General features: G+C 42.9%; 2 protein-coding genes, 1 long non-coding RNA gene and 1 pseudogene across 6 annotated transcripts; 1 reads left to right on the forward strand and 3 right to left on the reverse strand.

Moving 5' to 3' along the window:
- Positions 1 to 47660: 47660 nt before the first annotated feature.
- Positions 47661 to 49813, reverse strand: LOC143304599 (uncharacterized). 2 transcript variants are annotated; one of them, XR_013061278.1, is made up of 7 exons: positions 49667 to 49813; positions 49181 to 49276; positions 48826 to 49104; positions 48482 to 48750; positions 48302 to 48398; positions 48035 to 48139; positions 47661 to 47957 (listed from the first exon to the last, which is right to left on the reverse strand). It is a non-coding gene; the product is annotated as an uncharacterized LOC143304599 (long non-coding RNA). The 2 variants fall into 2 exon arrangements; XR_013061277.1 differs by having other exon boundaries at positions 47661 to 48139.
- Positions 49814 to 50112: 299 nt separating this feature from the next.
- Positions 50113 to 57641, forward strand: LOC143304597 (omega-amidase NIT2-A-like). Of its 2 annotated transcripts, XM_076627089.1 has the most exons (5): positions 50113 to 50235; positions 54919 to 55103; positions 55505 to 55673; positions 55948 to 56181; positions 57065 to 57623. In XM_076627089.1, the coding sequence occupies exons 2-4, from the start codon at positions 55020 to 55022 to the stop codon at positions 56079 to 56081; spliced, it is 387 nt and encodes a 128-aa protein (XP_076483204.1). In that variant the 5' UTR covers positions 50113 to 50235; positions 54919 to 55019; the 3' UTR covers positions 56082 to 56181; positions 57065 to 57623. The 2 variants fall into 2 exon arrangements, with proteins under 2 accessions (XP_076483204.1, XP_076483205.1); XM_076627090.1 differs by lacking the exon at positions 50113 to 50235 and having other exon boundaries at positions 54828 to 55103; positions 56333 to 57641.
- On the reverse strand, positions 50649 to 51651 carry LOC143304598 (venom serine protease Bi-VSP-like). The gene is made up of 2 exons (XM_076627091.1): positions 51314 to 51651; positions 50649 to 50985 (listed from the first exon to the last, which is right to left on the reverse strand). The coding sequence occupies exons 1-2, from the start codon at positions 51443 to 51445 to the stop codon at positions 50830 to 50832; spliced, it is 288 nt and encodes a 95-aa protein (XP_076483206.1). The 5' UTR covers positions 51446 to 51651; the 3' UTR covers positions 50649 to 50829.
- LOC143304593 (venom serine protease Bi-VSP pseudogene) lies at positions 51766 to 52109 on the reverse strand (annotated as a pseudogene). Its single transcript, XR_013061275.1, has 2 exons — positions 52091 to 52109; positions 51766 to 52019 (listed from the first exon to the last, which is right to left on the reverse strand). The product of XR_013061275.1 is annotated as a venom serine protease Bi-VSP pseudogene (transcript).
- Positions 57642 to 72089: the final 14448 nt, after the last annotated feature.

A 72089-nucleotide genomic window follows, 5' to 3' on the forward strand; every position in this document is an offset into this window, starting at 1 on the left:
AATATCGATATTTAGCGGGTGCTCACCTTCGATTGTTCGGAGTCGATTTGCAACCGTCTGCGTACACAATGAGCGGCATATCGCGAAGCTTTTGAGACGTGGCATTTCGTCGTGTCTCGTCGCGTCAATTTTATCTTTCCGGGAGATGGAACACGCGCTCGCGCAAAGCTCGATGCGTCGCGAATCGAATATTTACACGAGGTGCTCTGACCTGTGTCGCTGTCCCCGAATGCGATATCCAATTCGCGTTGAATCAAATTAAACGATAATTCGACTGATTAATTGTTCCAGTCGATCGAGATAATCCGCATTCGGAGCGAAATAAACGCGGAATCGTCTCGTTAGCTGGATCGACGGTTGAACAAAGTAACCGCGATTTAACGTGATTACGACAAATTTGCCAGATGCGACGTAATTTGGTTGCCAAGGAGAAGAGAATGCATAGAAAGGCGGAGGCATTTATTACCAGAGGGATGTCAAGTCGTTGGATAGCGGAACCGCGGACGGCCTTCCACGTGCTTCGCGTTCTAAACTACGCGTTCGTTCGATAAAGTCTGCTACGCTTGGTAAGAAACCAGCCAGAGCTCCACTTTCTTTCCTCCAAACGTAATTGTTTTGTACGTTTTAAGAGAAATTAGCTGGAAAATTTATACGCGTTCCGTAAATTTCCAGGGAAGCGAAACACCGACAAGAGCTCCTCCCGCGAGTTTCTTTGTCGGTTTCGAAAGCGTGGTAGCTCCGTATATTTCGATGGAACCGAAAAGAACTCGACGGTAAATTCTATCGTTGCGAAATTTACTGCTGTTTCAATGAGAAGCAGCGGAAACTGGCCTGGGATCGGGTAATAAATAAGCGAATCGTCGAACGGCGAGGAGGTCGGCAGGTCTGTCGACAGCGTGCTTAGAGCGCACGCAGAAAGATTACGCGGACTGTGGAGAGGATGGCGCGGCGTGACTGCAGCCAAGGGAAAACGGAGCGAAAACGTGGCCGCATCGACGCAACGAACAAAGACGAATTGCCGGCAGGTTCGTCGATAACGGCATTAACGGCTCGTCTAGGATTCGTCGGTCTCTTCGTTTCGTGCGGTATACGCGCGAGCCAGCGATCGAAAGGGAGAAACGAACGAACGAGCGAAGTAAACGAGGCTCGCCTTTTTTCTAACCGCGACAGCGTCTGTCCGTCGATCGAAGAAAAGAAACAACGGCCGCTAGACAGCGGTAACTCCGAGAGGTAAATCGATCGACCGCTCGCGATTTCTTCTCGGCTGTCCGCGTTCTTTATTTAACTGCTACGTTATTTCATTAATATGCAGCTGCATTAATATGCAGGAACATATTTTTTCCTCCGATATTCCGACAACCGGCGCACCATCTCCCCTAGTGGTACACTGTTACTTATTTTTCCAGTATTCGAATGAATTATTCATGCACTTTCGACGACGCTATTCGTCCCTGTATTGTTCAAACATTATACAGGAAGGATAGTTGCGAAACGAATGTTCCGGTTCGACGTTCTTCTCGAATTTTCCCAGGCAAATTCTTCCGGCAAACGCTTCTTAATCCTCGCGTACGTGACGGGCTTTGCAATATCCGCCAGTTTCCACGAGCACCGGCACCCTTCGATTATCGTATACGAAAGCCAACTCTGCCTCGCGTTAAACGAAGCGCGAAAACGCACAAATTGTTCGGCCTTTCACGGCCCATATTTTTCTTTCGAACGTTCGATTCCCCTATTGGTTAAAGTTAAACGTTAACGGATAATTCTACGAACTATACGCGACGCCAGTCTCGGAGGACCAGATCCGAAAAACTCCGTCGTAGGTCGAGACGGGACGTTCGCTTTCGTTCGTTGTTGATTTTAAAAATATTTTTTTATATCTATAAGAAGATTTCGTAGTTATCTATCGGACGAACGAAGACGGGAGTCCAACGGAAATCATAAAGGTGTCGGAGATTGAACGTTCGCGTCCCTACGTGTATTCGACCAGTCGGAGAAGTAAGCGTAGAAAATATCCGCCCCTCCCCCCTCACCCAATGCAAATGCACGACTTGTGCTCGATCTATATTTACGGGAGAAAAGTAGGCGTTTGTTGCAGGAGACATGTTTGCGTAGGATGGTGTTAAGGAAATTCGAGGATTTGGAAATACAAATAATTGACTATATTTCACACACAACAGCTATACATCTATATTACACTCTGAAGAACGTCTTGCGCGCACGCTTGTCGCCAACCGATTATCCAGAATCTTCTAACGGCAGTCTTTTGTCTCAACTAAGACCTGGACGCCCTCTGACCCTTACACACACACTCTCATGTACAGTGTAAATGTATCACTTCCCTATCACGCCTCCTTACATTTATACTGTACACTTAATTTTATTTACATACTTGTCGAATTAACAAAATATTTAACATTTATCGCTTTATTTACATTTCTCTTATTTTACATTCATCCATGACCTAAACCTTTCAAATTTCTCTCTACACAGTGCCTTCGTAAAAATATCCGCAGTGTTTTCTTCTGTACTTACTTTTATTATGTTTATCTTAGTTTCCTTTACGTACTCGTGAACGTAGTGGTAATGAACTTCAATGTGTTTAGAATTTTTTGTAAAAGTTCCGTATTTTGCTATACTCATAACGCCAGAGTTATCCTCATAGATTTTTACAGGGTTATCCTATCTATATGATTTCCTATCTATATGATCTCCTGCCCAATCAGCGTCCACATAACAATCTATCGTTTCGCACTTTTCATTCCTTTTATAATGTAGCCCTAAATCTCTAGTCCGGTACAAATATTTCAATATTCGCAAGGCATATTTAAAATGTGTCTCGTTACAACAATCTTGAAATCTACTCAGATAATTCACACTATAACTTATATCGGGTCTGGTATTTACACTAATATACAGCAATGCGCCAATTAAATTCTTGTATCCAATGTCCTCTCTATTTATCTCAGCTTTTTCAATTTTTAAGTTGGTCTCCATAGGTGTACAGTACAATTTGCTATTATGTAATTTATATTTGTTTGCTAATGATTCTATGTATTTCTTTTGGCTTAATCTCATTTCATTTTTTAAATAATCATACTCTATATTTATTCCAAGATATTCTTTTACTTCACCTAAATCTTTCATTTCAAATTTATCAGTTAATAATCTTTTTACACTTTGTATCTTCCCTTTGTTTTTACTACAAATCAACAAATCGTCTACGTATATTAACAAATGAACAACATTTTCTCCCTCTCCATAAGTATATAGGCACAGCTCTATATTGTTCTTCTTAAAACCTAATCTCGTCACATACTTACCAAAACACTCATACCAGTCCCTCGGACTTTCTTTTAACCCATAAAGCGCTTTCGATAATTTACAAACTCTATTCGTTCCATCCGCATATCCCTTTGGTTGATTTACATATACCTCCGAGGTTACTTCACCATTTAAAAAGGCAGTTTCTACATCCATTTGCTCAATTATTAATCCATTTTGACAACAATATGATAGCAATATCTTAAAGGTCTGATTACTCGCCACTGGAGAATATATATCATCGGTTACGTCTCTTTGTTGAAATCCCCTTACCACTAATCTAGCCTTATACCTGTCCTCTGATTTTTTCGTGTAAACCCATTTTACATCTAATACTTCTTTGCCTTTTACCCTTTCTACCAATTTCCAAGTTTTATTCTTATAGAGACATTCTATTTCCTTATCCATAGCCTGTTTCCAAACTTCATTATTTTCGCAACAAATCGCCTCCTCAAATGTACGAGGGATATCTACTTTACAATAATTTGCATGAATCTCGCAAATATTTTCCTTTTCTGGATACCTTACTGGAGTTTGAGCTTTCAGTACTACTATCATTTTCATCTTCCCTACCTTCTAACTCTTCCTTATCCATACCATCCAGTGAATAGTTTTCTTCGCTATCATTTCTATCTGCCTCTAATGAATTTTCCTCAAAACCGATACATTTAGTGTCTGTCTCCATGACCTCTACATGTCTAGCTATTGTTATTTTCCCACCTAATAAGACTCTGTATCCTACTTCACTATATCCTAATAGAATTCCCATATCTGCCTTCTTGTCCCATTTGGAAACTCTTTTTTGTTCTGGCCTTCTTACAAAAACTTTACTTCCATATAGATGTAGATTTTTAACACTTGGTTTACTCCCGAAGAATATTTCAAAAGGTGTCTTTCTCTCTATAGTATTCGCTAATATTCGATTTTTCAAGTACACCGCTGTACAAACTATTTCCGGTCAGTACCTTTTATGTACTTTCGCTTCCGCTAACAAGCAACGCGCCATGTCCATCACTGTTCTATTATACCTTTCCGCTGTCCCGTTTAATTCATGTACGTATGTTGGGCAATTATTTATTCTTATACCTTTATCCCTAGTAAATTTATAAATTCGATTATTTAAATATTCTTTACTATTATCGCATCTTAATATTTTTAACCTCTTGCCCGTTAAAGTTTCGGCTTCATTTACGAACTGTACGAAAGAATCAAAGACCTCATCTTTTGATTTTATACAATAGATACTAGCTATTTTATTATAATCATCGATAAATGAAATGAAATATTTTTCTCCATTGAATCCGGTAGCCTTAAAGGGACCACATACGTCCGTATGAATAATTTCCATTATTTCCCTAGCCTTAGTTCGATTATTTTTGAAAGGTAAGTTATGCATTTTGCTTTCTATACACACCCTACATTTCAAAAGTTCCTTTTCAAATTCATTCGGTATGCCAGTCACTAGCTGCTCTTTACCCAAAATCTCTAAATATTTAAAATTTACGTGTCCTAGCATCCTATGCCATCTTTCCTTTTTACTCATACCACTACGTTCGGCGCTGTTTACTAAGTGCTTCTTCCCTTTCAATATACTTTTTATTCTATATGTCCCATTCTCTTTGAACGCTACAGCTGTAAGTTTATTATCCTCATCTATTACTTTCGCAATATTTCCTTTGGAAATAACCGTATTCTTATTGTCTGTTAGTTTACCTAAACTAATCAAATTTGCGGACATTTCTTTCGCGTAAAATACTTTCCTCATATTTATTTTATTTTGTTTTCCGAATGCTTCAAAATAACTTATAACATTCCCAACTTTTGTCGCTTTTATCGGACTATTATCGCCTAAATATATATTTACCGGTTCTTTTAGGTCGATAGATTTATCAAAATAATTTATATCATTAATTATGTGATCGGTACAACCGCTATCTAATAGCCACACTATTTCGTTCTTACTTATTTCATTCGTCTCACTGCTGTTTGCTGCGTGCGCCGTTGCTATCCATATGCCTGCTCTTGAGTTTCCATGCTCGCCCGTGCCGGTTGTAGATTGACGATGAAAGTTTCCACGTCCTCTGCTCGTATTGCCTTTGTTTCCTCTTCTTCTGTTTCGACCACGTGTTGGCCCATGCCAATAGCCGTTACTGCTTCCCGCTTGGACGCCATTTTGACACTCTCTCGCAAAGTGTCCTAATCTTCCACATCTGAAGCATCCTTCCTTTTTTGCAGAAAAGGCGTTGGTTTGCCTTTCTCCTCGATTGGATTTATTTTTCTTCTCTGCTATCTCTATTTTATTTTTCACATACGCTACCGTTTGATTCTCTTCTTTCAATGCGTCTATTATGTCCGCTATGTAGCTGTATTCTTCGGGTAACGTATTCAGCATGTAATTCAGCTTTTCCCTCTCACTTACTTGTGCGCCCGCACTTTTTAATTCATTGATTAATTTTTCGAAATCGTTAAAGAATGATGCTGAATCACTGTAGTTCTCCAGTCTTATGTTTTCCAATCTCCTTCTGCATACGATCTGCAGTGCCGTCGACTCTTTCAAGTACATTTCATCGAACCTTTTTATTATATCATACGCCGTTTTTCCTTCCCTAACATACTCCAATTGTCTGTTCGATATTGCACTATAAATTATATTTATCGCCTTCAAATCCTTTTTGTCCCAGTCCAGCCGGACTAGCCAGCTTCGACAACAGACGGTGACACGGGGTGTGCGGGGCAAAAATCGGGACCATCGGTTTTTAAACGTGCCACCACAAAGTATCGAACGCCTCGCGCAAAACTCTCTCTGCCGCGTCTGTGCGACCCAGTAACGCTCGTTCAAAGACATTCCGGACTGACCGGCCGGTTTCGTCCAAACTTCCCTCCTATCGAATTAACATAAGCCGAAGTCTGCGACAAAGATCCGCAAACGCCTGCTTTAATCCAAAGTACACGCGCCTTTCGACCGGTTCTCGCGAACAAAGACTGTAATCGTCGATTAAGCTTCGTCTTGGATTTCAATGCGCCTCGTCCTAAAACGTTGGCGGATCGTTCGAGCTAAAGGAGAAAGTGAGAATTTTTAAACGGGGCGTTGCCCCGGTCTCCTCCGATTCCTCGTGTTCCTCCAGTTCCTCCGTTTCTCCCGACCGAGCAAACTTGCGCCAAGAGCAATGTTTGCCGAGATTTGTCCGAGTGATTTCGGTTGCTTTAAAGCCGCGGAGTGATCGCACCAAGGCGATCGGCTTCGTAAATCTATAGATTCACGGCGCTTGTTACGTCGATGAATTTGTTACGTCGATGAATTCGTTACGTCGATCCTTGGATCCTTCGACATCGATTCGTATACATAGAGCGCGAGCCACGTTCATTCACGGAAACTAGAGTCGCATTGGGATCTGTTACGAGACTTTTGGTAGGCAGGCAGGCAGCGACGGAATAGACCGAGCGTGTTCGTCTTGGCAAATATATTATGCACAAAACTAGCGGGAATCCCCGAGCGAGGCAAATGGGAATTCCCTTCTTTGTCATGGCCTTTCCCGTCGCCCGCTATCTATCTTTTCCGCTCGAACGCAAACACCTTCTTCCTCGAAAGTTCCGCCGTTATGAATAACGACACCTGTCCAACGGTGCGACACGTCGGCCGCGTATGAGCTATGTTTTCCGTGGAACAGACAAATCATAACTTTCCGGCTCCCCTTGGTTTCTTCCGCTCGTCCCGCCACGATTTACATCTACTTTTTCTACGACTATCTTTTTTCACGACGCGCGACTATCTTTGTCCGTTATTATATGTGGCGGCACTTGACAGTAAACTTCCCAACAGTTTACGTCGCGTGACGCACGACACAAAGACCCTATACCTGCGGACAAGATGATTGCCAGATGTCGATACATTCGTACCGAATATTTCCAGCTAGCCTACGGACCGCTATAAATCTTAGGATTTAAAAGAGACAAACAGTCTTTGTTTATCAGTCTCGAAGTCGACCACCTACCACGGGGATACACGAGAAATCTGCTATCTCTCACGTACGACGCTTCCCGCTAGCAACACCCTCTCAAGGGCAGCTAGCATCCTTTTCCAATGGCCAACACGAATTAGCCAATAAACATTAACGTACATTTCCCTCACTTTCCGAACCAAAGCTTTTCTCAACGAATCCGATGCCTTCGCATCCTTAGACACATCCCAACGCAGTCTTCCTCCGCAGCAGCATCGCGACAAAAAGCCAGTCTATTACAGCGAGTCAACACAGAACGATCGTTACACTTACGCGGTTCGAGCCGAATAATTACCTAAGCTCTCGACATCTCGCGCAATCATTGTCCGCACTCGTAGCGCATCTCGAATCATAGCTATCCGAGCTCTAACTTCGCACTCGCGAAACGAATATAATCGCGAGTCCCGCGTCAAGTGTACTCATTGACATTACAGTAAATAAACATTTATCGTTGAATAAATCTGAGTTTTCCTTCCGACCCTATCACGACATATCACCTCATATATATAAATAATATCAGGAATCCGTCTCGCTGTCGGCAAGTGGAGGTCGTTTAAGTCGCGGCGTGTGACGGCCATTTTGGCCCGAGGAAGATGGGGCGAAGAAGAATTCGGTCGACCTAAATAATTTAATTGCCGAAATAGTTGGTTGACCGTACGTACGTTTCAGCGCGCACGCGCGTTGGATCGCGCGAGAAACATTGATCGTGGATGGTTATATGGGAAACCTGCTCCGTTAGCTACATTTTTATAGAGCGTCGTGCGCCACCTAACTCTCTGGGGACACGGATCCCCACGTGCGAGACAAACGTTCGCGGTAACAATTGTTTCGTGCTCCGCGAATAATTCACGTCGCGTATGTAAGAAAAGCTGACTACTAAGTCGGGAGAAATTTTGGCCGCCACGTCGTACGGAGCGTAGTGGCCGTTATACACGCGGCGTATCGCGGTGTTCACGGTGCGAGGCTGGTTGCGGGCAAAATTTCCGCAGCAGAAGATTATATTCGCCGTATAAGATGCCGCGCGGTTGCATCGTTAGGTCGGCAGATTTTCTCCGCTCGTCGAATCCCAATATCCCTGTATCGTTAGGCTGATAGTAGTCCGACGGTTTCACAGAGGTGCTAATCCCGCGACCAACGATTCCTTGAATCGCGAACGATCGCGGTTGGTAAACGGTCTCGCGCAGCGACGAACGAAATCTGATATGAAGAACACGTAGTCGTAAGATTTGCTCCCCTGGGATCTCTGGCAAAGCTGTCCGACCAGAAACTTTGAATAACATCTCCGTTAAGACACTCGAGACTATCGAAATCCAACTGTGTTGACGGAAAACGGACGAGGAGCAGCCTTGTAAACTGCCACTGCTACGATGCTTCAGATTCCTGGAAACGAAGACGTCGCGTAGTAACGAGCACTGACTTTGATCGATCGACAGGATCTACATCGGCCGCGTAAGTACGAAATTTTCCCGTTACTCGATAGCAGAATCGAATCGTTGAAAACAGCGGCGAGATAATACGGGAGAAAAATACGAGACGAGAAAATCTGGCCGCGTTACTAGAATACGCAAAGGACTCGGATCTTTCCTACGTTCTTCCGCCGCGGCGTCCTCTTCTTTCTTAGACGTCGCGGCAGCTCGCACGAGTAATGACATCTGTCCAGGGCTGTAAAACACCCTGGCAAATAGACAGACGAGAGAAGGGTGGCTCGTCTCTTGGCGTGGCTCTTCAACCAGTTCTACGACATCGCATCCGCGCACTCGCTGTCTTTTAGCCAGATCGAATTACGCGCTTTATCGCCTGCACTCTCCTTTCACAGTTTACCCTATTTTCATAGCTCGTTTTTATCGATTTCCTTTCGCCTTTTTATCAATTTCCCGCTAATACTTTACGGGCACAAACGGAACGAGACTTTCGAAGCGTTCCTTCGTCGAAACCGCGAAGATTCTTGCAGCTCGCGCGCAAGAAACGGCAACGTCCGATGCGAATATTTCCAAGCTCCTTAACATAGGTAACGTAACGTAGTAGATAATAAGATAGTCGCGGTAGAGTACCGTTGTAGAACCATAGTTAAAATAACGGAGGAAAGATGGTATAGGAAAAATAGTTGGAATTTTTTTCACACCGATCGTCCCGCGTTACATTATCTGGCTCTATATCTCGTCCGAGACAAGAAGAAGCCGCTGTCGAGCCATTTACTGTCTTTCGGTCGACTCGATATCCACAAGAGCACGTGTCTCGGCCACGAATTCAGCGAAACGTTAGACGCCCCCCCACCCCTCGATCGTTATATCTTACTCGGTACTATTTGATTTTTATGTAACCGATTATTGCCGACCAGGACCGGTTCTAACATTTTATTTCGAGAGCAATTTCGTCCTTCCGCGCTCAACCTCTCACCGCGAGTTTCCGCGCCTCTGTCCGACGCTCGTACCTCTCTATTTTTCTCTGTATCGCGAATCGCCACCGTATATCGAGTTAGTTTTTCCATCGATCGTTTTCGTTTTAGTCGGACAACCCGGCAGACTATTCTTCCCCGTGCGGCTGCGGTCCTCAACTTTTATTTTCCGTGCCGTTTCATGCCTCCAATCGCACCACTCAGAAGCGTGTTTCTCCTCTTTTCGTCCCGTTTTGTTCTATTCTTTCGATTCGTCGAGTTCGATACGTTCCTGGTTGTTAACCAGGCTGATTTGGTTAACTTCTTTGTGCTACGGCGTGTCCTCTTTTTTCCGAGGATCGACGTTTCCCCGCGACGATCTACCGATTCGATCCCTACCGTCTAGATTCTCTCGTTCGCTCTTGCAGCATTTATTCCCACCGATGTCTGTGCTCGTAAAAGATTTCCGTTCGCGACAGGAGGCCGGCAGTCGTTTCGTTTTCGGTCTAGTAGATCGTACGGTTGTTCTAGAGACGACAGGAGGCTTTGTTACTCGGCTGCTATCGCATCTCCGAGTCGTAGGAATATTTTTATCGGGTTATCGATGTAGCCGAGTTATTAAAAACGGATCGGCCAGATGATATTCGTTTGCATATTCGAAACGTAATATCGAAACACATTTGGTCGTAAACAATAATACGCCTTCGTATAATATGTCCCATCTATTCACGTAATATGAGTACCATCGAGCTTTCTAATGGATTTGTGGTTCGATTACGATTCGATTCGGGATTTCGCGCGGTTAAAATGTGAAATTAGGGAACCACTGTCGCAACGAAAGGATCTCCACTGGACGATGTAGTAATTGATCGGTTACGCGACCTCTGCTTCGTTCCAACCATTGCTTAGAGGAGCAGGCACGATCGTTTACGTCTCCCGGTGACATCGAGCCGCGTCGTAAATACGTAGACGTAGCTCCTTTTTCGATTTCGACGATGAAACTAACCTGACAACTAGAATCCGTTTCGATCGTTGTTAATGCCGTTGCGATTTTAACCGCTGCGAGTGAAAGGCCGCGTTTTCTCGCGAATTCTCGCGTCATCGCGTCCGTATTCGAAGAAGGGGAAGAGCGGATATTCGAAATTCAAAACGTTGGAGCGAGTTTCCGGCATGGTACGGCGGTCGTTGCAAATTGTTTCAACGTCGTCCACGTTAGCGCGCGCCTATGATCGAGTCGTTGATATCGACGACGGTGTGCATCTTCTTGCAATTGTGAAACTTTCCCCCGGTTCCACAGTTGCTGGTGCACGTACTCGGCTTAGCGCGCGGTTGCACTTACGTGCTAGGTGCGTGCTAAAGTATTTTCGAGTCTGCCGTAAACACACACCCGTAGACGTAGGAAACGCCAAGTCGTCCGTAGACCGTGTAAGAAGACCGGTCCCAACGCGGTTCTAAATACGGCTCCTTGCATTATTAATCCCCCAGAGGTGGTACCGTATACCGCGCTGTTATCGCGGTTACATCGTAATTCGCGACAACGTTGCACTCGGATACGCGAGCCAAGGTGCAGTCTCGTCGTGCCATCTCTATCCCTGTCCGACGGGCGAAACTGTTCCGCACGCTTGTCACTTCCATGATCGCGCGCCTATTAATCTTTCAAGTGAAAACAGGGCGAAAGCTGCGAACAACTTGCTTCTTTTTTCTTCCTTTTCTTCTTAATTTTTGCGGATACCTGTTACGTTTTATATCCTTCGATTCTTCGACATCGAACGTCTCGATCGAATCGTGACGAAATATAGAAAATACCTAGAACTTGCAGCGATAGGTCGGACCTCGGAACCATTGCGCTGCTCCTTATCCTCGTAACTCTGTTCCATCGAACTCTAACGAGCTGTATATGTTGCTTACTTTCTCTTGCACGTTGAGTGCTTCCAGCGCTTCCATTGAAAGCGTATATAACGTTGGAGCGTTCGTTAGCAAGATGATAAATATTTAATAAATAAGTTGGAAATCGATATCGCACAGGCTTTCGAAACGGCTTTACGCTATGGTCGTTTACGTCTACGATCGTTTACACGATCGACGTTCGAACAACAAACACCGCAGCAACCCTGAAATCCGATTAATCTGCAGTAGGCAGGCACAGTTTCGTTTTTCACGCAGATTGCGAGCAATCGCGCTTTCGAACGAACGTGTGAATCTGGGTATACTACTGCGGTAGCTCTCGTTATTAATTCACTCGGTCGTGCACAATTAGTTGGGCATTGTAGCTAGATGTCTCTTCTTCGGCGACACGGCTCATTTTGCGTAGTATCGTCGATTTGTCTAACTCGCAGGCAACGTACAATCGCGAGTTTTTTCCTTCGTGCATGGAAAACTTGCCGCGCGAGAACTATCGTGTGGGGAATAAATTAAGCGAATTTCGGGTTGCAGCGGCGTTCGTGTAGTCGAGAATTATCTCGAGACGAAAACTTTCACGGATTAAAGCGTAATAATTTAGACTGTGAAAAAGCGACTTTTGTTCCGCTCGTCCCTTTTTCTTCTCCATCGGAAGCGGAGATAATTTGCGGAGTATCGAGATATTCTTATTCTTATAAAGAGCGAGGAATTCGCGAGCGCGGTTATTAATAACGCGATATCTATCAGCCGGCGTAAGTAAAGCTCGTAAATACAGACCGATAAGCCCTGGGGAAAGGAGCAGAAAGTTGTACGGTTGATCGACTTTTACGAGATTTCTTGGCGAAAGGAAATTGGGTCGGTCTTTAATTACACCTATTAGCGAGAAATAACATTACAAGAGGGTGGTCGTTAAGGGTGCCGCGAGCAAGTTTCTCAAGTTACGTATTCCTGGCGGCGAGTCTCGGTCTCTCGAAAGCGTAAAACTGTTAATTATTTATCTCTTGGGGGGAAAGGTGTCTGTTTTATGTAAACGGTACGTCTAAACCGGTAAATTATATCTCGCAGCGGAACCGAGTTATCACCGGAATTTTATTAGCGCGATACGTACTTTAATTTTTGCCGTCTGCCTTTGCCTGTGTCTTTCATCTCGGAGACGACACGCGACAACACGACGCGTTATGCCGCGTCAAAGGATTTCGGCTTTAAAGCTTATCGGGGAGGACAGCGCTGCTCCAACTTTTCCTAGCTTCGGTTTACAGGAAGCTGTAACGGAGTATCGAGAGACCAGCAACGTTTTCTAAACTAGAAGACGCGACGCTCTGCCATCGGTGAGAAAAATGATCGCGAAGAACCGGTACATATTCTCCTAACCCCGAGTCTCCAGCGAATCTCTCCATCGGTATCGTGTGCGTTCACCGAGAAACTCGACAGCTTTTCCACTAGCTTTGCTGTCGCGAGAGAACGACCAGAAGAGAGGGATAGAGCGGTTTGGCGCGACTTTGTGGCTCGAATAACGATCTCGATGCTGAACGCTGCTTATTAATTTGGTCGAAACGCCGAGAGGATGGCTCACGAATTCGCAACGATATTGCCGCGGTGCGGCGCGGCGCTGCGGAAACGCGGACCAGACCGTTTTATCGCTTCAATTTCCATGGTGTAGGGGGATCAGGCCGTATAACGATACGGGCAGGCAAGAAAGAGTCGGCGGAAATTAGAAGCGCGTTCCTCTCTACGCGCTCTCTCCGTCAGTCAGTCGGCCGGCAGAAGGGGGCGGCGGACGGAAAGTTACGCAGGTTCTCGGCAATTCGCATTCAGCTTTTTCAAGCATCATCGTGTGCCGGGCTTCGTACGTTGCCCCTTTTACCGGTGCACCGTGCGTCCGTATATTTTATTAAGCGGCAAACAAACGAAAAGAAAAAACAAAAAAAAAAGAAAAAGAGTTCTTTCTAGGCTGAAAGTTCGTTGGGCGGTACATCTCCGTGTTCGCCGTACCACCGGTCTTGCGCGCGCGAGAAATCGTCGAAACGTTCGGGACACTGCTGAATGTTCTCGAAGCCAAGATAAATATACCACGGGCGTTATTGTCGGGAAAGTTGCGAAACGCGAGGAGCGCGTAAATCGGACTAGATTAAAGTCGAAAGATCGTTGTTTCGAGCTGAAAGTAAGAGGGCAAGAAGTAAAACGAGATACCGAAGAGGAAAATGCATTAGAATCATTCGAGATTCTTGCAAACTAGTTGGCCGACTTGCGCGGCCTTCATGAATGCGTAATTCGTCAAAGATTCCGTGCTTTGTCGTGCACTCTTCGCGCTACCGTCTCCACTTTCCAAGTGAAAACGGATCTTCCGTTCGACGGATACAATAGCGATATTAGCGCCGGCAACAAATATTTATTTATTTATTTACTTCTACGGGATAAATCCTTGGATCGAAAGAAAGATTAGCTTGGAAGACAGAAAATAGGACGGTAAGTACGTACGAGTTGTGGTTAGGTCGTACCTTTAAGAAAAATTAACATTTAATTATCCAATGTGCTTGCGTAGAGAACAGCATTATCCGCCACATATTGCGGTGCAGTATCGTTTACGCGTAGTTCGCGTCAAACCCTGCCCTACGAAGGAACATCCCCGCACAAAATTCAATCGTACCTAAGACGTTAAACCGATCCTTTGCAAGTTTTCTTCAAAGAGATACGCTATACGAGTAGTTTGATTGATATCCGAAAAGTTTCTTTCCGTTTATGAGGAAATAATAGACGCACAATGTAATTTGCTTTATATCGTTTTGTCGCATTACGTACGATCCATTTTGTTCTATTGAGATAAACACCGAGACATTTCACAGACTTGGTTTCACGTTTGTACGGAGGTGCATTATTGTAAAAATCACGTTTGCGAAAAAAGACATTTTTCGGACAACCTAATATATTTCATACGATGCTGTTGCCAAGAAATATTTATTAACGAAATGCTCAAAATTGTTAGTTGCAAACAAGTACTAGGGGAAATTGTTTTATCCGCGTTTACACGCAGAAGAATTTTACTGCTCAATAATATTGCTATTGGAACGAACGAGCCGTTTCGCTAACATCGGAACAAAGTAGAAACGAATCGGTACTTATCAAGGAGAAAACTTTGTCCAGCGTGGGGAAAAGTTTAAGGACCGATGTCCCTCGATCCACGCTACAGACGGCCGATGAAACAAGGCGAATTAGCGGGAGATCGGGAGTAGAAGGCAGAACAAGCGGAATAGAAAAGGAATGGATACGTCAAGCTTCGGCCGTGCGATTTCGTATCACGTAGCGTTATCCCCTCGTAAAGTTGGCCACTCGTGCCACTAGCAGAAACTGTATGGCAGGCTCCGAGAGGATTTTAATCGCGCGACGGACGAACATATCGGTGAAATTACTGGAGAGCCCCGTCGACGTGCCTTTCGTTCCTGTCTGTCCCACGGCTCGGCTGCCACGGATCTAACAGATTTACCGGATCCAACGTGCCGGGTTACGAAACTTCGAAACTGGCTAGAATCGACTGCTAAGTTAATTGCCGGTCGCTCCCTCCCACCTACTCGTCTATCAGACGACTCCAACTAGTAACCGACGAGGAAACCGCTGATTTCAGGCGTAAATTCAGCTGAAAATCCGTAGCGTGGAACGATGAAAGAGGCCGCACGGAAGAAAACAGCCTGGCGATCAAAAGGCTGGAACGTGCTTTCAAACCCGAACGCTTAGCTGCGCCGCCCCGCACCGAGATCCACTCTGACTTTCGCCCTTTGTTGCGAATATGACAGCCCGTTCGCGCTTTACCCTCGACGATCGACGCCGACCACGCCTCTGCCGCCTGTTATTTCCCAACCGTCCACCGTTTTGCTCCCCTTCTTTTTCATTTTCTTCTTTCCCCTCTTCTCCTTTTATCCTCTTTTCCCTTCTTCTCTCGCCGAAGCGCCGCGTTTGCTGTCGAGTTCGGCTACGATTGGCAAACGCAAATCTTACGTGGACGCGCGTTACGCGCGTTCCACGCATTTCAAATTTCACGACGTAACGTACTCGACGACTCAACGTAACGTGGAAAACGGGACAAGATGTTCGAATTTGGAATTATGCGAGCGCGCTGGGTCGATCGGCATGCCATCCGTCACACGCGCGGCAAATAAATCTGTCGATGTAATTTTAAAGAGCAGCGATACCGCTCGAGGATTATACGGGTAATTTAAATTCCGCTCGCTCGATCGACGCGACTGATGGAACGGCGATGAGCCGGCTGAGCCGAGATGAAATGATAAATTAGCGAATGAAACAGCCAAGTATAATAGAATGCCCGGTTAAATATAGAGCGTTTTGAACCGATTAACAGATAACTGCAAATTAGATCGTCCATTAACGCGGTTCGTCCACGTTCGAGCGGCATCGTTCGAGAATCAGTCAGAGAATTAGTCCGAGAATTAGTCCGAATACCCTCCGGTCGATCGTTTTCCCCCCGAAATCTCGCATTCGATCTGTTTCGATTCGCCATTCGCGCGATCCGAATTTAAGTTTCACGAATGTGAATACGAGCGAGCCGTACGTACCACTGACTATCGCACGATCGCTGTGGCAAAACGCTGGCGTACAATTACCGCTATTTGCCGTTAGTTGAAGGATATTGTAAACGTTATTGCTCGTGCGTGGAAACTCGCTACTTCGCGCAGCCAGTCGAACTGTTCGATATTTATAGTTAGTCGACAAATACCGCGTACCTATCGTCGAGATTCTACACAAGCATTGCGCGCGTTACAAACCCCTTCTATATCGTGCAATTGTCTTATCGAATAGCCGCTGCTCGAAACTCGCGCTGCGAATCGCATTCGAAAAATATTATATATCTGGAAATCGAACGTGCAGATTTTTTTTTTAAATTCAGACGACCTAACCCCAGCAGTTAGATTGGTCGAATTTCGTTCTCTTTGGAAACGTTGAGACCTCCGAACATCCCGTCTCTAGATGTCTACGATAACTTTGAAATTCCTAAATTCCAATTAATAAGTAAACACCGGAACGACCAAAATTCCCTGGACCGCGTAATCCGCACGAAAATACAAATTCAGCGTCGAGTTCGAAGAGATAGATGAAAGAGGAATTCGATGGTACAGCAAATCGGACGAACGGTTTGTAACACACGACATTAATAAAGTTGGTGGAGCCGCGGAAAGCGGGTGGAAATGGAAATTTTCCGATTTTAATATCGGTGTATGCATCGGGACGCGAGAAGAAAGATCAAAAGGTTGACTGTTGATTAATTTGAGCGGCACGCGAGCCACGAGCCCCGAGCCCCGAGCCCCGAGCCTCGAGCGTCGCGATGCTCGCGTGCGCCGAAGCTACTGCGATCGTGCGAGCGTCGTAACCTCGGTAAATAACCCGTCGTATAATATTACGTACACTGATCAACGATTCGGAAAGGGAGTTTCGCTAACCAGGGCATCGCCCCAGCATCGTGCGAAAATAAACTAATTAGCCTTTGGGGACGTCGAGGCATGCCCCTCGACGCCCCAGCGGATTTCAAATCGTCGATTTTACCCTCTCGATTTTCCCTCTCGAGAATCCTACGGAAAGAGAATTTCTTTCGCAGTGGTTGGTCTGGCCGATCCGAGTTTCGGCGCGCGTTGTCGCGATGCCTAATCGCTGCGTTGCCGATCGTCTTTGTCATTGGAACGCGCGGCGAGCGAACAGCCGTGAGTTTGCTCTGTACACTCGAGGCCTGAACTTAAAGGCTTAACGACCTGTTTGCCGTTGCAGCTCTCCTGAAACGAATCTTCGGCGTTCGCCCGAGCTAAACCAGCGAATATTCGAGCGGCCTGCCTCGGAACGGTCGCTGAATTTCTGCTGAAAAATTAATCAACGCGGAACATAAATCGCCAGTGATAAACACGTGAAAAACCATGCGCTGATGATGGGGGGGGGGATGAACGGCAACGGCAACGTTGTTGCAAAACGAATGTAATGAACGGGCAAATACGCGTTTGTTTGCAAGTTCCCTACGGCGAGCAAATAACGTTACGCGAAATACGCGGCCCCGTTTCATCCTGTGTCGTCCTTTTATACACACGCGTGAAAAATTTCGCGGAAATTCGCACTGGCGAGGCAGAATCGGTGCGCGGAATAAATCTGGCCGACTCCTGTTAATAAATTTCTTTCTTACAAAATTTTCCCCGTGGACCACGCTATCCAGCCGCCCGTGTTACCATCTCTTCGCCAGGAATTTGGCAACAGAGTTTGCGAAAAGTTACGGGCGCCGATTGGAGAGAACGGCGAGACCGGTTTTTCTAAAATAAAACGAACCTGCGAAATAGACGCGACGAGTGCCCCGGTCAGTCGTGGAAACTCGAGTCTCCGCGAAAACTCCTTCCCCTTCTGGCTATACGTACAAGTATATCAACGCGCGCCTTGCAACGCGTCTCGTGCCGTTTTTCTCCTATTCTGCTTGCACGTTTCTCAAAGAGAATACCTAATACCAAGGTGGCCTTCGCTTTACGCATCTGTGCGATTCCCGCGATGGAAAAAACGTTGCGCTATTCAGCAAACCAACGTCCAAGCAACGACAATACGTATACGACGTTGCATAAATCAACGAATGTTCGCATATAGAAACTTGTAAAAAAAATCCACTGTCGAAAAATAGAAAAATGCCTACTCCTGCAAAGATCAGCGGGAAACGAAACGATTTTCGACTCGTAACCAAGCGTTATAGTCACAGAAATGTAACGAAACGGCGCGCAAACAACCGACGCGAAACCATCGTGACGCAAAAGCATTTCGCGACAGGGAGCGCGGGTCCGACCGTAGCGAAAAAACAGCAGCCAGCCCGCTGTCGTTTCACCCAATGGGGGGTTGTATCGATATATCGAGGCAGCGTCGCTGAAACCTGCTGGTGGCAGAGAGCCAACTATAAGGGCCGCCATCTATCGACCGTAAGAGCCTCCTTTTGTATTAACGACGCTGTTCCGACTGTAATAGAGAGCCTCTGTACTCCGGCCCAACGTAGCCCGGTTATTAAATCCCGGGATATAAATTAGTTAATATTTCCCACGCGCCGCTAGCTCGCACTCTTTTCTTCGCCAGAGAAATGGATTTTCCGCTAAACTTAAATTGCTTAGCGATCGCCGGATGTGAAAGCTTTTTCGAGTCCGTCGATAAAGAGCTTTCGCGTACAACCGACCCGATCAACGTACCATCGACACGCGACAACTGCCGGTTTTTACGGTTACGGTTTACGACGGTTACGATGGTGTTACCTTTTCTCCACGATACTTTTCTTTTTCTTTCTCTTCTTCCGCCGTATTTGAGTTAATCACGATGGTTGGTCGCTTTACGTCATCGTGTACGAGGGAAACGCCGAATGAAGTTTGTGGAAAATCATTACTCCACGGATCCTTTTCATCGAGTGTTCCAAGATAGCCGTTAGTGGAATTTTCGACCTCGTTTAAGACCCTTCAACGAGCTGAAATCTGCTCGCCAACTTTACTCGGAATTCAATGCTGTTCAATTACAAAGATTTTCCGGTTAACCGTTCCTTAATTAAACATCTAACTATACCGAAACGTTTAAATTACCTTTTGAACCTGGTATACAAGTCAAAGCTACTCCAGTTTACTCTGCTTTTTTCAGATCGTCCCTTTCAATTTCGCTTCGCGGAACGTCGGGAAAGGAACTCGAATACGGACGACACGAATAATTTGACAGAAAATCTTCGTCGAAGCGAATTGGAAGCAAATTCGAAGCAAATTAAAAGCAAATTCGGGCCGAACGAATTCTCGCCTCGATTCGGAGCCAATATGCTTGTCCTTAAATTGGCTGTCCTCCTCGGCAGGATACCTACGAAATCGCAAATACGAGACCGACGATTCGTAGGAAAATCTGTGTGACCGCCGGTAATACCATCTCCTATAATCGACGTTGGCCTGGTTACGTCAATCTGCTCGTGGCAGGTGTCCGACGATACAGGCTCTACGCGACATCAACCTCGTCGTTATAATCCGTACAAGCTTGGTCTCGTGTAACGGTAACGTTAGTCGTGTAATAGATACTTTCGATGTCGGCGTCGAAATCATTTCCCAATATATTTCCTGCGAAATTGCTTCGTAATTTCGTAGTAACACACCGACTGGCTATGAGCCACGTCACCGACTCGCCTACACCTCGCTATCTCTCCCTTAACGACAATTTTATTGAACCGAGCGATCGACCCGGCTCGCCCGGTAAATACCTTCGCTCCTCTGGACACACAGACGATAATTGACCCAGTTCGATATCCTTGTAAACCGACGCCAGGCGTTTCTTGCCTCGTAAAGACGAATCTTTCGAACGGTGTCATTCGCGTTCAATTCGTTTTTCAAGCGAGGGGCCTCGAATCTTTAAACGACGAGAAACCTAATCACTTTCAGAGAAGTTTCGTTTAAAGACGAAAGAAAGTAAAGAACTGGGTTCGGCCTTCTCCCATCTGCGTATCTTTCGGGGAGTCGATTGCGATGGTCATCTCCTTTGTCGGATACGATTCGAATTGGTCGAATAAGCTGGCAAGCGCTAGATCCGTCTCATCTCCTTCTTCCGTCGAATATTAGCGCCTCTACGAACGCATAAACCGAAAAATCTTGCCACCGTAATACGCCGAAATATTCGACGATGTTCATTCGCAAGCGATAAAGCTTCGCTACTGTTCGCGATCGGCGCTGCTCTACTACGAAATATCAAATTTATCGCGTAGCCGTGTACACGGGAGAAGGAAAGAGATCGCAAGGGCGGTATTTACCCAACGCGAGAGGCAGGCTACGAAAGACGAGTACGAGCGACTACAAAGTTCAATCGGGCTCGATAAAGCTTAACTTTCTCCGCGGAGAGCGGCCATTTGGAATTCGAGTGGCGTGTACGGTGTGCTCGGAGCGTTAACGAGTTCGATCGTCATCGTAAATAAGCAACCAGCGGTCCGAAAAATCTCGCCACGGTCAAGAAGACTTAAGAAGCCGTTCGCGGAAGATGGACGGCGCAGCCCGCTACTTCTCGGCCGGAAATTACAGGTGACTCAGCGCGGTCTCTCTGCCCTCGCTTCTCTCGACAGACAGAGAGAAGAGGGCGCGGGCGCATCGTAGAATCCAAGCGAAGAGAAAGAAGGAGAGACAGAGAGAGAGGCGTCGCTCGTTGAAAAAATCAGACGCGATCTTTCGCGCGTTCTTCGACAGTTTCTGCCTCGCCGTTACGTTTCTACCGCCCCCGCTGTATTTCGAAACGGAAGGGGGGCGCGATTCCGTCTGTCGGCTCTCTTCCTGCACGCTTCGTTGTGCACGTTCGAGCACGCGGCTCGCTATAGGGCGAGTATACGGAAACCACGGGCTGCGATAATGTAACCCGCGGGATAACGGCTTCCGCGTACGACTCGACGTACAATTGCCCTTTACAGTGTTCGCAGTGGAACACGATATGCGCACAGATCGGGGTGCGGCTTAATGCCAATTCACGGACAAAGGGTCACCGCGGACGAAAAAGAGAGCCACGGGATTCTTGGAGCGAGGGAGTTTCGGCCGGCTGCGCCGTTTCTTTCGACGTTGCTCTCTCGGTCCGGAGATAACAACGCTGTGTGCCGCCGGACGATTAATAACCGACTCGAGATCTAGATACGAATAAGTATAAAAAGGTTGGATCTTGGTTTCGTCGTTCTTACGACCATATAACGCATCGTAGGACGTTACGATGTGAAACGAAGAATCCCTTTAAAATGGAAAATGCAGCGACACGGAACGACGCGATAGCCGACGTTGATGCAAAGCCGAAGGTACTTGACTCGATCGACGTCGTGTATCGCTCAAGGGAGATCGGTCATGAAGTAAGGGAAAGAGGAGCACTCGTACGATCCTCGTCCCCCGTGCGATTAAATATCGCAGGTGTGCGGTCGATGGAGATCGTAAGAAGAGTCGCGATAAAGCGAACGAAGCAGGCTTGCGCCTGTAATCTTCGGAGGTACGTTAATATCGCGACTAAACGTCGTAACCCACGAACTCCGGAGAAGAGGGTCGCAGTTATTAATCGGGCAGCGATAATCGCCGGCTCCACGATATCCAACGAATTCATCCGCCTCCTCGTCCGTCGATTCTCCGTCGTTCTTCGATCGTCGTTCTTAATTACGCGTCTCAGGGGGACGAGAGCAACGCGTATCGCCGCCACGCGTCGATCGACGAGGTATCGATTCGCTTCCGCGACCAGCGTCAAAGGCCGGGCCGACGAAACAACGTTATGCCACGCGTCGAGATTCGCGTTGCTCTGCGTCTTTCTCCGTGGGTCACGAAACCGAAAGGGAGGAAAAAGACGAGGGATCCGTGAAAAGGCGTCGTTGTTCGATCAGGGTGTGTCCAACGATAAGCGAAGCGACGAGGACGCGACCTAACGCCAACACGGGCAATTCCTTTTCCTCGGGTTTCTCGTTTTCTGGATGGACGATCCGGTCCGCAGTTTTTGATTCTCTACAGAGGAGTATACAAGTACTTGATTTGCAAAATGATTAGTTTAAAAGATATCTTAAATTTAACTTTTTTTATTTTATTTTATTTTATTTCTTTTATTCCTTTTTTTATTTTATTTTACTTTTTTATTCTTGTGGCGGCACGGGCCACGGAACTTTTCAACGGCTCCGGATACAAAGCGCGACGCCGCCAAAGCGCAACACCGACGTGCCCAATGTATCATCGATATCTTCACACTCTTTCCGCCGAATTCTCGGAAAAGCATACACGTGCCAGCACAGGCGGCACATCTAATGAATGCACGCTAGTGGGGATATCGATGGGCTACGAAGGGAAGGATCTGCGCGATCCAAAACAAAAGCAGAGTCAGTCTGTCTTGCGCCATTAAAAGTGTAACTCCTCGGTCCTATTTGATAGCAACGCGTCGAACGACATCTCGGTGTCTATCGTTATTTGTTAGTTGTTACCTGTTGTCTGTTAAGTGTTATTGTTGATTATTAATTGTTAACTCTGATTGTTGGTTAGTTCCAATAAACTGTTGTTCGTAAAAACACCAAGAGTAGTTCCTTACGCACCTATCACTATACCACCTCAAATTGGTGACTACCGACGTGATTTGACGTAATATTTAGTGAAAGAGGTGACAGTGATAGTGCTATCGTTTTAACCACCGATTTTGAGTGCACCGCGACGATGGAAAGTAATACACAGGGAACCATAGCCAGCCAGGTGATCAGCATGTCTCCACTGCTGCCCACGAACACGGCGGCATGGTTTGCCCTTCTAGAGAGACAATTCGAGGCAGCGCGAATTACGGAAGACACCATTAAGTACGTGACGCTGGCAAAATGCCTCAACGATCAACAACTCCAGGACGTCGAAGACCTAATGACGAACCCTCCAAACATCGGACGCTACGAAAAATTAAAACATGCGCTCATTCGCAAATTATCCGATACGGACGCGACCCGGATAAAGAAGTTGGTGGAAAGCGAGGAGATGGGAGATAGAAAACCGTCCCAGTTTTATCAACACCTAAAAAAACTCTCCAGCCCCTCCACGCCCGATGATTTTACCCTCACGCTGTGGAGGAACCGATTACCCGCCCGCATCAGGCGTATCCTCGCGGCAGTCGACGATTCGGACCCAGAAAGGTTATTGCGGCAGGCGGACCTGATCGCTGAAGAATTCAGGGAGGATTTTCAGCGCACCGCCCGGGTAACGGCAGTAATGGTCCCACCAGCGCAAAACGTGGGAGCATACGAACCAATGGCCGCCGCAATCAACGTGTTGAGCGAGCAAATATCACAGTTGCGGACACAGATGAACGCGTTAAGCATGATTAATCACCGTCGACCACGATCACGATCACGCTCGTGTTCGCGATACCACCGACGTTCGCGCTCGCGAGATCGGCCACGGCAAGACGGTCTGTGCTTCTATCATGCAAAGTTCGGAGAACGCGCGAGGAGCTGTCGTTTCCCATGCACGTGGAAGTCGGGAAACGAGACCAGCCGTCCGTAGACGCGGCAGACGACGACGGCCTGAGATCCCGCCGCATCTTCGTTACGGACAAGGGAACGAAGATCTCTTTCCTTGTAGACACCGGCGCCGACATCAGCGTATACCCCCGCAGTAAAATCCATAGGCACGTCAAGAAAAACGCGTACGAACTATTGGCGGCCAACGGGACGCGCATCGCAACGTATGGTACCACTGCGATTGGCCTTAACCTGTCCCTTAGACGAGCCTTCAAGTGGAACTTCGTAATTGCTGACGTTCAAACGCCTATCATAGGCGTAGATCTTTTAAGCCATTATGGGTTGCTCGTGGACCCGCGAAACAAACGACTCCTCGACACGACAACCCAATTATCAACAAGGGGATATGCTGCCACGACGGAAGAAATATCCATCAAAACCGTAATCGGCGAATCGGTCTACCATCGACTTTTGGCGGAGCTTCCGGATCTAACTCGTCCACCGGCCTTCGGACGAGAGAAAGTCCGACACAGTGTGGTACACCATATTGAAACCACACCCGGGCCACCCGTCTACAGTAAACCTCGACGTCTCGCACCGGATCGCCTCAAGCAAGTCAAGGCGGATTTCGCAACAATGATCGAGCAAGGAGTGATGCGGCCATCGAAGAGTCCATGGGCATCACCCCTGCATGTCGTCCCAAAGAAGGACGGAAGTTTACGACCATGCGGCGACTATCGTGCGTTGAACGCTCGCACCATACCCGACAGGTACTCCCCACCACATATCGAAGATTTCGCGCAACATCTGTACGGTAAGCGTGTCTACTCAAAAATCGACCTTGTCCGCGCTTACCACCAAATCCCGATCGCGCCAGAAGACGTTAAGAAAACCGCGATCACGACACCTTTCGGACTTTTCGAAGCAACCAACATGATGTTTGGGCTTCGAAACGCCGCGCAAACGTGTCAAAGATTCGTTGACGAAATTACCCGTGGTTTAGACTTCGTGTTCGCTTACATAGACGATTTCTTAATCGCATCCGAAACCGAAGAACAACATCGCGAACACCTTCGGATTTTGTTTGAACGCTTAAACGAGTATGGCGTAGTCATCAACCCAGTAAAGTGCGAATTCGGTGTGAACGAAATCACATTCTTGGGACACACCGTAAACGCCGACGGGATAAAGCCGCTAGCCGAACGCGTTGACGCTATTGTAGAAGTACCGCTCCCCGGGACCGTTAAAGCACTACGCAGGTACCTCGGTATGATTAATTTCTATCGACGTTTCATACCGGGGGCCGCAAAAATTTTTCAACCCCTAAACGACCTATTAAAAGGAGGAAAAAAGGGCAACGCGCCCATCAAATGGACAGAGCAATCCGAAGCCAGCTTCCGCGAGTCGAAACGCGCCCTCGCTAACGCCACGATGTTAGCGCATCCGATACCTGGCGCACCTGTTAGCCTCACGGTAGACGCATCCGACTATGCAATAGGAGCGGTCCTCCAGCAACGCGTCAACGACTCTTGGCAGCCGCTAGGTTTCCTTACCAAACCATTGAACTCCGCGCAGCGAAAGTACAGCGCGTACGACCGCGAATTACTCGCTATGTACACTGCGGTAAAGCGATTTCGACACGCCATTGAAGGGAGAAATTTTACAATTTACACCGATCACAAACCCCTTACATATGCGTTCAACCAAGATCCTGATAAGTGTTCGCCGCGACAATTCCGGCAACTAGATTACATCGGACAATTCACTACCGACATAAGATATATCAAGGGGTTAGACAATAATGTTGCCGACGCTCTGTCACGCATCGAAGCGATAGGAAAGTCTGTGGACCATCGAGCTCTCGCCGCCGCGCAAGAAGCCGACAAAGAACTAAGCAACATCGTCAACTCCGGTACATCCACGCTACGGTTAAAGAAAATACGTTTCCCCGATCACGACGTAGAAATATATTGCGACGTATCGGGTGACTTTGTACGACCGTACGTACCGAAATCCTTGCGGCGCGACGTATTTAATTCGCTCCATGGACTTTCCCATCCAGGGATACGTGCCACTCAAAACCTGGTGACGACGCGTTTCGTCTGGCCGTCCATAAACAAGGACGCCCGAAATTGGACACGACAATGTATCCCGTGTCAACAATGTAAAGTCACCAGGCACGTATCCTCACCCGTCGGAACATTCGGAGAATTAGCGGGCCGTTTCGAACACTTACACATAGACATTATCGTGATGCCATATTCAAAAGGCTACCGATATTGTCTAACGTGCATCGACCGTTTTTCGCGTTGGCCCGAAGCCATTCCCATCGCCGACATGGAGGCTGCAACCGTCTCTTCGGCTCTCCTTTCCACGTGGATATCTCGTTTCGGCGTGCCTTTAAGAATAACGACTGATCAAGGACGCCAGTTCGAGTCGAACCTATTTAACGAACTATGCCGGTTGCTCGGCATCAGACATTTGCGCACGACAGCCTATCACCCCGCGTCCAACGGGATGGTAGACAACTAAAAGCAGCAATCAAATGCCACGATACGAGCAACTGGGTGGATATCTTGCCGATAGTTCTATTAGGCATACGAACAGCTATTAAAGATGACCTAAACGCGACGGCAGCCGAAATGGTTTATGGCACCGGCATACGATTGCCGGCAGAATTTTCTGTACCGACGAAACAACAGGCCAATTCGGAATTCGCAAGTCGCCTAAAAGACCGAATAGAAAAAATCAGGCCTCATCCAATTACGCGACACGGCGAAAAGAGAACCTTCGTGTTCCGCGACCTCGAAACATCGCCTTACGTATTTCTGCGTCGCGACGCCATCGGAGACCCCTTACAATCACCCTACGACGGGCCGTATCGGGTTATAGAGCGAGGAAAAAAGACCTTCACCATTAAAATAAATAATAAAAACGTAATAGTGTCCATAGACCGATTGAAACCCGCATTTCTATTTAACGACAATATTGAACACCATAGCACGGAAAAGCGCAATGTAACAATACCGCCCGGTGCCCGAAACGAACAAAGCGAAGGGGACTCAAGAGTTCATCACACCACACGCGCGGGCAGGAGAGTTCGATTTCATGATCGGTTTCAGGCGGGTCTCGGATAGGCGTTAGGAGCCGGCGAACGTGCACCCTTGCCTGTAACATTTATATATTTTTCATTTATATAGCGTTATCACTGGTAAGGGGGTACTGTGGCGGCACGGGCCACGGAACTTTTCAACGGCTCCGGATACAAAGCGCGACGCCGCCAAAGCGCAACACCGACGTGCCCAATGTATCATCGATATCTTCACACTCTTTCCGCCGAATTCTCGGTAGAGCATACACGTGCCAGCACAGGCGGCACATCTAATGAATGCACGCTAGTGGGGATATCGATGGGCTACGAAGGGAAGGATCTGCGCGATCCAAAACAAAAGCAGAGTCAGTCTGTCTTGCGCCATTAAAAGTATAACTCCTCGGTCCTATTTGATAGCAACGCGTCGAACGACATCTCGGTGTCTATCGTCATTTGTTAGTTGTTACCTGTTGTCTGTTAAGTGTAATTGTTGATTATTAATCGTTAACTCTGATTGTTGATTAGTTCTAATAAACTGTTGTTCGTAAAAACACCAAGAGTAGTTCCTTACGCACATATCACTATACCACCTCATTCTTTTTTTTTTATTATGTACCTTGCAATTCGTACAGCTGAACATTAAATTTAGTATTGTAGGACTTGTGTGAATGGGGAGAAAGGATAAGAGAGAGTTAACAAGTTTTTAAGCTTTCATTAGTTTTTATTCACCTACAGTCTTGACTAAGAATATACAATTCAGTACTAATATATATAGAAAAATACAAATATCCACATAAAACTGTACATACAATCATACATACGAAACCATACATACAAAACCAGACATACAAAACCATACTTGACTAAGAATATACAATTCAGTAGTAATATATATAAAAAAAATACAAATATCCACATAAAGCTGTACATACAACCATACATACAAAACCATACATACAAGAATTATTATACTTAGAAAAAAAGAGTCTGGCAATAGTAGCGATTATTCGGGATCGAGGTATCCCAACTCCAGCCAGTATGCTGCCATATCTCTTGCGGATTCTCCCGGCTCTCGGTCCAGCAGCAACCTTGCAGTTATTGCTTCTCCTGGAGAAGGATCGATGTTGACTAGGCTCCCTGTCCGTCTCAACATGGTGAATTGGGCCACTCGATGTCTCTTCCCTTGGATCGGTTGTTCTCGTACACCTGGCAGAACGATTTTTCTAGCCCACGGTGCCATTTTTGCCAAATTACGGGGCAGCAGCCGTATTGAATCGAGACATTGCTCGCTCTCTAACCCCCAATCGATTAGAAAGACGATGTAGCCAGTCATGGTCCTTTGTAAAAGGATGGCTCTTTCCCAAGCGCTAGATTCCTTAAAATCTACTAGCACGGCGACTAGCATGCCTGTTCTTAAACTTTTCGCCTTCGGCAAGTACTCCACGGGATGTTCCATCATCTTCAAATTGAGTGTTTGGGTTATCTTCGGCCATCCAGCCAAACGAACCCACATGGTGGTAAGTGATTCGACTCGAACCACCCGGACGGGAACTCCTTCTCGGAACCGATCGTTTGTCTTTTGTAGAATCTCCATGGTTTACAAGATTTCGGAAAAATTTCGAATGTTAATGTTCGACTATACTGATCTGCCTAGTTTACGTGTCTAGGTCGGATGGTGCTGGCTCCGCCGGGAATCGGACCCCCTTTATATACCAGCAGCACCGACCTTGGAGAGGACCCCCTTTATATATCAGCTGCACCGACCTTAGAGAGGACCCCTTTAAATATCAGCAGCACCGACCTTGGAGAGGACCCCCTTTATATATCAGCTGCACCGACCTTAGAGAGGACCCCTTTAAATATCAGCAGCACCGACCTTGGAGAGGTACTCGGTCACCGTTTAAGCTAAACGCACGTTTTCGTTTGTCTTGTTTCACACTTTTCTTGTCCTCGCAATATTCAATAACAGTGTTAACAATATATACAGGCAAAATATATAGTCTATTTTTGATACACAAGTGTCAGATATCAATTATTGCTTTCCGTTAAAATAAATATATCATTATTAGATGCTCTTTTTAACATTCCGATCCGCATCCTTACAATATTTTACAATTTTTAACCTAAAAATGTCGCTAGAAAATAGAAAACGAAGAACAATTTGAAAAGCACTAGCTCGCTTGAATGTGAAAATTGTGACGTGGGTGTATGTGCTTTTCCCTGCTTTAAAATATATCACACTCAATTGTATTATTAATTATTAAAGTAAATTATTAAAGTTCACGTGTATGTATCGTACCTTTAAGAAACATTAACATTTAATTATCCAATGTGCTTGCGTAGAGAACAGCATTATCCGCCACATATTGCGGTGCAGTATCGTTTATGCGTAGTTCGCGTCAAACCCTGCCCTACGAAGGAACATCCCCGCACAAAATACAATCGTACCTAAGACGTTAAACCGATCCTTTGCAAGTTTTCTTCAAAGAGATACGCTATACGAGTTGTTTGATTGATATCCGAAAAGTTTCTTTCTGTTTATGAGGAAATAATAGACGCACAATGTCATTTGCTTTATATCGTTTTGTCGCATTACGTACGATCCATTTTGTTCTATTGAGATAAACACCGAGACATTTCACAGACTTGGTTCACGTTTGTACGGAGGTGCATTATTGTAAAAACCACGTTTGCGAAAAAAGACATTTTTCGGACAACCTAATATATTTCATACGATGCTGTTGCCAAGAAATATTTATTAACGAAATGCTAAAAATTGTTAGTTGCAAACAAATACTAGGGGAAATTGTTTTATCCGCGTTTACACGCAGAAGAATTTTACTGCTCAATAATATTGCTATTGGAACGAACGAGCCGTTTCGCTAACATCGGAACAAAGTAGAAACGAATCGGTACTTATCAAGGAGAAAACTTTGTCCAGCGTGGGGAAAAGTTTAAGGACCGATGTCCCTCGATCCACGCTACAGACGGCCGATGAAACAAGGCGAATTAGCGGGAGATCGGGAGTAGAAGGCAGAACAAGCGGAATAGAAAAGGAATGGATACGTCAAGCTTCGGCCGTGCGATTTCGTATCACGTAGCGTTATCCCCTCGTAAAGTTGGCCACTCGTGCCACTAGCAGAAACTGTATGGCGGGCTCCGAGAGGATTTTAATCGCGCGACGGACGAACATATCGGTGAAATTACTGGAGAGCCCCGTCGACGTGCCTTTCGTTCCTGTCTGCCCCACGGCTCGGCTGCCACGGATCTAACAGATTTACCGGATCCAACGTGCCGGGTTACGAAACTTCGAAACTGGCTAGAATCGACTGCTAAGTTAATTGCCGGTCGCTCCCTCCCACCTACTCGTCTATCAGACGACTCCAACTAGTAACCGACGAGGAAACCGCTGATTTCAGGCGTAAATTCAGCTGAAAATCCGTAGCGTGGAACGATGAAAGAGGCCGCACGGAAGAAAACAGCCTGGCGATCAAAAGGCTGGAACGTGCTTTCAAACCCGAACGCTTAGCTGCGCCGCCCCGCACCGAGATCCACTCTGACTTTCGCCCTTTGTTGCGAATATGACAGCCCGTTCGCGCTTTACCCTCGACGATCGACGCCGACCACGCCTCTGCCGCCTGTTATTTCCCAACCGTCCACCGTTTTGCTCCCCTTCTTTTTCATTTTCTTCTTTCCCCTCTTCTCCTTTTATCCTCTTTTCCCTTCTTCTCTCGCCGAAGCGCCGCGTTTGCTGTCGAGTTCGGCTACGATTGGCAAACGCAAATCTTACGTGGACGCGCGTTACGCGCCACGATCGATTATATTTACAACAACGCCGGCCCGCGCGAGCGCTCGCTAACGGCGTCCAGAGCACGTAGGCAGCGCGGCGAATCGGTTCCTTCGTTCTGCCGCTGGTCGCGATAAAACTCGGTGTCTTTTTGCAACGAGGTAATTTTTGCGACAGCACGGGACGTTTGGAACGTTGCGAAAAGAAGGGGCGCGCACGCGGACGTTCGCGAGAAGCGAACAGCGTTGGCGAGGGTGTTTCGCGGATGTGGTCGACGGACCGTGAACGATTGCGAGCGCGGAATACGAGCGGAAGACGGAGGAAGCCCGCCTCGAACACCGACACCGTGATCGCTTCGCTAGGCAACGCCGCGCATCAAAATTGTAAATTTCCGAAGAAAGTCGCCGTGCTCGTTCCCGGGAGAGCAGATCCTTTCGTTTACGTTCTCGCGTACATCCGACTCTTTCGTATGGAGCGTGCCGCGTTTTCGTTTCTCGGCGCGAAGCTCGAACCTGGTGGACCCGGCGGAAATTTCCATCCAAAGTAGAAAGCGGCGGCGAGCTCCGTCGAAACCTGGTTTCGCTCGGCGTTTCGAGCACGGCGTACGATTCGCGCCACGTCTGTGCTTGATACCCGGCTTTCGCACGAGTTGGCAGACACGCGTGCTACAGCGGTACGACGCGGTGTCAGCGTTCGCAGAGAGAAGAGAGTAACGCTGTGCGTCGTACCGTGCCTGTGCGCGACAGCAGCCCGCTCTCTCGGTGATCCGACGTCGACGAGGATACGTTCGTATCGTATGCGGTACATGGTGGCCTAGGATTCGGCCGAGGCTTGGCCACCATGTAGACCGAAACGCAGACAGGAGCGTAGAGCGGAACGTAGAGTGGCGTAGGAGAGGACGGAGGAGAGAAGGACGAGAAGGTCGGTAGATCGGAGTGGATGAGAGTGGATGAGAAGCGGTCGTTGGAGCGGCGCTGGATGGGGAGAGGTAGGCCCGAGTCGCGCAAGTGTGCGCCTTTATACGTACACGCGTACATCTGCGAGAAGTAGTTAGCCGACGCTTGGTGGTTGCGGCGTCGGGGTGGTGGCGGGCCGGGATCGACCCTGGGACCACACGGCATCATCCTCCAACCGTCAACGACCTGCTCGACCTAACCCTTCCTTCTCGTTCCTTCTCGATCGTCCACGTTCGCAAAACCTAGCTTCTCCCTCTAGCACCGCTTCATCGCTCCCACCAGTCGTCCGTGCACTCGCCTTCTCCTTATGCAACTCCTCTATCACGGGCAAATAAAGCCTGCATACCCGGCCTGAGAGTACTCCGATACCGATCCGGCGCGGTTCCACTCTCCCGCTTCGAGTTCTCGCGTGTGTCGAGTCGTTAAGGATCGCAGAGGGATTCGACGTTCCAGACGTCGTCGTCGCCGCGTCGTCTCGATCAGAGACGCACTCGTCGAGGATTTTTCCGTCGAGAGTTCGATCGGATTGCGGCTCGCAGAACGAGGCCGGGTTAACAGCGATCGAAATACGCCCGAAGAATGGCGACGCGTTATCATCAGGCTGTCGACCCTCGTAATTTCGGTCCTCGAGGTTCGGTCGTCGATAAAATCCTTTAAATCGGCTGTACGAATTCGAATCGTTCGAACCACGGAAAGCAACTCGATGTAAATGCGACTAGATCGGTCGTAGGTAAACGGTGTCTCGTTAACGGCCGTTTTAAATAATAAATCGTCGATAATAAACTTGTCGTTGGCGATTCTAGAAACTAAATGCGCGCACAGACGTTACATCCCCTCGATTCGATCGACGCATCGATGTCTTCCTATCGCTACGCAATTTATAACGGCAACGATTTCGAGCGGGTTGCAAGCTCGTTGCCGGGGATCGCGACTGTCGACAAAAGAGGACGGATAATTCGCTAGACCCACGCAGGCTAAACTAGGGAATTCGCCAGGGCATAGGATTTATCGTCGTTGCCGCGGAACGATCTCCGCGTAAGGTCCAGCGACGCCGAAGGCAAACCCGGAACACAGTTTGTCCGTATTCTTAACGAATCGATTCGTCTTTTCGAGAGATTCTCCTCGTTGGCGTAAGCGGAAACGCGCTCGATCGGTTACCTCTATTTTCGTTTTTTTCTCTGGGTAGCGCATCGAGCGAAAAGCGGGCGTGAGTGGCTTGACGGCTCGAGAGTCTGCGATCGAGGATTCCCGATGTTCTTCTCTGACGGATCGTCGATATACGTAGAACGCGACGAGGTCCAACTCGATGCCGCGTCGCGCGTTTCAGAGGATATCAGCCCTTTTCTCTCGCGATCCAGCAAGAAACGACGAGCCGAGCGAAGGAGGAGGTGTCAACCTCGACTGCGGTACCTGCGCCGACGACGCGATCCGAACGTAGCGATTGGAAGGTCGCGTTAAGCGTTAATTAGGCGATCTCGCGGTTGATCGAGATCGGTGTCGGGATCGGCGTAACACGCGCGTACGAGCGCATATTACGAGCGAAAGACGATTAAAAGGCTTCGCGCTCGTAACCGTGATACTGTCCGGGCATGGTTGTCCTTGGGTTTACGACGCCTGTCGCTCGAGATCCTATTGTGTCGAATCGATTATCCAACACTTTGCATCTGCTCCGATTAGTGCATCGACGAGGAACAAAACAATGCAAGAACGATAAAGCATAGGATATATATTAAATGCTAAAGGATCGGGGCTTTGGCGCTACTTTGGCGGGGCTACTTTGGCGGCTTAAAAGAGACGAATACGTGGAATACGTCGATCGATCTCTCGTATCGAGGATACGGACTCTCGAACGTAAGACGGATCAAGTTTCTAGCCACGTTTCGAAAGGGCGAATAAATTGGAATTAACGCGGCTCGCTATAGGGCGAGTATACGGAAACCACGGGCTGCGATAATGTAACCCGCGGGATAACGGCTTCCGCGTACGACTCGACGTACAATTGCCCTTTACAGTGTTCGCAGTGGAACACGATATGCGCACAGATCGGGGTGCGGCTTAATGCCAATTCACGGACAAAGGGTGACCGCGGACGAAAAAGAGAGCCACGGGATTCTTGGAGCGAGCGAGTTTCGGCCGGCTGCGCCGTTTCTTTCGACGTTGCTCTCTCGGTTCGGAGATAACAGCGCTGTGTGCCGCCGGACGATTAATAACCGACTCGAGATCTAGATACGAATAAGTATGAAAAGGTTGGATCTTGGTTTCGTCGTTCGAACGACCATATAACGCGACGTAGGACGTTACGATGTGAAACGAAGAATCCCTTTAAAATGGAAAATGCCGCGACACGGAACGACGCGATAGCCGACGTTGATGCAAAGCCGAAGGTACTTGACTCGATCGACGTCGAGTATCGCTCAAGGGAGATCGGTCATGAAGTAAGGGAAAGAGGAGCATTCGTACGATCCTCGTCCCCCGTGCGATTAAATATCGCAGGGGTGCGGCCGATGGATATCGTAAGAAGAGTCGCGATAAAGCGAACGAAGCAGGCTTACGTCTGTAATCTTCGGAGGTACGTTAATATCGCGACTAAACGTCGTAACCCACGAACTCCGGAGAAGAGGGTCGCAGTTATTAATCGGGCAGCGATAATCGCCGGCTCCACGATATCCAACGAATTCATCCGCCTCCTCGTCCGTCGATTCTCCGTCGTTCTTCGATCGTCGTTCTTAATTACGCGTCTCAGGGGGACGAGAGCAACGCGTATCGCCGCCACGCGTCGATCGACGAGGTATCGATTCGCTTCCGCGACCAGCGTCAAAGGCCGGGCCGACGAAACAACGTTATGCCACGCGTCGAGATTCGCGTTGCTCGGCGTCTTTCTCCGTGGGTCACGAAGCCGAAAGGGAGGAAAAACACGAGGGATCCGTGAAAAGGCGTCGTTGTTCGATCAGCGTGTGTCCAACGATAAGCGAAGCGACGATGTCGCGACCTAACGCCAACACGGGCAATTCCTTTTCCTCGGGTTTCTTGTTTTCTGGATGGACGATCCGGTCCGCAGTTTTTGATTCTCTACAGAGGAGTATACAAGTACTTGATTTTCAAAATGATTAGTTTAAAACATATCTTAAATTTAACTTTTTTTATTTTATTTTATTTTTTTATTCCTTTTTTTATTTTATTTTACTTTTTTATTCTTTTTTTTTTTGTTATGTATTTTGCAATTCGTACAGCTGAACATTAAATTTAGTATTGTAGGACTTGTGTGAATGGGGAGGAAGGATAAGAGAGAGTTAACAAGTTTTTAAACTTTCATTAGTTTTTATTCACCTACAGTCTTGACTAAGAATATACAATTCAGTACTAATTCATATAGAAAAATACAAATATCCACATAAAACTGTACATACAATCATACATACGAAATCATACATACAAAACCAGACATACAAAACCATGCTTGACTAAGAATATACAATTCAGTAGTAATATATGTCGGAGATGAAAGGAAAGCCGAAGCCTTTCCTTGGAAATTTTGGGAACATCCTCTAGTACCTTAGCCTAGATTTTATTATAGTTGTAATTGCTTAAGATTTGTAATAAGCGAGATTGGGTTCGAGGTGACAATCGGTCGCTGAACGTAGCCACGGTCACGGGATGGATGTTTTATCTAACGGAGGTCTGGAGTGGTTGTATGTGTTTTCCGAGAAATGTGGTTGCGGCGGCATGCGGCCTCGAGAGCGGGCCTAGCCACGTGTGATGTTGCCTCGGAGGTGCCGATGCAATGGGACATACATTGTATTAGTAATCAAAACTCCAGGCAGAAACTGCCTAGCAACGGCGTTTGGAACTTTCTCGATGCTTCCAACGAGTGTGCCTAGCAACGGCGTTTGGAACCTTCTCGATGCTTCCAAACGGGTATAGAAAACAAAATGCAATCGTACAGGGAGAAAAATCTCCACGAGGCTGGCATTCTTGCGATTGCCTTGGAGAGTGATATATCGAGCATTTTCGACGATCGCATTTGCGTGTAAGTTAGTTTCGCTTAGTAAGGAGTTATCCCGGTGACCGTGGATTCGTTTGAACTCAAACATTGCTAATAGTATTATTTAATTTAATTATTCGTAGATCGTATTATTCATTAGGCTTAGTGTTTGTTAGACTTATTATTGGTTGTACTTATTATTTGTTAAGCTTAGTGATAGACCTGTATATACGTGTAAATAAAATCTCGGCTTTGTGAAACGATGGCTAGTCCACATGAAGAGTCGTCGCGCGCCCAAAATTCGAATCGTGATCCGACATCAGAAGTGGGATCAGAACCGTTTAAAGTGCTACAAGAGCAAATGGTCCTTATGCGCGAGTTAATTCAGACGCTAGCGCACAAACCGGGGGAGCAAAGACCGAGTGCGGAATCCAAGGATGCAACGTTACCACGTTTTGACCCCGAAGGCGCGGGCGCCGATCCATCCGCGTGGTGCTCTCATGCTGATCTGATTTTGAAAGACCACCCGATGCAAGATAGTGCGTTACTTTCCGCTCTAAATCGCGCCCTAAGGGGTTCTGCTGCGCATTGGCTTTCGCAAATGGTGCGCGGTGGAAAGCTTACCCGGCCAACGTTTAAAGAACAATTTCTTTCGCGTTTTGGTGGCAGTGAGACAGCCGCTTCGGCGTTAATAAGGATATCCAGAGAACGACCGTCGGAGACTGAATCCCCGGGAGCGTACGGTAGTCGCCTCCGCTCCATGCTGCAGATGAAGTTGCAAGATCTAACGATGCCCGAAGTGATCAATGCCCTCGCCCTGAGTTCACAAGATCGACGCTTTCGGCGACTAACGCTCGCGAATAATATCAGGACGGAGGACCAATTTCATGATGAAATGAGGATTCTCCCTTACAACGATCAGCCGACATTTTCGCCAAGAAATTCACTAACGGAACCTGAAGCTAAACGAAGCAGGCTATCAGTTCCTCGGATTAAATGCTACCGCTGTGGTGCTCACGGACATAGGAGAACGGAGTGTCGCCTGCAAACACAAACGGGGAAGGAGCAGGATATACGAAACCCGAAGGAAAAACGACCAGCCGCATCGTCGAAGGTGACCTGCTTCAAATGCCACGAGGAGGGACATATCGCGCCTAATTGCCCATCATCGCGGAAAAGAAACTACGATTCCATTGACGAACGCCGGATCGACTCCTGTGTAGTGGAAGCTCCGGCTGGTAGATTAAGCCATCTGGGTGAGTCGTATCCATTTTACTTTGATTCTGGGGCCGAGTGTTCGTTAATCAAAGAGTCCCTAGCCTCGAAATTTTCGGGTAAAAGAATAACCGATGTGGTAGTGATGCGGGGGATCGGGAATACTTGTATTAAGAGTACACTTCAGATTTTGTCCACTGTTTGTATTAACGGTCTTACATTGGAGATAGTTCTTCATGTCCTTGCTGACGATTACCTAAAATACGACATCATGATTGGTCGCGAGATTTTGAGCCAGGGATTCGACGTAAATATCGCGCAAGATAGCCTCGTTATTTGTAAAACAAAGGTCGTTAACGCTTGTGGTAAAGTCGCGGAAGATGCGGTCAACATTAACGAGGTTGACACTGATGTGATCGGTAACGATAAAGATCGATTAATCTCTGTTCTCGAAAAATTCAAAGAATCATTCATTACGGGTTTCCCGCGTACTCGCGTCAGTACGGGTCAGTTGGAAATACGGCTAATTGATCCCAACGTCACCGTGCAGAGAAGCCCTTACAGGCTTAGCGAGGAAGAGCGAAGAATAGTACGCGAGAGAATAGACGAATTAATTAAAGCACAAATTGTAAAACCTAGTAATTCGCCGTTCGCGAGCCCTATGATACTCGTGAAGAAGAAGGACGGCTCAGACAGATTGTGTGTAGACTTTCGAGCGCTGAATAAAAATACGGTCGCGGATCGGTATCCCTTACCCCTTATTGCTGACCAAATCGCGAGATTGCAGAGTGCGAGATACTTCATTAGCCTGGACATGGCTAGCGGATTTCACCAGATTCCCATTCACCCTAACTCGACGGAATATACTGCGTTCGTTACCCCCGACAGTCAATACGAATACGTGACGATGCCGTTTGGGTTGAAAAATGCACCAGCCGTTTTCCAGAGAGCCATTTTCAAGGCCTTAGGCGACCTCCCTTATTCGTATGTCGTTGTTTATTTGGACGACGTTCTAATAATCGCCGACTCAATAGATCAAGCTCTAGAAAGGTTGCACACTGTACTAAACACTCTCGTAAACGCCGGATTTTCTTTCAATTTCGCTAAATGTTCTTTTCTGAAGACGTCGGTACTTTATTTGGGATATGCAATTCGTAACGGAGAAGTTCGTCCAAACCCGGGAAAAATACAAGCTTTGAATTCTTTACCTGCACCGTCGACCGTCACACAGCTTAGGCAGTTTATAGGTTTGGCCTCTTACTTCCGAAAATTTATTCCTAAATTTTCGCAAGTGATGAAACCCTTGTACGCACTCACTTCTAGTAACAAGCACATAACTTGGACGGACAGGCACGAAAAGATAAGACAACAGATAATTTCCGTTCTGACCGACGCGCCGGTGTTAATGATATTTGATCCCAATCGTCCCATAGAGCTACATACCGACGCTAGTTCGGAGGGGTATGGAGCTATTTTAATGCATAGAGTCGAAAAGGAAAACAGAGTCATCGAATATTATAGTAAAAGGACCAGTCCCGCGGAATCTAGGTATCATTCGTACGAATTGGAGACACTAGCAGTAGTAAGCGCCGTCAAGCATTTCCGACACTACTTACATGGACGGAAATTCTTAGTAGTTACCGACTGTAATTCTTTGAAAGCCTCCAGCAACAAAGTAAACTTAAACGACCGGGTTTATAGGTGGTGGGCTTATTTGCAAACATTCGATTTTGACATCATGTATCGAGAGGGTAAACGAATGGCCCACGTAGATTTCTTTTCGCGAAACCCCGTAGACTCGAATCGCCGTATGATAGACAAGGTCGCAGAGAAAGAGATTAATCTGGCCGAGATCTCCGAAGATTGGCTATTAGCGGAACAACGTCGCGATCCGCAAATCTCCGAAATCGTTAATAAATTACAGAACGAAGAGCTCGCGGAAGATATCGCGAATACCTACGAACTGCGATCCGGTACACTTTACCGTAAAATACAACGAAAGGGCAGAACCCTTTGCTTACCCATTGTTCCGAGAGGTTTTAGATGGTCCGTCATCAACCATGTGCATCAGTCAATTATGCACTTAGGATGGGATAAAACGCTCGAGAGGCTCTATGAGTATTATTGGTTCGAGGGAATGGCGAAGTATGTTCGCAAATTTGTCGAGAACTGCCATGCTTGTAGAGTTTCGAAGGCTAGTTCAGGTAAAATACAGGCTGAACTGCATCCTATACCTAAGACCGGCATACCGTGGCATACGGTGCATATGGACATAACGGGCAAGCTGAGTGGCAAGAATGACTCGAAAGAGTATGTCGTCGTCTTGATCGATGCCTTTACGAAATTCGTGCACTTACATCACACACGCAAATTGGATTCGCTTAGCGTTATCAAGGCACTTAAGTCCGCCGTGTTTTTGTTCGGTAGTCCCTGTCGGATAATAGCAGATCAGGGCAGATGTTTCACGGGCCGGGAATTTCAAGAATTCTGTGCAAGCAAACAAATCAAAGTTCATTTGATCGCGGCCGGTGCAAGTAGGGCCAATGGGCAAGTAGAACGTGTTATGAGCACGTTAAAAAATATGTTCACAACGGTAGAAACGACCGGGCGTTCATGGCAAGACGCGATCGGGGAGATGCAATTGGCTTTGAATTGCACCATCAACCGCGTAACCAAATCGAGTCCTTTAGAGTTATTGATTGGTAGAGCAGCAAGACCGTATGACTTATTACTACCTGATAACATCGAGGAAAAAGAAATAGATATCTCCAGTGTAAGACAACAGGCAATAAAAGAGATGGAAACTAGTGCTAGGTATGACAAAGAGAGATTCGATAAAACCAAAGCTAAAGTAGTTAGGTTTAATCCCGGTGATTTGGTACTACGCCAAAATGAAGAAAGGAACCAGACAAAATTGGATCCAAAATCCGTTTGTGATATCGGAGGTCCTGGAAGGAGACCGATATACCTTGAAAACACTGGATGGGAAAAGGTCATACAAGTACAGTCATGACAGGTTAAGGAAAATGCCGGATAGTTGCATTCCTGCGGAGTTGGATGTCTGTTGTGATGACGAGAACAGTGACCATGGCGATGTGAGTACCCCGATCCCAGAGGATCGTAGAATTATATGAGCCCAGGTGCGGCCATGGGACGGAGTTCAGTGCGGTCAGGCACTGGAAGTGACGATGTCACGAAGCTGGGAGCCGGTTTAGTACCGACAGCGACAATGTCACGAGGTTGGAGCTGGTCTAGTACCGACAGCGACAATGTCACGGATTTGGAGCTGATCTAGTACCGACATCGACGATGTCACGAAGCTGGAGCTGGTCTAGTACCGACAGTGACAATGTCACGAGGCTGGAGGCGGTCTAGTGTTGACAGCGATCGTGTTACGAAGCTGGTTATGTAACGAACTTTGAGAGTATGTGCGATTCGAAGGATGAGACCCATTTGGGTGTGAAATCGAGAATGGTCCGTCATGTCATTACGACCCGACTGAAAGCACGCAGAATGCAACTGGCACTTTGAATGCTAATCACAATGATACTGATCTTGTTTCCTTTTGTTTTGTTGACGAAGGTACACCCGAGGACGTGTGATAGTCAGGATGGCCGTGTCGGAGATGAAAGGAAAGCCGAAGCCTTTCCTTGGAAATTTTGGGAACATCCTCTAGTACCTTAGCCTAGATTTTATTATAGTTGTAATTGCTTAAGATTTGTAATAAGCGAGATTGGGTTCGAGGTGACAATCGGTCGCTGAACGTAGCCACGGTCACGGGATGGATGTTTTATCTAACGGAGGTCTGGAGTGGTTGTATGTGTTTTCCGAGAAATGTGGTTGTGGCGGCATGCGGCCTCGAGAGCGGGCCTAGCCACGTGTGATGTTGCCTCGGAGGTGCCGATGCAATGGGACATACATTGTATTAGTAATCAAAACTCCAGGCAGAAACTGCCTAGCAACGGCGTTTGGAACTTTCTCGATGCTTCCAACGAGTGTGCCTAGCAACGGCGTTTGGAACCTTCTCGATGCTTCCAAACGGGTATAGAAAACAAAATGCAATCGTACAGGGAGAAAAATCTCCACGAGGCTGGCATTCTTGCGATTGCCTTGGAGAGTGATACATCGAGCATTTTCGACGATCGCATTTGCGTCTAAGTTAGTTTCGCTTAGTAAGGAGTTTTCCCGGTGACCGTGGATTCGTTTGAACTCAAACATTGCTAATAGTATTATTTAATTTAATTATTCGTAGATCGTATTATTCATTAGGCTTAGTGTTTGTTAGACTTATTATTAGTTGTACTTATTATTTGTTAAGCTTAGTGATAGACCTGTATATACGTGTAAATAAAATCTCGGCTTTGTGAAACGATGGCTAGTCCACATGAAGAGTCGTCGCGCGCTCAAAATTCGAATCGTGATCCGACAAACATAAGTCACAAATATGAAGTTGACTTGCTGGAACAAAAAAAAAGGCCAAACTTAATTCATGTGTTAGTAATTCAATGGAGGAACGTGAAGCTGGAGCTAAAGATGCAAAAGAGATAAAATGTAGTTCTTGAACCACAAGGACAAATAATCTGCCCTTCAATGTGAACTAGACGACCTAAAGGGTGAATATAAAAAAGTAGGTGATTTTGGATATAAATATGAAGAAGAAACTAATAAATTGAAACTGGATTTTGAAAAATAAGAAAAATGATCCTTGTCAATGAAAATAAATTTGAAATATTGCGTAGGGTAGAAATTGAAGGTAAAGTAAAAGATATGAACGAACAAAATAATTTTCTTAGAAAAGAACTGGAAAACGTCCAAAAACTTTCCAAAGATGTTAATAATCGCTTACTCGAGGCGAACCAAGAATTAAAAGATTCACATAGAAAACACACTCTTATTTGAAAATTGAAAAAAAAGAAAAAAAAACATCAGGAAGAATTAGGTGATATAATAAAACTTCATGATGAAGAAAAATATAAACTGATACAGCATTGGTGTTCTGTAGAATGTCAAACTGCCATAAAGGGTTACATTGATGGAAAAGTGCAGTAAATATTTAAATAACAATCCATGACTTCTTAAGTAATTGTAACAATCTTGATGTTTTACTATGGAACAACTAGATAAAGTGCACAGTGACATTAATAAAGTAGAATCATCGATAAAAGTAGATGTATCTTCTTCATTAATATCAGAATCAACGACTGATATTATAAAGAATGTGCATGATATTCCAGGAAATCAAAAAAAAAAAAAAAAAGAAATAAGTCACAGGAATGTACAGATAATACAATTCAAGATGGTTTAGTAGTAAATAAATGTGATGTAACAAATTTAAATAAAAACAAAAAAAATTTCTAAAGTAAGGAAAGTAGTGAGACAGAGAGCATAAAGAACGCTGCGATTAATGAAGTAGAACAAGAAATAATAAATAAGGACCCACAAATTGATGATCAATGTAAAAAAAAAAAAAAAAAAAAGATGAGAAATTTCAAGAAGAGCAAGCAGAGAATACAACTGAGATTGGAGATCATTCAAGATATGCAGGTGACACATCTTTAGATAAAGAATCTTTTATAAAGGAAAATAAGTAGTTGGGTTACGACTCAGCCTTCTTACTACCACCCAAGTACTAACTTTACGTGACACTCTCGACCCTTCCATCCCGATAATCCCAATCAAAATTCGAATGAACCACCCAACGGAACGAGCATCGATCCCTATAGAATCTCTTTGAGCATTCTTCACTAAGGAATTGTCGTCTTTTACCCCATTACGTTCTTCCATCACAATCTTCGTAATGGTAAATGAAAAAGTTTTTAAAACGCGATGGCGCTATCATTTTCTAAAAGCGTCGTCTTTACATTTCCGATGGCCACGGGCACATCCGACTGCCAGATATACAATATATTATAAGAGTATCATTACCATACTTTTCATGAAAAGAGCAGTTTTTCTTGATAACTATACTCTGTAACATAGATTGAAGTCGCTGATTTGATCCCTCTGATATCGTTGTCTTATGAGAGTCTCGCCTGGTCTTGATTGGTTCTGTTGACTCTTATCGTTGTGAAAAATCGATTCGTTGTGTACCTTTTTTGTATAGAGAATTATTTTGTGGTAGAATATAATGTTGTAATATTTGTGGTCTTTACTTTACTAATTTTGTCACTGAGCCGCTCTTTGGTTCGTTGAGCGATTCATATTCCGCATATATGCCGTACTTGCTTCGCTTGGTACTTTTATAATTTTCGCAGTTACGATACGTGGAAGAAAAATCGGACTTTGGAAAAGTACGAGGCGCCGGGATTTGAACCCGGGATCCGAACGTTTGTACTCTATGGCGCTAACCACTGCGTTGCCGTCGTCCGACACTAGTTGGTTTCGAGTGGTGAGATTTGCGTTCTCGTGTGCCGCCACGAGAGGAAATCTCAGTGTGGGTGTGCTTTCTGAACGAAGAACGCGGATTCGTTGTTCACACTTTTCGTTAGGAAAGTGAGGGTGCCCATTGATTATAGCCAACGTTAATGAATGAAGATAGGAGGAGGAAGCCTCCTACCAACGTGGCTCGTGGGTGACATTGTTTATTGGAAAAATAACTACCCGCTTTTTCCGTTATTTGTAAGAGTGCGCAATAAACCTAAGCATTGTTCTAAGGACCATCCATAAACCGAAAACACTTACAGGGTTAGAGATTCCTTCAAGCTATTAAGATTACGTCAAAGGATTCAGTTTATAATATATAGTATGTAGTAGATCAGTATATAGTATAAAGTTTCAGACGGCGCACGGACCATCGTACGCGCCGTAACATAGAGAGTTATAAGAATATACATAAAATATAATTAAACATCGCAAAAGTAACTTAATTAGAAATGACTAGAATGTATGATGTATAATATAATGAATTCAAATTGTCTAAAAAATATTACAAATTTATAGAGATTTTACTATAAAATGTTTTTAACAGAAGCTGATACAGTTATATAGCATTTTCAAGCATTTACGAACATTAATGTACGAATTTGAAATTAGCAATATTGAAGCGCGGTACTCGGAAAGACGAATGTACATGGATAATTGTATGCACTAATCAACGATACGGTTATAATTGCATGCTTGATAGAAAAATATCATCGTAAAATTGATATGATTTCATGGAAACGCGTCTAACTTGGTATCTCGAAAGTATCTTAAGCAAACTAATTAGCGTGCCTGTTATGTCTTTTAAAATGTAAATTAACATGTAACAAAGAAACCTTCATCAATTTGATTCGCTTCAAACTGCGCAAATAAGTAGTATAAATAATATTTGTGATAGATTTGGCATCAATTCCATGTTTCCTTTAATATTTGCCTTTAGAAAGTCCAATTCGTTTCACGATTATACAAATTACTAAAAAAATGTCTATATTAGTAATTTATTTATTTTGCATTAATCGTGACATGTTAGTTGCATTATGTTATATGTAAACTACCACAGAGGAAAAATGATAATCTTTCAGTTATTAGTTTTCTGATTTTAATGTCATTTTATGAGTACTTTAACACGAGGTACTTGTAAATGAAAACAACCAATTAGGTTTAAAAACATAAGCCTGTTACCAAGACTCTTATTAAATTGAACAAGCTTTTCAAAAATCGAACGTGTATATTAACGCGAACTTATTATTTGACTGATTTGACTGATTTGACTGACATCCGAAATTGGTGAGATCATATGAAATTTTGCTTTTCGCGGTTCGGTGTATAAGAACGCGTCACCGATTGCTCAACTTTCGATATAAAAAGCGGATCAAGTCTACCGGATTATCCTACAGACACGCATTAATTCGTAAGAGTTAGTCATCATCTGGATAATAATTATCTGAAGAAACTTTCAACGTGAAAATATAAAATTCTCATTGATTACATATTGCGTTCGCCATAATTGAAAAAATGGTAAACCTTCGAACTCATCTTTCTAATACACGTTTTCTTTACCTCGTCATAAATAAATTCTTGGAAATTTAGGAAAATTTTCAGTGATCATTTTAAGGAATTTGACAAATTTCCAACGAGACTATGTGACACCGTTAAGTAAAAGTGATTCAAATGTAGTAGCGATATTAAACGAGAAATCTATAAAGGTGTCATTAGAAATTCTAAGAATGTCTCTGCATCTTTATCTTAGGTATTACAACAATAGTTTTCATTACCGTGATGTAATATTTATCATGCTTATTTTGTACGTAAAACGAATCGTTGGAATATTCCCGAAGCTAACGAAGCATTTCCCAAAAGTTAAACCGAAGAAATTAACGCGAATAGTTAAGTGAAATTTTTCCATTAACTTGCTGACCAACCGGCAAATAAAAAATCATAAAAATTGTTTCAATGTGTTGAGGTCACGCATAACTTCTTTTTTCATTGACGATTACCAAACAGGTAAAATTTCGAAATTGTACGAAGGCCACGTGACCAGATCGTATTGGAATTTGAAGTGCATGGAAAAAGACAACTCGAAGTACAAACCTTGAGCTGTACTACTCGAAGTACAAACGTGAACTAATGGATGCAGAAAAGCAATTAACGCCAAACATCCGAACAGCATCTTGCAGCCCGTCATTGTTCTGAAATAAAAGAAGTGACGAATTAAAAAGACGCAGGACTAATAATAATAAAGGAAACTTAGTTCGTATTATAAATTGAATTTACATCAGAAAAAAAGCACGATCAAGCGAAACAGATCGTAGAAATGACAAATATCATCGATATACGTTTCAGTGTAATTTCACTTTTGAAAATTATTTAGTTTAATACGATCGTATTCATCGCTCTGAAACTTTCATTGTGCTGCAATTTGTGCTGCGTCTTTTTAATTTCTCTATCTTTCTGTGTTTTCGGAAAAATTACTTGAAAGATTAAGAATTGCTTGCCTTATTTTATTTTCGATTAGTTAGGATTTGATTATTCCAGGTAAGGTTTATTATTTATAACAGGTTTTATCACTTGTTTATTATTTAGGAGTTTGTTATTTTAGGATTAGTACCTTTTAGGATTTCTTATCCTTCGAGTTTCTGTTTCAGATATCTAGGTCTATTTCAAGATGTTTTATTACGTTAGGATTATTCATTCGATTAAGATAATTTAAGAGTTTCACAATGTACAAAGAAATAATCGCGTGAAATTTAGATTTATGCTTTAAACGTATTAAACACGCGGTAATTTCAATGTCTATAGCCTCGAACGTGTTCTGATTAGTTGTGTCATTGTCTGTGACATTGAAATCACAAAAATCCATTGCAAGTGTGCTGTCATGCAATGTGGATGTAATTGGGTTTTTTGGGTATTTCCTGTATCATCTGATTTGTACAGTACTATTTTAACGCAAGGACAGGAAACTTATTATATATTTCCCGTCCATTATTTGAATCGTTGTGAAGTGTAACGAATTATATTCGATTGGAGGAGATGTTAATGAATTACCCATTTCATATGTAATTACATGGAAATAAAAATCATTGCAAAAATAATTGATCTAATGACAACGGAATTTCCAATATTTTTTTGTTTCGTCACGTCTTTTTCATAATATATCTTTTATAGGTACGTGATTTATTAATCGTTCGAATGGAAATAATTATTCGTATAATATTCAAATGATTCTAGCCATAAAATAAATTAAAACGATACCTGTCAATGATATGCAATCTGCGTATGACGTCAACCTCGATCTATGCTTATACAAGAAATGTTATCAATCAATGACTAGATATACAATAATCAAATATTATAAAATTTCCTGAAAACCTTTAGGTGTTAATATTAAGGTGTTAATATCTTTAATATTTGCAAGTTATTGTTTAGCGCTAATTAGTTAGAATGTAACAAGTGGTGTACCAGAATTGAGATAATTAAGCCACACGAACAATCTTATTTAGATCTTTTTAATTTTTTAATTCTCTTTTGCTCTAATACTTCGTAAAATTAATCTTCATTAGCTACTACACTTCATAGAATGACAAGAGATAATTTTTCTTATATAACGTTTCATTCATAAAATCTATCATTAAAGTATATCTTCATAAAAATATCATTCCATACTAACGGTATATTTGGTGTCATACGAGATAACAGTTACCAGTGATGACATATGTAACTTTATAAAGATATCTCGTTTTATTATATATTAAAAGAATGTACTCATTGCTGCTATATTTCAGATGAAAAAAAGGAGGCAATGATTTTACAGTAAAATCGTTCGTTTACAACTGATTCATTTACATTTCATGATAATACTGTGCATTCTGAATATGCTATGATTTGGTTTAAAATAATAAATAGTCCATTCTTGCATACTATTGCTCCAGCTTTACTTGTATTTTCGATATTGGTATAAATAGAAAGACAATTAATGTCGTTCGAGTCTATTTTCGGATCATTTATATTACGTTTAATCCATATAGTTATTATATGAGACATAGTATCGTAAAATTTGGAAGAATAAAACGTTCGTACAGGAAGTACATTTTATAAGAACTCCAACAAATCTGCGTGTGCACCTAAAATACAAACTGATAGTGATTGTTCATAAGTTTATATACATTATCTAATGTCAATCGAAGGTATCAATTCTTTTTCTCCATAAGAGTACTTTTTCATTTATATGTGTTCAAAAATACATGTGTTCAACCGTGAAGCATATGTTACCTACAACGAAAAAGAGTTTTCCTATACTTAATATTTCCTTTATATACCTATGAAAGTCTATTCTTCGCGTAGTATGAAATTATGAATAAATCTGGAATATTGTTCAATCTGAAAAGAAAAATAACTTATTGACATCATTCATTGATACGAGATTCGGAATGTTTGTTTTGTCTTGCAGAAAAAGAAGGCAGCCCTCCCTTTCTTTTAATGTGAAATAGGAAGCGAAAATTTGAAAACAGATTTTTTGGAAATTTACTTGCAAATATCGTTTTCAATATCGTGATTTTCTTCCCAATGGTACTGTACTTTCAAATTTTCCAGTATCCCTCTAAAAACAAAAAGTCGAACCTCGTTATTATTAACGTAGGCATTACAAGGAAGAGAAGTATTAGAAAGCAGCTCCTTTTTATTATGGATTTCTTTATAATCGTGTAAATAAGAAATTCCGGAAATTTTTTCCTCAAGAATTTAATTCTTGTGTTTTGATTGATAATTATTACACTACATACTAACTTTTCGCATACTGTTCGCGTCTAACAATTTCCTAATAATAACTACTTCAAAATTACATATGTTCTTGCACGAATTCAAAAGTACGTATGATACAATTACAATTGATTCTAAAATAATAATTATTTAAAGATATTAAGATACTAATTAAACGTTTCACTATATTTCAAAATCTGGAACAACAAATTTTTATTTATAAAAAATGAAACTGTGTTTATATATTCTTTGTCATGATGCTATTTCTTATTACCATGTCGACATTTTTTAAAATTCATTTTGTTATCTCTACGCAATATGAAAATTCATATACTGCTTAATATTTTTTACATATTATCCATCCACCGCATGATATCTCCTGAAAAATCAAAATATTAATGTTATATTATTACAATGCTTCTTAAATTTCAATTTTTGACAAATTTGAAATCCAATATATTTTGCACAATTATTATTTATCAAAAAATTCTAAGTTAGTAACTTTCTTTTCAAATGGCAAATAACATATACATTGACTTACCTGTAAGTTTTTGTTCCTAATCATCATTTCCTCTTATAGAACATTATTATTGTTTTTATAATTACTACCAGTGTCATAGATATTGTAGTGGCTACAACTGAATTAATAGAAAATGATAAATAACTGTGTATAACAATAACACATAACTGTGTATAACAATGACACATAACTTTTACTTACATATCAGTCGATAAGGGATTACTGTGATATCCTGTTGATGTTTCTTAAGGCACTTGATTAGGTGTGATACGGTATCATTCCTTATGGTATACTGTAGATAAGTATTTTAGAAAATAACAAGAATAAATCTAAATTATTCAGAGGTTCCAGTTTCGGCTTAGACATAAATACAGGACCATTTGCAAAGAAGAAAGGGTGCGTTTCTACAGCCTCGTTATAGTAACCATGAATACCAATCTCTGAATTACTGGTTACTAAACATAAATATCCTATAAAATTTAATATATTTCTTTAATTTTTAATACATACATGAGTTAGTAGTTCTAAATTATGAATCATCCTACCTGTGATATTACACTTTTCCTTATAATATCATCACTCAAGTGAACAACATTAAGATCATGTAAACCATGTCATCCTATCTTACTGTGAGGATACTTAGTTATGTTATCTAACATTATAAAAATATCATCAAATTCAAGTCCTTTTATTCACATCACATGGCCACGATGATCTGGTTCTTCGTTATATAATGTTCTAAAATTTGTTGTATATATAGGATGTACAAACCGTGATATCAAGGTATCAGTTCTTCCTTCCCAAGGGACAGTTTCATTAAAATTCTGATAGAATTAAAAATTAATTATTAATATTCTAACAATCATATATGTTAAATACATTATAGTCAACGATATATACCTGAGCGAATGTAGGGGTGATTCCTTGATAATTATAAATGTCATCAGCCCACATCATTGCGCCACTTCTTTGTACTCCAGCCTCTAGATTAACAGCCTAAACAAACATACAAAATTTTATAGAAGCTGTACAAAATATAGTATATATGCGCAATATTGAAACGTTCAAGGGGATATAGAGGTAATGTACATCACATACACGTGTACTCTCATGCAACAAAATACAATTAGATTTAATAGTATAAGCTCTTTTATTCATCATAATAGATTGGAAATTTAAGTGTCTTACGAGGGTGAGTAAAAAGTTACCCGCTCTGTCGGTGTAGAATTTATTTTAAGCAATTGTCAAAAAAGACATACATCATTTTTTGACATAATCACTCAATTTCTGTATACACTTTGTCCATTTGCTGAAGGACCTTCGTATTTTCTCGTTAAAAAATGTTTTGGGCTGAGCTGCGAACCACGAATGCATCGTCGTCTTTACCTTTTCATCAGCTTTCTCGGCATCCATCTCGCACAAACTTTTTAAAACCCAAATCTGTCGTGCACTATTGCATAAGCAGAGCCGTGGCTGATTTGCAAATGATTTGCCACATTATCCAGTGTCACTCGTCTATTCCATAGAGCATAAGTTCATGAGCACGTTCAATGTTGTCATCGTGGATGTGGACGGGCGTCCAGCTGTTTTTTCATAACACTTGTGCGATCTTCTTTGAACTTTTGTGCCCATTCAAACACACTTCGTGACAAAACACTTTCTCCATAATGTGCATTAAATCTTTGATAAATATAGGCATCCAACATAACCTCCGACCACAAGAAACGAATCACAGCATCCTGCACTGTTTTCCTGCAAATCGCCATTGCAAAGCGCCATTACTCGCGCAACGGTCACAAACGAATTGACGTAACACAATGAAACCTGCGCAGCAGCACTGAACAGATATTGACGTCATACGAAGAGTGCAGATGGATCAATACGGTCGACAGAAGTTTTAACTATCTGGAGTGCGGATAAATTTTTACCGAGAGTCGTATAGGAATCTATAATCTGTAAGTACACCTTTGGCTGAATGGAAATTTCTCTTACATATAGTCAAAAATGCAGAAACAGTGTATTGAATTGGAAAGTGATAAAAAATAAGTGAAGTTTCGAGGTTGCATGTGATTGCATGAGTACACAGGACGTTTTTAGCGAATAAAAAATAATTTTGAAAGACACGAGACTTATCTTGTATTTTATGCACTCTCTGTGTCTGAATCTCCAGAAGCACTCTATCTTATGAAGTGTTTTAGATTAGCCGGAAAATTTTGTATGTACATACAAGAAGTATACGATCTAAGTGGAATATTCCATTATTCTCTTGATACAACAGAAACGAAATTTACAGAACTTCTCAGAAAGTTGGTTTATTATTACCAAATTAATAGAATTAATATACGTTTATCATCTTTACATACCTAAGTCGTGAAGGTTTATCGTGCGTAAAAAATTAGTGTCATTTCAAAGTTACATTTCGTACATTTTAAGCCTATAATTTGTAACGTACAAAACAATGTAAATTTGAGCTGTTTCTTATCTCCACAATAAGAAAATCCAACTTTACGTTTTTTACACAATGATATTTATGGAACAGTAATATCATATTATTGCATCGCTTGGAGAATGAAGTCAAGGTACGATGTGACCCTAGTGAAAACGCTGGGATAGCCAGCTGTGCCGCATTTATAAGCGTAAGACACAATACCTATTAAATACGAGGTTAATTCATGTTGTATCAGCAGTGGTCCGCCGCGGTCAGCCTGAAAGGATCGTTAAATTTTTAATCAAAGATACTGAAATATATCGATCGAATTGTATTGAAATTATACTTATATACAGTAATAATCTTCTATTGATTTGTGTATTGAAATACTCCAATTTATAATGTACATGTTATATGTATTTTGAGCAAAACTAAGATTAGAAGGAAATTAGATTAAATACCATAATGAGGTGTGAGAAGTAGGCAAAATTATTGAATTGTGTTTATCTATTATTTCTAATGTTTAAGACGTCGATTTGATGTTAATTCGAATTGACGTGTCTTCAGATACCGTATAGTTTGTAGTAACTCTGTAACTTAATTACCGTACAAGAATTCTTTCGACCCTGAGCATGTTCGGCGCATATTATACCATCAGTGATATCAGGTGCATTAGGAAATTTGGAATAAGCTATTTTGCATTCGGCCTTCTTAATCACTGGCATTTGTACTACCATTAATGCATTATGTCGTGGTCGTCATACGAAGAAAATAAGAAAGATATTTAAGACTGGAACTGTTTAATTTTATTATAAAATTGATATCACTTACTATATCTTAACGCTCCCCATCCAGCAACAAGGGGGTTATAGCCGACGAAGTTGCTCTTTCGTAGGGGCTCTTTCGTACAAATGGGATATACGTACCCTGAAAAATAAAAAAATAAATGAAAATGCAGGAAACAAATGACCAAAAGTATGAGAAAGAATCGTACACGCTTTATGACACAATATATGTGTACAGTAAGAAATTTCAAGATATGATACTTCAGTAATACTCAATAGCATATATATATATATACATATATATATATATATATATTTGAGGACTTACTCGAAAATGGCACCTCCTCCACCAATCTAAGAATGGCAATATTATGATTGTGTATGTTTTCTATTCCATCCATATGTGCACAATGTGCTGCAGTCAAAACATGCCTAGCCGATATCAGGGAACCTCCGCACTTCCATAGTGGTTTGTCTGGGTTTCGGGGATTACGAAAACCTAATGCAGCGATCCATGGCCAAGCGCCTAAAATGCAATAGTCATAGTTGTGAATATACATAATTTTTTCTCACGTAACGAGTAACAACGATTATTACCTATTCGATATTCGATCATACAGCAGACGATAAGTACATACGTACAAATACTCTGAAATAGAGATTTGATAAAGACAGAAATTAAATTTTTATTCCAGTGGAATACAAATTATTAAATAATTCTATATAATTTCTATTTGAACTATACTGAACTATAAAGTTCAAACGTGTTTTTTTCTGCCCTAACAGTTTTTGATCTCTATCCATATTATTACTCCTATATCAATTTTTTATTTCAAGCAAAAAGATACTCTTCCTAACATGAAGTAAAAGAAAGAAATAATTCAAGTTAATAAGTAAAGTTACTACCGATGAAATCATAGCATTATTATTTAGTCTAATTGAAATGTACATTGATGTGCTGTTTAATGCCTTTAAAGTTCATTCTTTGCAGTAAATGGCTTATTATTAATCGGAAAGAAAGACATAAAACGTACCAAGTTCAGCTGGTTTACCATCGACCAGCCTGGTATGAGAGACGTTGCTAAAACCACAGTATGGTGGTCGCAAAGTCTTATACTTGTACACAGTTTTTATTAAAATTTCTCTCTTCTCTTTGTTTGGATCGTTCGGACAGCAACCGATCGTAACATTGCCCTGGTATCTGCACACTGATCGTCTATAAAAATCGGTGGCTGTACGGTACTGTATCTGCCATATTTCTTGCAGAGGTTTACATTTTCTGTAGTCAAGGCACCTGCCTTCTTGATTGTCCGGTGTGGTACATTCTGGATCAAACAATTTTAAAACATTTATACAGTTCAAAGATGCGTAAGAAAGCGACACCGATTACTCAACTTTCGAAGTAAAAAGCCGATCAAGTCCACCGGATTGCCCTACAGACACGTATTAATCCGTAAGAGTTAGTCATCATGTTGATAATAATTATCTAAAGAAACTTTTCACGTGAAAATATAAAATTTTAATTGATTAGATATTGTGTTAGCCATACTTAAGAAAGAAAATGAAAATGAATGAAATGAAAGAAAAGGACTACCTTCAACCTCATTTTTTAAATAAACACTTTGTCAGTTTTGCGGTAAATAAATTCTTAGGAATTCAGGACAGTTTTTAGTGAATCATTTTGTTTCGACCGTTCGCGGAGAGACGCGATCGCGAGATAGCACGTCAACGAGAGTTGTAAGTTCCCGTTACGATTAAATAATCGACGCCACGAACTGATCGATCCCCTTATTTCGATTATGATAATAAGGGTAGTTCAATGAAATTCCACAGAATTAACACAAATAAATTAATGTTTATTTCAACAACTTATTAACTAGAAAGATATAAATGGAACAAAAAAAATGTAACTGCGTTTTGGTTGATAAGTAATGCGCGACATACCACATGTGTTGACGGTTCGACTTCTCGAAAAGTTCTGAACGCCTTTCGATTTTTTTCGTTTTTTCTGGAAGGCGACCCCCACTACGTTCGGATCACGCCACATTCTTTTACTGCGAGGTAAAATACGGGCCACGAGTCGACGTTTCTGGAAGTCGCCCTGCTTAATGAACCATGCGCTTGCCACTACAATGTTTGTTTGCCGGGCAGACGCGACGATCCGTCTGCGACATTATAGTGCCGCGATCGATAGTTAAGAATATGACCTATGGTAAGCCGCATGGCGTAACATTCTCAACCTAACCCCGTTGAGAGGGTACCGATCAAACTAGGGAGGTGTGGTTGAAGTTCCCATCTTATTTCGTCTCGGTGGCTAGTTGTTCGGGTTTCTCGAGATCGGGTTGAATTGGCAGTGGGACAAGCCTTTTGACGCCCCGATCCAAAATGCTCTTTGCCGTCTGAACTGTAGCTGTCCGGATGACACCATCGGCGCCTGGATGAACCTTGATAACTCGGCCCAGAGGCCAATGCATGGAGGGAACGTTGTCCTCTCTGAGGATGACGATTGTGCCCTTTTGGATGCTGTGTCCACCCTTGCTCCATTTATTGCGGTTGGTTAGCTCGTTCAAATACTCCTTATGCCAGCGGTTCCAAAAATGTTGTTTAAGCTGTTGGATATGCTGCCATTTGGAGAGTCGGTTCGATGGAATGTCTCTGAAATCTCGATCACGTAAGCACATTAATGAATCGCCAATGAGGAAATGTCCGGGAGTGAGGGCTAGGAGATCATTTGGATCGGTGGAGATAGGAGTTAGCGGGCGGGAATTGAGGACTGCTTCTATTTCTATGATAAGAGTATTACGGTGTTAAGCTCATATGTTTCTGTTTCTCCACTCGCGCTGCGCCATAATATCCTTTGATATTTCCGATCCTCTGGTCGTACGAGGAATTGCCGATACATTTTCTCGATGTCGCCAGTGAGTACGTACTGATGAGCGCGGAATCTAATTAATATACAAAATAAATTGTGAATTGATTCGAGAATATAGGATTTCCCCATTTTCATGATTATCGTGATTTTTGTATAAATATATTTGTGAAGATACTAATAATTAGGTACTTATAAATTAGTATTATCAATTATTTTGCATTTATAATTCCGCCTCTAGTATAAGTGTTAATTGAAAACTAACTTTATGTTTCAAAAAGTACTAGCAAAGTCGTTGAGTAACAAGCCACTGATGCTAACACAAATAGCATTGTCGTAATTAAATATTTCTAAATATTCATTTTTCATTTTGAACCTGTAGAAGCAATTTATTATATATACTATTAGCTAAGTAATTGCATATTTAATTAAGTCGAAATATAAAACTTAGTTATTTTAATAATTTAAAAAATAAAAAACTGACAAACACTTCAATTTAATTTATGGTTGGAACAAAAGACAGTTATTTTTCATTAATTGAAATATTGCAATGCAGAGTACTTTCCAAAATACGCCGAGAGTATTCCTGATGATGAAACGAGCGTTGCTTCATCGAACGCAGCTAAAGAAAATAACATCTATGTAGTTGGTGGTACGATGCCTGAAATAGAGGGCGATAAATTGTACAATACCTGTACTATTTGGGGTCCCGATGGAACTTTGATAGCAAAACACCGAAAGGTAAGTAATATATTCCTTTATGGCTTTGAATTTGAAAATATTGGGGTGAAGAAAGTGACTCTATCTAGGAATAATTTAGGAATATACATATGTACATACGTATACTATAACCAATTCTATCATTTACGGTTTATAAAATACGTTATGATACGGGAAACGCCCATTTTTGTTGTAATGTGTTTGTTGTTGTATAAATTTTTCACATACTTAAAATATTATTATACTTATTTTTTCTCCTTTTTAAACATTATTAAATGATAAGATTTTTTAATAAAAGAAAGTGATAAAAACGCTGTCAGTTATTAAATAAGAAGTAATTAAAGTTTAGGAGTTGGTAACTTTGATATTAAATTACAAAAGTTGCAGCAATAGAATTAGCGACTACATTTTTATGTTATTAGGTACAGCTATTCGACATCGACATTCCTAATAAGATTACTTTTCGAGAGAGTGATTCACTCAGTCCTGGTAACTCCCTAACGACGTTCGATGTGAAGGGCTGCAAAATAGGTATTGGCATTTGCTATGATATTAGATTCGAGGAAATGGCACGCATTTATCGGAACAAAGGTACAGTAACTTAATCGATCAATACTTAACTAGCAAAAAATTAAATATCTTTCTTAAATATATTCTATATAAAATTAATATAATCTGTAACTCTGTATAAAAAGAAGCTTAATTTAAAAAACCAGTATATTTGCTGAAAATGAAACAAATAAAAGAATTAAAAGCACAATAAGAGGACTGTCCTCGCATATTCAGAAATGATGGAATGTGAACCGTGCAACTACGAAGTTAATTGGTATTCGGTGGCTTCATATTTCTTGCTTCTCTGGGTTAGGTTGCCAAATGCTGATATATCCAGCGGCATTCAATATGACCACTGGACCACTGCACTGGTCATTACTTCAGCGTTTCAGAGCGAATGATAATCAATTATACGTTGCCTGCATATCACCGGCTCGTGTTCCTTAAGCAAGTTACGTCGCATGGGGACATACACAGTTGACCAATCCCTGGGGAAAGATTCTTTACGATTTGGAAACTCAAGAGAATATGGCAGTCACCGATATCGGTAATTTACAGCTTAAAATTAAAAGCGAGAGATCCATGATGTAATTAATTTTTAGTCTCGTTAATTTATCGATTTAGCCATCTTCCTCTGTATTTGTTGAATTTATTAGTAAGCATTACTTATTACTTCGTATGTTTCTTTTTTCTATCAGATCTAAAAGTTGTTGAGGAAGTAAGGGCTCAGATACCTACATTTTCTCAGAGACGTACAGATTTGTACGACACTGTCTGTAAGAAGAAGTAACTCTACACTAAAACAGAAAATGTTTTTTTATAATATTTCTACTACAATATCCTTTTTTTGTGAATTATTACTAATTTCTTATCATCCATTTCTTGTAAATATATTATATCACGATATTACAGATATATTCGTAGATATACACGTTAATTAAATCCTCTATATGGTATTTTTATATCAGTGTCATAAACATTGTAAACCGAAAATCTTCTATTACACGCGTGCATATACAGTCAATATTATTGTTACATATAGTGATACATACGTTGATCCACACATTAATTAAATCCTCTATATGGTATTTTTACTTTGCTATCTTGAATAGATAAATAATCTCGAATATAGACATACAGGTACACTTACGTTGATATACACCTTTGTACAAGGTGTCAAAAAATTTTTTATCACGGCGTTTCTTTAAGACGATTTTATAGCTTCGAAATTGATCTTGACACGATTTTCAATGTCAAATTATTTTTCTATTGCATCATGTGATACTCATTAGGAGGAACAAAACTTCTATTTTCTTAGAAAAAATGTTTGAAATTTCATTAATTCCTAGATTGATTTTATTTATACTTTAAGGTCAGATATGACATCAAATAATGTCAATACTAATATCTAGTTATTTGTCAATTTACAGCATCTGAAAAACAAGACATCTTCGAGACAGCGTGGGTTTTCTTTCCAACTTTCTTAACTTTCAACAATAAAATTTTCGTCAAACGATACAATCTATCCAACAAAGTTCTTGTACACAGCCAACGTCCTGAAGCCGTTCCCATTGCCGATATGGAAGCCCCAACCGTGGCCTCGGCCCTCCTTTCGACTTGGATTTCTCGTTACGGCGGCCCCTTGAAAATAACGACTGATCAAGGACGACAATTCGAATCGTGTTTGATGAAGAGCTATGCCGTGTGCTCGGCATCACGCACTTACGCACGTCGTCCTATCATCCCGCCTCTTGTGGGATGGTAGAGCGCTTACATAGACAACATAAAGCGGCGATCAAGTGGCACATCACGTGCAAATCGGTCGAAATTGTGCCGATCGTACTATTAGGCATATTCGAACCGCGATAAAGGAGGACCTAGACGCAACGGCAGCTGATATCATCCACGGCACCGGCATGCGATTGCCGCCGGAGTTCTTTTTGCAAACCAATCAGCGAGCCAATCCGGAATTCGCGAACCTGCTTAAAAAACGGATGGGGAAGGTCAGACCACAGCACATTACACGACCTGGCGGAAGAAAGATATTCGCTTTCGGCGATTTGGATCCTTCGCCGTACGTATTTTGAAGACTTGTCCCGATTACAATCCCTTTACGGCCGCCTTAAGAACGGGCCGTTTGAAGTAACGCAAAGAGGCGAAAAGAAGTACACAATCGAAGTCAACAATCGCGACGTAACGATTTTCCGTAGACAGGCTAAAGCCAGCCTTTGTAGTACCGGAGGACCTCGAAGAGGAATCGACCGAAATCCTTAACGTGCTTATTCCGGTAGAACACACGAACGAAAACATTAGCAATAGGTTCGTTACGCGGTCTCCTGGAAGAGTCCGTCTTCCCGATTGACTACAGGTAAGTTTCGGTTATGCATCGTTAATTATCGGACGCGGGGTATACTACGAAAATATTAAAAACAGCGACGGTCGATGTAAACCCGTGATGAACATATCACATTAAAAACGTTATCACTGCTTTATGGGAGGGGGTGATATAGCGGCACATGAGTCAGAGGACAATTCAAATCGTGGTGTTGTTTTGCCTCGGAGTATCATGATCGTAAGGATACAAGTAATGTAAGAACAAATATACACCGGGCAAAACAATGTCGCCGCTACGGCGAACAGAGACGAATTTGAATCATCTGACTACACCCCGACCAGTATAAATAAACCGACGCAACCGAAAGAGTACAGTATGTTCGAGTATCTACGACTATCAACGAGCGATTTACCGAGTTACGTGACAATCATTTATCGAGTTTTCATCCGCAATTTTATTTTGCGATTTATACTTTGTATCAACGACTCAGCGATTATAGGCTGTACTTTAATTTATTATTTTAAATAAAGTTTTAAGTACAGTCAAATCTCGCGTTATTCGTATCATCGAGTTTGATTTTCTTAAAGAAAGTAGAAATTACTGGAAAATGTTGAGATTTCTTATTCGAATCTTTCGAAGAAATTAGACGAAGCTGATTCATAAAAAGAAAACTGCACAGATTTAACAAAGGAAGAAAAGCGACTACAGTCGCGTAACATAGATTCTAGCAGTCTACCGGCAGCAATCCGATTACCTAATCGGGCCTGGTGATCTAGTGGCCGAGTAATGGTGCCAAGGAGAAAGTAGTTGAGAACAGTTGGAAAGATACAGTTATACTGCCACGCCCCGCGCTGCGCACGCGCCGTAACGTAGACTGAAACTACCAATTGCGCGAGTGAGCGTTCCAATTTGAAATTTAATTAAACCTTAACAATTTGTATAGAAAACAAATTCGAGCCTCACAGCCCCCACGGAATAACCCGTCACATGACGACCCCTCCACGGTAGACCTAAATATATGTCGGATCGTCACTGGGAATGGGGTTGTGGGCGTCAAATGAATCTTCTCGAGGATTAGCCATTGATACAGTACACACAGGCGTAGTTTATTGCAATGATAGAATTATTACAGTCTTAACAGTTGATCACGGTGGTTCGGCACTCGCGACGCTAGTGACGATGTTCTCGGGCTCAATAACGAATCCGCGGCGAACGGGATGACAACAGAACGTTCACACAAAGTCTAAGTCTGAAAATAATCACTGATCGCGAAGGCGTTACTCCTTGATCGATGAGATCGCGAGCGAGAATGCCTTTCCTGTCCCGATGATGCCACAGAGGAAAACTATAATGGGTTGTGTCTAAGGACACGAGATCATCGGATTCGTCGAGAAAAGCCTTCGTTCAGAAAGTAAGGGAAATTGGCGTTGCTGCTAATTGGTCAATCTCCATATCGATGGTTAGAAAAGGATGTTAGCAGCCCTCGAGGGAAAGTTGCTAGTGGGAGACGTCACTCGTTGAAAAATATGTCTCCCCTATCTTCCCGTAGTTGGGACAAAGACTGTTTGTCTGTTTGAAGGACTTTAGTTAACTAAACCTTAAGATTTATAACGGGCTCTCGGGCTAGCCGAACATGTACTGCGGAGACGCATCGACATCTGGCAATCATCTTACTCGAAGAATAGGGTCTGCACGTGGCGAGCCACGGGACAGAAACCGTTGGAATGTTTACTGTCGCGTGTCGCCCCGAATATTTCTTTTAAGGAGAGCTATAGAAATACTCCATACCTTGTTAGGCAAAACGTTCATCCCGTGACCGCGGCTACGTTCGGCGACTGACTGTCGCCTCGAGCCCAAGCTCATTATCACAATTCTCGAATAATTGCAATCGGGTTGAATAACTACAATTGTTTGATTACAGCTATAGTAGACTCTAGGTTACAATGTTGCGGGATTATCAAAAATTCCAAAGGCTCCGGTGTTCTTTTCATCTCCGACACGGCCATCCTGACTATCACACGTCCTCGTGTGTAACTAAAATATCGTATTTCTTACATTAGATTCGCTACAACCGACATTGTTTACGATTTAACTAAATGTCTAAGTAAGTCAAGGGTCCAGTGCAATAACAATGTTTCGTTCGGAGGTTTGACAACAGAAAAATAAAAGAGAATAGGAATTTGTAATGTTTTAATTTGTACTCAAAGTGTCAGGTGCGTTCTGTGAGTCGCCAGTCAGACCGTAATGACACAACAGATCATTTTCGATTTTGTACACTGGTGAACCTCAGTTTGTTGGATCATATTGCCACGTTGGGTGCATTACACCCAGAAAGTACGTAAGCCCACTCAACGGGTTACAACAAAAGCACGTAACCCCACTCAACGGGTTACAACAAAAAGCATATCAACCCACTCAACGGGTTACAACAAAAGCACATCAACCCACTCAACGGGTTACAACAGAAACACATCAACCCACTCAACGGGTTACAACAAAAGCACATCAACCCACTCAACGGGTTACAACAAAAGCACATCAACCCACTCAACGGGTTACAACAAAAGCACATCAACCCACTCAACGGGTTACAACAAAAACACATCAACCCACTCAACGGGTTACAACAAAAGCACATCAACCCACTCAACGGGTTACAACAAAAGCACATAAAACCACTCGGTGTATTACTATGACCACAACGCAGTGTTAATGATCCTCTGAGGTCAGTGTACTTGCATCGTTATTATCACCGCCGTCGTCATCACCGCAGACGTCTAACTCAGCAGGGACGCAACCTTCTGGCATTTTTCTCAGTCTGTCGTGTCTGTCCTTATATGATCGTTTGCCGTCTAAGGTTTTTAGGGTATATCTATCTCCTTCCAAAATCTCTGCTATTACGAATGGACCCCTGAATTTCGGATCTAACTTCGTCTGGTTCCGTTCCTCGTTCTTGCGTAATACGAAATCGCCAAGGTTGAACCTAACTATTTTAGCTTTGTTTTCGTCGAACCTATCCTTATCGTATTTGGCGCTTGCTTCTATATTCTTTATCGCCTGCTGTCTTACATGGGAGATATTTACCTCTCTTTCTTCGATACTGTCGGGTAGGGATAAGCCGTAGGGTCTCGCTGTTTTACCGATTAGTAGTTCCAACGGGCTTGACTTAGTCACGCGGTTGGTGGTACAATTCAAGGCCAGTTGTATTTCCCCGATCGCGTCTTGCCAGGACCGCCCGGTGGTTTCTATTGTTGTGAACATGTTTTTTAGCGTACTCATAATACGCTCTACCTGTCCGTTGGCCCTACTAGCTCCGGTCGCAATTAAATGGAGTTTTATGTGTTTACTTTGACAAAAGTCACGAAATTCTTTGCCCGTAAAACATCTTCCCTGATCCGCTATTATCCGGCAGGGACTGCCGAACAAAAATATAGCGGACTTAAGCGCTTTAATGGTGTTAATGGAGTCTAACTTACGGGTATGGTGCAAGTATACGAACTTGGTGAAGGCGTCGACCAACACAACGACGTATTCCTTCGAATCGTTTTTACCGCTTAGTTTGCCCGTTATGTCCATATGAACCGTATGCCAAGGTATACTGGTCTTAGGTATGGGGTGTAATTCGGCTTGTACTCTACCCGAACTCGCCTTTGAAACTCGACAAGCATGACAGTTCTCTACGAATTTGCGAACATACTTCGCCATTCCTTCGAACCAGTAATACTCGTACAGTTTCTCAAAGTGCATAATGGACTGGTGCACATGGTTAATAACAGACCACCTAAACCCTCTCGGAACGATGGGCAGGCAGAGAGTTCTACCTTTTCTCTGTATTTTACGATGAAGGGTGCCGGACCGTAACTCATACGTATTCGCGACGTCTTCCGCGAGCTCTTCGTTCTGTAATTTATCGACGATCTCGGCAATTTGTGGGTCGCGACGTTGTTCCGCTAGTAGCCAATCGTCGGAGATTTCGGTTAGGTTAATTTCTTTCTCTACGATTTTGCTAAACGTACTGCGATCCAAGTCTACGGGATTTCGCGAAAAGAAATCTACGTGGGCCATTCGTTTACCTTCCCGGTACATAATGTCGAAGGTAAAAGTTTGCAGGTAAGCCCACCATCTGTAAACCTTGTCGTTCAAGTGTACCTTACTACTGGATGCTTTCAGGGAGTTGCAATCGGTGACAACGAGAAATTCTCGTCCGTGTAAGTAATGACGGAAATGTTTGACGGCGTTTACAACTGCTAACGTTTCCAATTCGTAGGAATGATACCTAGATTCCGCAGGGCTAGTCCTTTTGCTATAATACACCACTACTCGATTTTTACCTTCGACCCTGTGCATTAAAATGGCTCCATATCCTTCCGAGCTAGCGTCCGTATGTAGTTCTATGGGGTAATTGGGATCAAATATCATTAGCACCGGCGCGTCAGTCAGGACGGAAATTACCTTTTGTCTTATCTGTTCGTGCCTATCCGTCCAAGGCATATTCTTGTTACTCGAGGTAAGTGCGTACAGGGGTTTCATTACTTGTGAAAATTTGGGAACGAAGCTTCGGAAATAAGAGGCCAAACCTATGAATTGTCTAAGTTGTGTGACGGTCGACGGTGCAGATAAAGAACTCAAGGCTTGTATTTTACCCGGGTTTGGACGGACTTCTCCGTTACGAATTACGTATCCCAAGTAGAGTACCGATGTCTTTAAAAAGGAGCATTTTGAAAAGTTAAAGGAGAATCCGGCGTTCACGAGGGTATCTAATACGGTGCTCAACCTTTCTAGAGCTTGATCTATTGAGTCGGCAATAATTAGGACGTCGTCCAAGTAAACAACAACGAACGAATACGCGAGGTCGCCTAAGGCGTTGAGAATGGCCCTCTGGAAAACGGATGGTGCATTTTTCAATCCGAACGGCATAGTCACGTACTCGTATTGCCCGTCGGGTGTAACGAACGCCGTATATTCCGTCGAATTAGGATGAATGGGAATTTGGTGGAATCCGCTGGCCATGTCCAGGCTAATGAAGTATCTCGCCTTCTGCAATCTCGCGATTTGATCCGCGATGAGGGGTAGGGGATACCGGTCCGCGACCGTATTTTTATTTAGTGCCCGAAAATCTACGCACAGTCTATCTGAGCCGTCTTTCTTCTTTACAAGTAAGACAGGGCTCGCGAACGGCGAGCTGCTCGGCCTCACGATTTTTGCTCTAATTAACTCGTCTATTCTCTCACGCACTATCCTACGCTCTTCTTCGCTAAGTCGGTAGGGACTTCTTTGCACGGTAACATTAGGATCGATTAACCGTATTTCTAACTGGCCCGTGCTTACGCGAGTACGTGGAAAGCCCGTAATGAATGAATCTTTGAATTTCTCGAGGACAGAAATTAACCGACTTTTATCGTTGCCAACTACGTCAGTGTCAACCGCATTGATATTGATCTCGTCCTCGGAGGTTTTACTACAGGCATTAATAGTCTTCGTTTTACAAATATCGACGCTATTCCGTGTAATAGTTACATCAAAACCCTGGCTTAAGATCTCGCGGCCAATCATGATATCATAATGCAAGTGACTATCGGCCAGAACGTGGAAGGTTATCTCCAATGTAAAACAGTTAATGCGCACCGTAGATAAGATCTGGGAGGTACTCTTAACGCAGGTGTTTCCTATTCCTCGCATAACTACTATATCTGTCGTTCTCCTTCCGGAGAATTTCGGAGCGACAGATTCTCTAATTAATGAGCACTCGGCTCCGGAATCGAAGTAAAATGGGAACGACTCACCCAGATGACTTAAACTACCGGCTGGGGACTCCACCACGCAGGAGTTGACTTTACGCTCATCCTTGAGGCCTGGTCTACCGTCCCGTCGTGCCGGGCAGTTAGGTGCGATATGGCCTTCCGCATGACACTTGTAGCAAACCGCCTTGGATGGTGGGGCCGGTCGGTTTCCTTCCTGGCGTCGTGCATCCCTCTGTTGTTCGCCCTGCATCCTCTTGCGGCAGTCCTTTATTCTGTGTCCGAGAGTACCACAGTAATGACACCTCGTCTGGTGGCCCGATAACTTGCGTCGCTTAGTTTCGGGTTCCGCCGGTGCATATCTCGGCGAAGATGTCGACTCCTCTTCGTAACAAAAGGGTCGCATTTCGCTCAGGAATTGGTCCTCCGTTCTGATATCGCTCGTGAGGGTCAGTCGTTTAAGACGTTGGTCGTGTGGAATTAATATGTAGAGAGTGTCAGCGTTAAGTTTTCGTCTAGCGTAGAATGTTGCCACCGCGTCTGCAGGAGGGAGCGGACATGGCCGGCAAACGCCCCCGTGGATTCGCCCGCTCCCCGCGGTTCCCTGGATACCTTGATTAACGATGAGGATGTCGTGTAAAATTAAGGTAAAAATAAGGAACTTGTTAATTTCCGAAAAGGAGATTAAGTTCTTTTTATTTTTTACTCAATTTATACAATTTTTTCGGTTCACGATGATACACTTTCGATACTTGGATTAGTTAAGAATTTTTTTATTAGACTGACTGGATGATTTTGAAGGGAGCATTTATATTCTTCCATTCGTTGGAGTGGAAGAAGGTTTTGTTTATACTTAGTGTAAAATTCGGAGAATCGGAGTGATCGAATGCCACTCAGGCGGCTGAGAACGGGTGTTGACCGGACGGTCACACGCGATAATGCGTTCGGAATTTCGGTTTGTTATATACAGTTGCTCGAATTTCGTCTGTGACATTCCCCCCTTCTTAGATTGAACTTGATCCCGCAAGTTTTCTTCAGAAGACTTTTGTGAAATCGGACTTGACGTGGCTTGAAAATTACAGCTGATTCCTCCTCTTCATCTGAGTGGTATGTGTTGGTTGGAATATAGATGTTGGGTGTTGAGCCCAGGGTGAGTGGTACTGGTGGGGCTGTCGCATTGTGGCTGTTGATTACAGTTTCATTTCGGCAGCAAAATAAATTGATACATAATTTGTTCGGTATACATTTCCTGATGCATTTGAATACCCCTATTTTGTTTAATCCATATATACCTAGTATGCCTAATGCTATGTACCCTAATATCTGGAGCGTGGTTAGTCCCCAATACTGTATATTTTTAATTCTGTGTTCGAAATTAAGAGTTTCTATCTCGTCGCCTATTTTATCGATCGTTGTTTTATAGCCTTGTAAATTATCCATTATTTTCGGTGCTCGCTCGAGTTTATCTAATAGATGAGTGAAACTATCGTTTGTTTTGAGCGCTAGGGTTTTTGTTTTGATTTCGTATATGACTTCGTTTTTTGTTTCGCCTATACGCATGTGTTCGTCTTTGTACAATATATCGCAAGAAGTGTTAGCTCTTATGATGGAAGGCTTGTCAAGTTTTTGTAAGGTATGTTTCGTTTGGCAAATTGTGTCTATTTCTATCGGATTTGCTGGTATCGCAATGTAACAGTTGCTAGTTTTGAGCGGTATAAAGCTAATGTCTTCAATCTTAAGTACAGTTATTTGACAATGTTCAATGTGTGGTTTGAAATTTATTATTTCGCTGCGACAATCGGTTTTTGAATTTCTGTCATGGATTGGTAGTGTTTGTTTGCATATAGTGGTTCCGGCTCGATTCTTACAAAGTTTGTTGAAATACTCGATATCAGCGTTTATAAATGAAAGACCTGAAGTTAAATATATCTGATGTTCGACTACTGGAGCCAAAAATACTCCATTTCTTTTACTCGGGATAGGATATACTTGTAATATGTTCCATTCTGTGTTAGAGACTAAAGGTACTATGATTTTGAAAAATATTTTGTCATCTATTGTGAAGATTTTAAGATCACTGATGTCGAGTATGAATTGAAAATTTTCGGTTTTGGCAGAAATCGCGGTGTTGTACATCTGGCTACCTATTGCCTTGGCGTAATTTTCTATGAATTCATTGGGGTCAAGTATTTGTGGACTAATTATTCCTTGTTTGCCTAATATCATGACGTTAAGTATTTCATCTAATTGGAAGTGTAAAGTTTGCATCGCGGTGTCGACTTTCATGATCATCTTAAGCATAGATCTATCGATATTTGCCTGCTGTTGTAATTTTAATATATCACTATATGATCTCTCTAAGTGGTTTAGGTTTTCTGAGTTTACAATTTTTCTAATAAGTGCTGTTTGATTAGCTATTATGGTCTTGATTTTATTATTTTCATCGAATAGTTTGTCCATATTCTTGTTTGTGAGCGTAAGATCGTCATCGACGAGAGTTCCGAACAGACTTTTCGATACGGAACCTATGATGTTGAGTAAACCTCGTGTGCTTCGGATATGTGTTAACGCTTTCAAGTGTTTTGCGAGTTGTTTTTGGTTATTGATACGATTTTATAATCCGCCTAACTCTTCAACGTATTGTTTGCTGATTGCACGTGAGTCTATCGTTAATTTATATGATTCTATTGCGCTTATCTGTTCGTATATGTCGCTAGTGTCTAATCCTACTATTACATTGGCAGTGTCGCTGTATAAATATCCTTTTCCTATGTTTTCTACGAATACAGAGTTTCCTTCTAATGGTGTAATATTTATTTGCGCGGATACTATTCCGGCAAAGAGGAGCGTCGACCTGGAAAGTAAGGTTTTAAACGATTACCGTGTATCTTTTTGTCTTGAATCAGATAGTATGGAGTACATACTTTATCAATCGTGTACGGTCCTAACCATTCCACATCAAGTTTATGCCTTTTATGATCGTTACGTATTAAAACGGAGTCTCCTTCTTTGAAAACTGATTGAGGTTTTATAATTTTAAGACTTTGATCGCTCTGATATCGTTGTTTACTTTTGATCAACGTTTCGCGAGCGTGTCGGAGTCTAGACTCACATTCCTTTTTGCGGAACGTGACTTCGTCCTACGTATGTGCGTTGGGGATTCTTGGATATTGTGGAGGGAAGACTGGCTTGGTGTCCGAGTGTGAGTTCGAATGGCGTGTAACCAGTGGAGTCGTATATCATTGTGTTATATGCAAGACATACAAAGTTAAGTTGATCGTCCCATTCTTCATCTGAATTTCGCTGCATCGATTTTAACATGTCTGTTACTACTGCGTGTGTCCGTTCTAAAAATCCGTTACTTTGTGGGTGGAAGGATGTCGTTTTGATATGTTTGATTTTGAACGCGTCTTCGTACTGTTGCATTAAACTAGGTATAAAATTCTGTCCGCAGTCAGTTAATATCATTTTTGGAGTGGAAAAGATGTAAATGTAATGATTCAAGAGTGCGTTCCAAATTGTTTCCGTTTGCTGAGTTTTTAGTGGTACGAGTATTAAGTATTTTGTCAGTTCGTCATGTATGGATAGAATATACCGATTGCCTTTCTTCGTCTTTTTCAGTGGCCCTAATAAGTCCATAGCAATTTTATCGTTTGATTCGAGGGGTGTGTCGGTGATACAAGGTTCTTCGCACGGTCTGATACGTGTGGTTTTAGATGTTTGGCAGGTGTCGCATGATTCTATATGTTGTTGTATGCGTTTCATCAAATCTGGTACTCTGTGCCGTTCACGAATGCGGTCGTATGTCTTTTGTATACCGGGGTGTCCTACTAAATCGTGATTTTCTTTCAATAATTCGTCTATTTCTTCGTCGCTATATGTTTGAATTGGTTCCCATGCAAAATTTAATTCTTTTACGGTGTCGTTCAGGAATAGTAAAATTTGTTTGATCGCGTTCTTTTCGGTCTCTGTGAAACTGTCGTCGCCAATACCTATCTTTTCGTTTATATGAATAATTTCGTTTAATTTAGTTAACCATTCGATTATGTCGTAATTTCCTAGCTCTGTTTTGGGTAATTGATAGAAAGATTTACGGTTCGGAGTCATTTTGAGAATTTTGGGTAACGCGTCGGTAGATTTTTCCCAATCGTGATATTTTTTATCGAGTTCTATGTTCAAATTTTCGCGTCGTCTGGTCAGAACATGTATTCTAGATAGTGCGTCGGCTGCAGTATTATCTTTTCCTTTCGTGTATTCTATGTCGTATTCGTATTCTTCTAGTTTTAATCGCCATCTCATCAAGCGTGATGAGGGGTCTTTGCAATTCTGTAACCATTTTAGTGCTTGGTGATCGGTTCGGATGAGGAATTTCCGTCCTAACAGATATTGTCGGAGGCGTTTCACGGCCCATACTATTGCTAAAAGTTCTTTTTCTGTAGTGGAATAATTTCGTTCCGGTGGGTTTAGAGTTCGCGAGATATAACAACATGGATGTCCGTCCTGTGATAAGATTGCACCTATACCTTCGTTACTGGCGTCAGTCGTTAATGTGAATGGTTTCGCAAAGTCTGGGAATTTTAGTACGGGTGATGAACAGAGTTTGTCTTTTAATGTCTGGAATGCTTCCTGGGTTTTATCTGTCCAATGAAATGGTGTCTCCTTTTTTTGTAAGTTCGGTCAATGGTTTCGCGATCTTAGAAAAGTTTCTGATGAACTTACGGTAATAACCTGCTAGTCCTAAGAACGATTTGATGTCTGTGGGATTACGTGGCTGTTTGAAATTGCTAACGGCTTCTAATTTTTTGGGATTTGGCTTTACACCTTCGGCGGTTACTATATGTCCAAGATATTCTAATTCTGGTTTGAGAAATTCGCATTTGTCCGGCTGTATTTTGAGTCCGAGTTCGCGTAGGCGTTGCAATACTATCGCGAGGTTGCTATTGTGCTCTTCAATCGACTGTCCGAATATTATAATGTCGTCGAAATATACGAAGCAATGTTTATTTATGAGTCCTCTTAGCGCGGTATCCATCATGCGTTGAAATGTTGCAGGTGCATTCTTTAAACCGAATGGCATCCTATTGTAATGATAGTGTCCTTGTGGTGTGGAGAATGCTGTGTACTTTTTAGAGTCTATGTCCATTGGGATTTGGTGGAATCCGGAGGATAAATCGAGGGCTGAGAAGAATCTTGCGTTGCCTAGTTGGGATAGTATGTCGTCTATGTCAGGTAATGGATATGCGTCCTGGTCAGTTAGTTCGTTTATTTTTCTGAAGTCTATTACAATTCGCCATTTCTGTTTCCCTGAGGCGTCTGCCTTTTTTGGTACTACCCAGACTGGTGAATTGTAAGGAGAATCAGATGGTTCTATAATGTTCTTTTGTAGCATTTCGTCCATTTGTCGTTTGATTTCTTCTTTATGGCATTCAGGCGGTCGGTAAGATTTTGTGTTAATGATTTTATTTTCGTTATTGTGTGTTTAGCAAGATTAGTGCATGGTAATAAGTCGGTCTCTAGATTGAATACGTCGAGGTAGAACAGCAATATCTTTTCGATTGGTTCACGGAGGGTTTTCTCTATATGCGAAAGTCTAACTAAATCTTTAAACGTGGAGACTTGATCATACGTATTTGAATTTTCGATAAAATTAGTCATTTTGGCTGGGCACTCACCACCATTGATAAAGCATATCGTTGTCGGTTTTCCTTCCAGGTAGACTGTTTTTGACACTGCTTGTTTTGGAGGTACGTCGTTTTCCTGTTGCAATAAAAGTATATTATTGTCAAGTTTTAATTGTTGATTCGAGAGTTCAAGTTTGAATTTAGATAGGGCTGGCAAACCGAGTATGCCGTCTTCTATAATTGGAAAGTTGTCTTCTACCACAAAAAATTCTAGAGTTTTGCCAAATAGTTTTATCAAAGCATGTTCGTTGGTTCTAAATTTAGAGTGTCCCATCGAGAATTTCCGTTCTTTTGTTATTCTTGGTCTTAATACGTATCTTCGCTTGAGTATATTAATTCCTGCTCCGCTGTCAATGAGGAATTTATGTCGCTGTCCGTCGGATCGTAAAAGTACTGTGGGTAGTCTTCCTGTTGTGGCGTTAATTCGTAGGTCTGGTCTATTGGTTCCTCTATTTCTTCCTTGTGTGTCTTGAGATTGTGGACTGCTGGTGGTCTCGGAAATTGGCTGGGTGTTCGAAAATTTTTACATTGACTGGAGACATGTCCGATTTGGTTGCATTTGAAGCATTTTAATTGTGTCCTTTGGGCAAGTGGTATTTGTTCAGTTTGTCGGAAGCTTCTTGGCATTGGATTGGGTGTTGGAGTTGGTTTTTTAGTGATCGGATTAGGATTATTGGTTGTTAGTCGTTGCTGCTCAGGAAGTCGTAATCGTTCTATTGGTTTTAGTCGTCGATTTCGATCTTCCCTGAAGAATCGCTCGATGTCGGTGGCTTTCTTTTCGGCTTCAAGGATATTGTATGGTGGATTGGCGAGTAGTAATTGTCCTATTTCGCCTTTCAGGCCTCGGATAAAATCGACCACGGAGTCTTTTAAAATCCTGTCGTTCATAGCTCGTCTAGTAATTTCGTCACGGTATTCGTTCGTTATACTGTATTGTAACTTATTGAGCGCTCTGCGGAACCTGATGATATAATTTTGCACACTTTCGTCGTGACGCTGTCTCGTTTCGCGTAGCTGGTCTTGATGTTCTCTAACAGAGTCTTGGGTGGCTACGTTTCGTCTTAGGGCATCGTACAGGTGTCCGTATTCGTATATCGGTATATTGCAGATGGCCATTGTGGCTTTACCCGTGATTTTCCCGATTTTGATCATTTTTAATAGTAACGTGGGTTCGCTACACATGGCTCGTAATTCGCGTACTTCGCGTATGAATTCTTCTACTCCGATATTGTCTTCGCCGTTTAATTGCGGAATACATACTATCGCGTCTTTGGCCCGTAAGCTCGGAGAGGCAAATTGCGGTGGACGGTCTTCGTAAGAGGGATGGTTGTCTTCTTCTGTTCGAATTGGAACGCATGGTGGGGAAGTTCTATCTCTCGCGGCAACAGATTCGTCCATAGTAATAAGGGAGCCTAGTTCTGAAGTAGCGTCGCGTCCTATTTTTATTTTAGAGATATTTTTGCCTAATAGTTCTATTTCCGCTGCACGCTTCTTATTTTCACTGTCGGCCGTCCGTTGTGTCTCTTCTACACGTTGCGCAAGAATTTCAATTTGTTTTTGAATTACGTCGAGTATGGCACGAATCGAATTGTCCGTACCTCCGTTTGTAGAAACGGTTTCAATAGTTTCGACTTTGTCTTTTCGTGATGTGGGCATGATTCTAATTGAGCTTATTGAGTCTGAACTACTGTTGCTATTTGGACTCGAAGCGCTTGAGAAACTGGGTTTTCTCACACGGTATCGTGAAAATGAATCCAGATTTTTCAGCTTACCGTAGTAGCTATGACCGTTGAGGAGTCTCAGGGATGTTTCCTCTCTGGTTGGTTCTAGATTCCGAATCTTATTCGTAGGCTTGCTCTGCGCTGACCGTAGTCCTCTCGTCTATTTTCACCGTAATGGAACGTTGAAAGTTGCTGCAGGGCTTCGTAGTAGCAAAGATTCGCACTGGGTCCGTTGATCCTTCGATCTTCAATGATGCGCGTACGCCGAAATCGTAATTTCGTTTGCACTGAAGTGAATAGATCCTGGCACGGATCGCCAAAAATATCGTGTAAAATCAAGGTAAAAATAAGGAACTTGTTAATTTCCGAAAAGGAGATTAAGTTCTTTTTATTTTTTACTCAATTTATACAATTTTTTCGGTTCGCGATGATACACTTTCGATACTTGGATTAGTTAAGAATTTTTTTTATTAGACTGACTGGATGATTTTGAAGGGAGCATTTATATTCTTCCATTCGTTGGAGTGGGAGAAGGTTTTGTTTATACTTAGTGTAAAATTCGGAGAACGGCTGGAGTGATCGAATGCCACTCAGGCGGCTGAGAACGGTTGTTGACCGGACGGTCACACGCGATAAGGCGTTCGGAATTTCGGTTTGTTATATACAGTTGCTCGAATTTCGTCTGTGACAAGGACGTCGTCTCTCGGCCACCGAACTGTGTAAGGAATCGTTCCTTAACTTTAGGCCAAGTAATTTCTCCGTTTCCCGTCGTTCGCGTCAGCCAATGTGCTGCAGAACCCTGTAGAGAATCACTTAAAGCAGAGTATAGCACGCCACCTCGCAGGGTGTTGTCCTCCATGGCCATATTAACAGCCGCGCACCACGCGGCTGGGTCGGCGCCTGCGACTTCTGGGTTAAAATGTGGGAATTTGGTGATTCCCGTATTTGGTCGTTGCATTAGCGTATGAATTAGGTTGCTC

This window comes from Bombus vancouverensis, unplaced genomic scaffold (assembly GCF_051014615.1).
Source record: "Bombus vancouverensis nearcticus unplaced genomic scaffold, iyBomVanc1_principal scaffold0042, whole genome shotgun sequence".
NCBI lineage: Eukaryota > Metazoa > Arthropoda > Insecta > Hymenoptera > Apidae > Bombus > Bombus vancouverensis.

Bases quoted from the DNA above. Each gene is read 5' to 3' on its own strand.
- LOC143304597 (XM_076627089.1), top strand. From the start codon at position 55,020: ATGCCTGAAATAGAGGGCGATAAATTGTACAATACCTGTACTATTTGG. The intron at 55,104-55,504 runs GTAAGTAATATA...TTATGTTATTAG, and splicing joins TGATAGCAAAACACCGAAAG to GTACAGCTATTCGACATCGA. The intron at 55,674-55,947 runs GTACAGTAACTT...TCTCTGGGTTAG, and splicing joins ACGCATTTATCGGAACAAAG to GTTGCCAAATGCTGATATAT.
- LOC143304598 (XM_076627091.1), bottom strand. From the start codon at position 51,445: ATGGTAGTACAAATGCCAGTGATTAAGAAGGCCGAATGCAAAATAGCT. The intron at 50,986-51,313 runs GTAATTAAGTTA...CGATCCTTTCAG, and splicing joins GTCGAAAGAATTCTTGTACG to GCTGACCGCGGCGGACCACT.